This window comes from Lactuca serriola, chromosome 4 (assembly GCF_051521515.1).
Source record: "Lactuca serriola cultivar US96UC23 chromosome 4, Lser_US96UC23_V15, whole genome shotgun sequence".
NCBI classification, from domain to species: Eukaryota; Viridiplantae; Streptophyta; class Magnoliopsida; order Asterales; family Asteraceae; genus Lactuca; species Lactuca serriola.
Window position 1 is genome coordinate 287176831 of NC_136411.1, and position 72089 is coordinate 287248919.

General features: G+C 36.1%; 3 protein-coding genes across 4 annotated transcripts in view; 1 reads left to right on the forward strand and 2 right to left on the reverse strand.

Annotated features, from left to right (window-relative positions):
* Positions 1 to 16009: 16009 nt before the first annotated feature.
* On the forward strand, positions 16010 to 19571 carry FLK (RNA-binding KH domain-containing protein). 2 transcript variants are annotated; one of them, XM_079034610.1, is made up of 7 exons: positions 16010 to 16242; positions 17031 to 17312; positions 17421 to 17670; positions 17767 to 17915; positions 18581 to 18787; positions 18869 to 19063; positions 19130 to 19571. In XM_079034610.1, the coding sequence occupies exons 1-7, from the start codon at positions 16045 to 16047 to the stop codon at positions 19313 to 19315; spliced, it is 1467 nt and encodes a 488-aa protein (XP_078890736.1). In that variant the 5' UTR covers positions 16010 to 16044; the 3' UTR covers positions 19316 to 19571. The 2 variants fall into 2 exon arrangements, with proteins under 2 accessions (XP_078890736.1, XP_078890737.1); XM_079034611.1 differs by having other exon boundaries at positions 16104 to 16242; positions 17028 to 17312.
* An 8437-nt stretch (positions 19572 to 28008) lies between these two features.
* Positions 28009 to 32029, reverse strand: LOC145097110 (Transducin/WD40 repeat-like superfamily protein). The gene is made up of 5 exons (XM_079034612.1): positions 31582 to 32029; positions 31398 to 31496; positions 29597 to 30684; positions 29245 to 29494; positions 28009 to 28399 (listed from the first exon to the last, which is right to left on the reverse strand). Exons 1-5 carry the CDS (start codon positions 31598 to 31600, stop codon positions 28167 to 28169), a joined length of 1689 nt encoding a protein of 562 aa, XP_078890738.1. The 5' UTR covers positions 31601 to 32029; the 3' UTR covers positions 28009 to 28166.
* Positions 32030 to 71008: 38979 nt separating this feature from the next.
* The window catches only part of LOC145097111 (receptor-like protein kinase HERK 1), a 1674-nt gene continuing 593 nt past the window's right edge, over positions 71009 to 72089 (reverse strand). Inside the window, exons 1-2 of the mRNA XM_079034613.1 lie at positions 71771 to 72089; positions 71009 to 71583 (exon numbers count right to left, since the gene is read on the reverse strand). The exon at positions 71771 to 72089 is cut by the window's right edge and continues 593 nt beyond it. Coding sequence (XP_078890739.1) covers positions 71245 to 71583; positions 71771 to 72089 — 658 coding nt within the window. The 3' untranslated portion in view covers positions 71009 to 71244. The remainder of the gene's footprint in view (positions 71584 to 71770) is intronic.

A 72089-nucleotide genomic window follows, 5' to 3' on the forward strand; every position in this document is an offset into this window, starting at 1 on the left:
GTGATAGTTCTCCACTGAAGTCAGCGTTCAGGGGTTCTATCATTTTTCAGATGTGGTCGACAATTGTCCATGGATGAGCCTTGGAGTTCAAGGCACTATCGTTGCTAGGACAAAATTGGTAACATGAAGAGGGTAGTGTCAGTTGCGGGTGTTAGATGTATGAGTGGTTGGTCATCGGATATTTAAGAGAATGGTATTTTCGCATGGGAGATGGATTGAGGTGTCAGACTGGACCAGATTTCAAGAGTACTCATCAGGATTTCCGAGTATGGGCGATCTTAAGGTTTAACCGGTGATGAATTGCTAGCATTGCTAAGCACAGGTTGTCACTAGTGGGATGCTAGAAAGCGAGAAGGATTGGGAATCCTTCAATTCTTGCGTGTCGTGAAGACTTAGTTGAATCTAAGTGGGGGAGATACTTTTTATAAAGTTCTCTAAATGTGAGTTTTGGTTACGCGGGGTGAAATCTCTTGGGCACCTTGTCAACCAGAAGGGTATACTAGTCTATCCGGCCAAGATAAAGGCCATGATGAAGTGGGAGATTCCGAGGTCTCCATCTGGGATTCGGAGTTTCCTGGGTCTAGCAGGTTATTACCGGAGATTTATGCGGGATTTTCTCCGAGATTGGGCTTCCTTTGACCCGACTGACCAAGAAGTCGGTGGCCTTTTACTGGGGGGCCTAAGCAACAGGTAGCCTTCGAGGCTCTCAGACAGCGGTTGTGCAAGGCACTAATTCTCACCCTGCCAGAGGTTATAGATGATTTCGTGGGTTACTGTGATGCTTTGATCACGGGCATGGGTACGGTACTGATACTGTGAGGTCACGTGATAGCAGGTTGCGGGAACCAGGTTAGAGTTCCGGTTAGGACTCAAGTTCAATGGTATGTTAGGTCGAGTGCATGTTCGACCCGGTTTAGAAAGTGTTGTAAGACTACGGGGGTAACCGTAGCATTCACTAGTGGCCAGTTAGTATGGAAAGTGTTGTAAGACTACGGGGGTAGCCGTAGCATTCACTAGTAGTCAGATAGTATGGAAAGTGTTGTAAGACTACGGGGGTAGCCATAGCATTCACTAGCGGTCAGATAATGATAGAGTGTCATGAGATTGCGGGTGTAGCCGTAACATTCACTAGGTTGGTAGATGGCATGAGCGTGTTGTTGGTACACAGAAGGAACAGTGATACCCACCAGTTCGGGTGTAGTAGTGAGGATATGGAAATCCACAGATTGGATCTCGGAACTACCTGGATGGATTAGATCCGATTGCGCCAGTGATAAGACTGTGGGAGCGCCACTATAGTTATGAGATCAAGGAAGCACTGGATTGCTTAAGGTCATTCGTGATATAAGCCTATTGTTGGACATGTAGAAATCACTTTTAGCCTTGGATTTGGTGACGTCAGGATTTGACGCACCAACCCGATCAGTTAGATCAGAAGGTTATTAGAGCCTCAGTGGCATGATAATTAGTGGCAACTAGTTCCAGAGGAGGATTTCGTTCGGAAGTCGCGTGGAGCGACTACGTGTGAGTTTGTTGGCTCCTTAATCGGGTTGGAACTTGGTATTTCAGACGACTGATGGATGAATTGAGACCAGGAAGGTCTCGATAGATTTTCGGAAGCAGCTATGTAGCAGCGTACTGCTTCAGGTAGATCAGTGTTCGGGTAGTTCTAGCGTTTGGGCAGTGTTAGTATTTGTGTTTAGGTTGCAAGTACGCACGAGATAGCTGGTTTATTGGGAAGTGTCAAGTCACTCACGGCAGGATTAGCTAAACCTTGGCCGAGTATAAGTGATATGCAAGGATATTTGGGTCTGTGACCCTGATTTATAATGGGAACCATGAGTGATCAAAAGTTAAGTAGTCGGTTGTGGGATAACGGACTGACTCAACGATGATGATTCGGTATGAGTGGTCTGGCAAGGATTCAAACCATCGCGAGATAACAGATTTCAGATCGAGTAGATGTGATTTTGTTGCGAGAGATTCATTCATCCATGGATTTTAGAGCTTGTGAAGATTGGTCACGGCTACCCTGGGAAGGGCTAGGGTGTGCCCAGGATGGTGACCATGTTACCAGAATGGTAGGGCATGTAAGGAATGGCAGGAAATGATTTCGAGGACGAAACCTAATTTAAGTGCGGGAGAGTTGTAACACCCCGTTTATTTATTAGATAAATAAATAAATTAATGAATGAATAGAATCCCTAAAATAAATAAATATATATAAAAGGATGATTTCGAGGAGCTAATTGTCATAATTTTAGAAGTCAGGGGCTGAAAGTGTAAGTTTCGGATCAGATTCGTAAATATTTATGAAGACAGGGACTAAGTGGTAATTTCTGGGACTTCATTTGAAAAGATTTTGGGGGCTAAGGGGTTGTTTAGTGAATATTGAACCTAATTTGTAAAGAATTATAATGTTGAGGGCTAAAAGGGTAAAATTTGGACTTCAATTGCAAAGGATTCAAGAGGCAGGGGGTCAAAGGGTAAATTTTGGATCATTGCTGAAAATAATTTTATAGAGGGGGGACTGTTTATGGCAATAAGATTACATGACAATGGGTATATAAGCTAACTATCGGCTACCTAAACCCTAACCCTAACTCTCTTAACAGCCGCCACCCTTATACTGCCCTTTCCACCTCCGGCGCCGCCAGTTATCGAACCGCCACCACCGGACTTCGTGAACAGCTGGAAGAGTATCACCGGAGTTGGAGCCGTGGACGCGAATACATGGGTGAGGAACCTCGGAAGTCGGCGGTTTGTTCCTTATTGTGCTCCATCGCCGCCATTCTTCTCCTACCCTTTCTCCGACCACCGAAGCCTCACCATGACGCTGTTCCATTTTTTGACGTCGCGATGCTACTGTTCTTGTTGAAGACCATCTCGTCGTTGGGCGTTATTCTATTGTGGTTGGTGCTCTTTCCCGACTGCCTTACACCACCACGAGAAGTGGCTGTGACCGGAGTGTGTAACAGGTCGAGCTTGCGACGACTTGGTGATTTGTGGACGCAAGCTGTTGGGCAGGGAATCAGGGAGACTCACAACCACCGTGAGGTGGTGGCTGTTATCCCAAATGCTGCCTATCACCATCGCTGCCAAGCCACTGCTGCCGTTAGGGTGCTGCCATCGTCGCCACCCACTATAGGTGGGTGTTGGGTTCATTTTCTGAGCAAGGGTTGTTGGTTGGTGTGTGTGTGTGTGTGTGCTTGACTGGAAACCACAAGAAATCACCGCCACCATCGTGAGGTGGTGGCTACCACCATGCACCTTCGTGTATGTGGGTGTTTAGTGGGTGTGTGCGTTTTTATTTGAGTTTTAGCATTGTAAAGTGTATTGCAAATTGGGATAATGAATAGAAAACTAAAAATCACCACCGTAGGGTGGTGGCTGCCGCCATGACAGGTGGCGGTGTGCTTGCCTTGTGAGTTTGATTCGTTTGGGGGGCTTGAAACCCTAATGGGCCTTGTGAGCCCTAATGGGCCCAATGAAGTTTAATGAAAAGCCTAATGGGCTTAATGAAAAACCCTAATGGGCTTGATGACATTCTAGTGGGCTTAATAGGCCCAATAAAGCCCTAAATGACCTAAAAGCCCAACAAATTGATATATGGGCTAGTAATTGGGTTGGAAACCCTAATTAGGGTTTGGAAAACCCTACTGCCAATAAAACCCTAATTTTGAAAATTATTCAGGATGCACCCTGGAATTATTTAATAACTTGGAATATTAAATAATAATTATTGGCAAAAATTAATCTAAGTAATATTGGACTTAATGGATTAAGTCCTTGATGGGTTAAGTAGGAAACTTGACCCTAATCATCATTTTATGTGAAACCCTAATTTCACTTGGATTTATTATTGGGCCTAAATGATTGAGATAATAATGGGCCATCCAAAAGCAAGCAATTGAACTAGAACAATTTAATGGGCCTGGGGTAAGGCCCATGTAAGGGGTTTGGGTCCAATTTGGAAAATTGAGCCATAGTTGGGCCACAGTTTGGGCCTTAATGATTATATGAGGATGGGCCTTAGAATAAGACCATGTATAGGCTTGGGCCCAATTTGGAAAATTGGGCCATATGTTAGGCTTTGATTTCTAATTGACTTTGGCCTTTAGATTGGGCCTTGGGATTGGATAAAGCTCAGTTAGAGGTAAAGTAGTATTTGCCTAAGTATGTATTTATGGTTATGTGTTGGAACCCAATTATTAATTGGGTGATGTTTTGATATTGACAGTTCGGGAATCTGTCATCCAGCAGCTGAGGTTGGGTCTGCAGGACTTCAGTAGTGTGGGGTTGAGTCTATGGGACTTCAGCAGTGAGAGGTGAGTTACCTTCCAGTAGGGGTGGGTCTAAGGCACCAATGTCGGCCCACTAGTAGGTGATTATGTTTGAGATGATTGTCTTTGTGATAATTATCTGGTTGCCATTAATTGATATGCTTATTGTGTTAGGATGCTATGAGATATGTGTTAGTAGTAGTAGGGGTGCAATAGTCCCCAGTTACCATGAAAGATACCGAAGATGGTTACCGGTTGAAAGATACCGAAGGGGTGGACGAAACCCATGCATGCCTAGCAGTATGTTTATGATATGTTATTATGTGACCTGTATGGTTGTGATATGCCATTATGTGAGCAGTATGTTTATGATATGATATTATGTGACCAGTATGGTTATGATATGTCATTATGTGATTCAGTATGTTTATGTTATGTTATCATGGAACCAATATGTATATGACCTGTTATTATGTGATAGTGATAGGGGGTGAAATAGTCCCCATATACCGGTTGAAAGATACCGAAAGGGGGGTTAGCTCCCGGTTACCGGTTGAAAGATACCGAAGGGGAGGTTAGTTCCTGGATACTGGTTGTAAGATATCGGAGGGGAGGTTAGCTCCCGATTACTGGTTGAAAGATACCGAAGGGGAGGTTAGTTCCTGAGTACCGGTTGAAAGATACCGAAAGGGAGTCCAACTCCCAGTTATGCCAGACAGATACCGGTTGAAAGATACCGAGGGATAGGCATTATGTGGTATGTGGTATGATGGGGGAACTCACTAAGCTTCGTGCTTACAGTTTACAGTTTTGGTTTCAGGTACTCGTTTTCAAACGAAAGGAGTCGGCTTGATCACAGCGCATCACACTATGTTTTCCGCACATGAGATCTTTGGGATTACACTCTGATATGGTTTAATGATACTATGTTTTGATTATTGACACTGTGGTTTTGACACGAGATATTAATATGAATGTTTTTATACTGTTAGTTTTTTTAAAATAACGTAATCTAAAAATGAAAATTTTGGCCTGTATTTTTGGGATGTTACAATATCATTCAGATTATGAGGTGAGTTTCCTCACTGTTCTTTGGGGTCGAAAGCACTAATGTCGGCCCCTTTGGTTATGTATCCTTGTATCTAGGATGTTTCTATAAAGTATAAATCTATAGATCTGTCTAATAGTCTGTTAACGGGTTATATGATTATTTTTTGTTGGATATGTGTTATTTGTTATGTGCATGTCGACGTGGTAAGGTGGGATTGAGACTGTACTGCTTTGTGTTGTAAGTCAACAGACCGGGGCATTCCAACCGTAAGTTTGTGGGCTAGGGCATTCCAACCGGAAGGTTGTGGGCCAGGGGTAACCAACCAGAAGGTTGTAGACCCGTTATGTATTGGGCATTCTAACCGTAAGATTGTGGGCCGGGGCATTTCAACCGTAAGGTTATGGGCCAAGGGTAATCCAACCAAGAGGTTGTGGGCCTGTTATCTGTTTGATTATATGTTTGAGTAGTGTTACTTTGGAGGAACTAACTAAACTTCAGCTTACAATTTTATTTGATGGTTTCAGGTACTTCCGAGGATCATGGGAAGGTGAAGGTGTGATCGTACACAACTTCCTGTTTTATGTATCTGAGTCTTGGGGAAAACTCTGATTTGAAATAATTCTTTTGAAACAATGACTATTTTGTTAACAATGTTGATGCATGGTTGATTTTGAAAATCTCAAATTTATTGGGATTTTTGGAGTGTTACAATTTGGTATCAGAGCCTTGGTTTGAGAAAATTGGATGAATATTCGTGTGAGTCCAGACTCAAACTAGGGAACTACAAAAGTTTCAAACTAGTTTTCAAAAGTAATAAAGGAAGGATGCGATGTGTACGATCATCCAGAGCAAGAAAGTATACCCCAAGTTACCCACATCGTTATTTGATGCAATGTTATGTTAGAACAACAATATAGTAGTTGACTAGGGATCTTCAGAAATTGCATGATAGAATTGTATGATATATGATGGTTGATAGTCTAGGGTTATTTTTGAAAGAAATCGACATCATTACTGTAGTTGCTTGGTGTCTGCATCAAAATTGTACATAACTAAGATTTTATTGCCTAAGAATGTTTTATTTGGCCTTATTTCTTGTTCGTTGTCTGGTTGTGGGCTTAAGGTTTAATCAACTATTCGAATGTCTATGCAATCCAGCGTATGTATGATTAGTATACACGAGTGTTATAGGGTTAGTGGAAGTTTCATGAATGAGTTTGGGTGAGAGTAGTCAGCCAGTTGAAGAATGACTAGCCTTTCTCTAGGGAGGGAAAGTAGGATGTATGTATAGGCTAGTGTGTGTTGTTAGGGTTGTTGTGATGATAAAAACACACCAAAATAAACTAAGAAAATAAAAAATAAAAACTAAAATAAAAATAAAATGATATAAATTTTTCAAACATCGGGTTGCCACCCGATAAGCGCTTCTTTTTTGTGCGAGTCTTGAGCTGGACTCCCAACTTAATAAATTGTCAATCCGCCTTGTTATTAATTCATCCGTTTTATTGACCACTCTTTTCAGACCACCTTGTAAAATTTGACTTCTAGTTTTTATTTTTGGCCAAACTAGCAAGCATCTATTTAGTCCCAGAAAATTAAAAATTATGGGGACCGGTTGGTTGCTAGTCAGAAAAGGATCGTTCTTCATAACCTTCTTTAAGGATGAAATTGTCACCCCATGCGTTGAAACACAAACCAAACTACTAATAGATTAATTAAAAAGCAAGCAAAAGTCAAAAAGGGGGTTTTACCTGATTTTTCAAGTTCAGACAAACTTAAACGCTTAACTAACGATTTTAATCAATATATTAAAAACGCTTTCGTTTAGTTTGAATCCACTTCTTCTTTATGGTTAGTTACTAATTATGGATTATTAAAGTTGGTTACCAGTTATTATGTAATTAGCAATTCAAGTCCAAATTTACGAATATTTTTCACCAATTCATGAATTACCTTGTATGGGCATACATAAGCAAAACACATAATTAGTTATTAATTATAGATGAGATATGTAAAATTTATCTAGGCAATTAAGAAAACAAAATTATGGTCATATGATGTTTTCCAGCACAGCTAAGTTTGATACTTTTATTACTTGATCTAGATGTTGTCACTCCTAGCTCTAACAATTTAATAGTCACTAAACTACTAGGTAAACAAGCTCATGTAATTTAATGGTCACTAAGCTACACTAAACTTGAATTTAAGCAACAAAGTCACAAACTTTAACATGATAGGTAATGATAATCAAACACAAGCATAAAACCAACTATTAAAATCCATAAATTAATAAACTAAACCATAGAGTCAAAGTTTCATCTAGCTAAACGAAAGCAAATAAGTTCAACTACTTATTGTTGAAAACAAAAACTCGAATTCATAAGCAATTGACATGATTCAAGCAAATCAAATCGAATGTGATGATTGGATCTTCCAACTCTTAATCTTTAAGCAAACTCTCCTTCAAAGGTATGTTTTTCGCACTTTTTTGACCTCCAAACTCGGTTATCTCGCTAGAATATGTCTAAGACAACCCCCTAAGTCGAATGAGCAAAGGGATATATATAGTTTCCAAAAATCGAGTCTCATGTCGTGAGAATTAAGTTCTCACGTCGTGATCTCAGTAGAATTCGTGTTCGGCAAGGAAGGATGGATCCTTTCGCATGTGCATCGACTATCGGGAGTTAAACAAACTTACCGTCAAGAATCGATATCCCCTACCCCGAATCGACGACCTCTTCGACCAACTGCAAGGAGCGAGTTACTTTTCAAAAATCGACTTGAGGTTGGGTTACCATCAACTACGAGTTCAAGAGGATGATATTCCTAAGACAACTTTCAGAACACGCTACGACCATTACGAATTTCTGGTGATGCCCTTTGGACTAACAAATGCACCTGCGGTGTTTATGGATTTGATGAACCGAGTGTGTCGACCCTTCTTAGACAAATTTGTAATCGTATTCATCGACGATATCTTGGTCTATTCGCGAAGCAAATAAGAGCACAGCCAACATCTGTGACTAGTATTAGAGACTCTAAGAAATGAGAAGCTTTATGCTAAACTTTCAAAGTGTGAATTTTGGCTCCGAGAAGTAGGATTTCTTGGCCATGTGGTTAGCGAGAAAGGGATACATGTGGATCCCTCAAAGATCAAAGCGATCGAAAACTAGGCTGCACCGACAAAACCAACAGAAATCCGACAATTCTTAGGGCTTGTTGGATACTACCGAAGATTCATCCAAAACTTCTCCAAGATCGCTAAACCACTCACCACCTTGACTTAAAAAGTTGAGATGTTTAAGTGGGGAGATAAACAAGAAGCCGCATTCCAGACGTTAAAACAGGCCCTGTGCAGCGCACCGGTCTTGTCTCTCCCAGAAGGAACCGAAGATTTCGTGGTATATTGCGATGCTCCAAATCAAGGTCTCGGATGTGTGCTCATCCAGCGAGGAAAGGTCATTGCCTACGCATCGAGGCAATTGAAAATGCACGAGGTCAACTACGCCACGCACGACCTTGAATTGGGAGCAGTAGTATTCGCCCTAAAGATTTGGAGGCACTACCTTTACGGAACGAAGTGTGCTGTCTTTACCGATCACAAAAGTCTTCAGCATATCCTCAATCAAAAAGAGCTCAACATGTGGCGGAGAAGATGGGTTGAATTGCAAAACAACTACGAGTGCGAGATTCGCTATCATCCGGGCAAGGCCAATGTGGTGGCCGATGCCCTGAGCAGAAAGGAATATTCGGGTCGACGAGTAAAGTCATCAACGATGACAATCCATTCACACTTGTCCACACAAATCAAGGAGGCTCAACTAGAGGCCTTGAAACCAGAAAATGTGATGGGTGAGGCATTGCGGGGAATGGATAAGAATTTTGAAGTCAAGGACGACGGAGATCGTTATCTCATAGATCGAATTTGGATCCAGAAGTTTGGTGGATTTCGAGACGTGGTCATGAACGAAGCACACAAAACTCGATACTTCGTCCACCCAGGATCGGATAAAATGGATATGGACCTCAAGAAGTTGTACTGGTGGCCGAACATGAAAGCAGAAATTGCTACTTACGTGGGCAAGTGTTTGACTTGCACCAAAGTCAAGGTAGAATATCATAAACCCTCAGGACTACTACAATAACTTGGTATACCTGAGTGGAATTGGGAATGAATAACCATGGACTTCATAACCAAGCTACCTAAGACCACGGGTGGATTGGATACCACCTGGGTAATTGTCGATAGATTGACCAAGTCAGCACACTTTCTACCAATGAAAGAGACCGACAAGATAGAGATACTGACAAAGCGGTACATCAAGGAAATCGTGAGATTGCATGGGGTACCAAGGTCCATTATCTCAGATCGGGATAGTCGATTTACCTCGCAATTCTGGCAATCACTTTAGAAAACCTTGGGAACTAGGTTGGACATGAGTACAGCTTATCACCCACAAACCGACGGGCAAAGTGAGAGGACCATTTAGACGCTAGAAGACATGCTTAGGGCATGTGTGATAGACTTTGTTAAAGCTTGGGATACCCATTTGCCACTGGTCGAATTATCGTACAACAACAGTTATCACACTAGCATCAAGGTTGCACCGTTTGAAGCCCTTTATGGCTGCAAGTGCAGGTCACCACTGTGCTGGGCTGAAGTGGGCGACACACAACTAGCTAAGGGACAAGTCCCTAATAGCACCCTCACTAGTCCGGAGATAATAAGAGAAACTATAAAGAAGATTGTCCAAATCCGGGAACGATTAAAGGCTTCTAGAGACAGGCAGAAAAGTTATGCAGATAACAGACAGAAGCCTTTGGAATTCCAGGTTGGAGATCGGGTGCTATTAAAGGTCTCACCCTGGAACAGTTTAATACGTTTCGGTAAGCGAGGAAAGCTGAACCCCGGATACATCGGGCCATTCGAGATCCTCGCTAGGATTGGCCCGGTAGCTTACAAGCTCCGCCTACCATGAGAACTTAATAACGTACACCCTACCTTCCACGTATCGAACTTGAAGAAATGTCTATCTGACGAAACCCTCGTGAAACCACTCGACGAAATTGAACTTAACGAGAGTCTCCACTTCGTGGAAGAACCGATAGATATCATGGATCGGGAGATCAAAAGAACAAAGCAAAGTCGTATTCCTATCGTGAAGGTCCGTTGGAACGCTAAACGAGGACCCGAATTCACATGGGAACGTGAGGATCAAATAAGGAAAAAGTACCCACATCTCTTCCCGAATTCTTAAAGTCCCAGGCAAAACGCTAATTTCGGGACGAAATTCCTTCTAACGAGGGGATGATGTGACAATCGTCAATTCTTGGTCAAGTAAAAGTCAAATAAAGTCAGCAAGTCAAACCGGCCAACTCAAGTATACTAGGGTTTACTTTATGTAATTACTGTACAACTCACTATTTTAATAAGAAATCATCACTTGAAAAGTTTGTATTTTTAGATTTCTTAAACCCTAATCGAGGTAAGTGAGGTAGCAAAGCAATAACACACTATTACATACCCTTCGGAGGTGTGTAAAATCCTTAAACATGGCTAAACGGGGTTTGCGGATCTTGCGTTGCAAAGATAAACACTCGCAGAGGTCACAAACTAAGTCTCTCTCGATCTCTCTCACTCTATCACTCTCTCCCAAATCTCTTCAAGTATGTGAAATCTCTCCCAAATCTCTCTAAGTATGTGAAATCTCTCCCAAATCTCTACAAGTATGTGAAATCTCTCCCAAATCTCTTCAAGTATGTGAAATCTCTCTAAGTATGTGAAATCACTCCCAAATCTCTCTCAAAATCTCTCTCAACTTTTTATAGTCATCCGGGTCACCCCGACCCTTAACTTGGTCAAAAATCACTCGAAAACGAAAGTTTACGCGAAAAACAGCTCTTAGGAGCCGAACCCTCTTAGGAGCCGAACCCTCCTAGGAGCCAAACCCCCTCCTGAATCGAGCCTCCTCCTGGAACCAAGAAGCAGCCAAGGCCGAACCTCGCTGAGCAGCCGAAGCCGAACCTCGCTGAGCAGCCAAGACCGAGCCTCGCAGGCCAACCAAGACTGAGCCTCGCCTTTTGCTCCCTCCTCTTCTTCGCACCTTCAGTTCTTCCTTGTCTTCTCTCGGTTCCTCTTCAATGACCGAACCCTACTCTCGGTTCCCCCATCTACTTTCAGTTCTAAGAGCTGGGACCGAACCTTCGGCCCAGAATTTCGGAAATTGACAATTTTTGCCCGGTTTTCAATATTTTTAGCGTTTTAAGCCCGTTTTTCGTGATTTTAACGCGAGATTTTCACCCGAACTTATATTTTGATATATAAGGCCCCATATTTCCATATTCTAAGCACATTTTTATGGAAATCTTTATTTAAGAATAAAATCTAGTGGGTGAATATTTGAGGTGGAGTGTTGACTTTACCTTAGTGTGTAACATAAGCAACCTCCCATACCTACTCCTTGACCATCCCCAGTCACTATTCCACCATACCTAGTCAATCATTGTCCTCTTCATACCATAATTCTAGCCATACTCTTGGTCAAGGTCTAGAAAACTCTTATCTCTCCTCACTCTTCTCTCATTCTCTACCAAAGAACAAACACCTTTCTCTCTCACTTCTCTCTCTCTCTCTCTCTCTCTCTTTCTCTCAAATTCGAGATTCAAGGGCTGGTCATCAAGTTTTCTTCCACTTTTGGTAAGTGATATTATCCTCCTTATGATTATTTCACTTCCTTCTACCCAAAATCATAGAATACTTACATAAATTCCATCATATTTGTGTTAGATCTTCGAACCTTCAAGGCATCTTCTAAGTGTTCTTGAGTTGAGCACTTCTTTTCTTCAACATCCATCCACTAAGAACACACAAGGTTAGTTCATACCCCTATCTTTTCACGTTTTTCTTAAGTTTTAAGGGGGGGGGGATACAAGTTAAAACACTAAGAACACAACTAACGTCATCCAACAACTTTCATCAGAAAAGTTTAACTCCATTCATGGACTGTTTTGGTCAACTTAAACATTTTAGTTTTCAAAACTGTATTAGGTGAAAATAGTTCAGGTTTATAAATTTAAAATGACTACTTGCACATCTCGATACGATTTTTCTACAATTTATGGTGAATTTTACAAAACTGCCTATCATTTCAAGAAAAAATCTGGACCAGTCTGTGATTATGGACTTTTTCACACAAGTTGGAGGTCACTAAAAATCATAATAAAATTTATGAACAAACTAGACTCATTTTCCAAACTCTCTGAATTTACGGATTTTGATTTGGACCTTTGATGATTTTTCTATAAATTTTCTCATAACAGTAATAGAAATGTTAGCACTAGAAAAATGCTATCAATTTCGTTTGCACCTTGTAACTTGTTGAGCAAGGTGTGTATCATTATGCGAGTATATGTTTTTACATTACATGTCATTACGTCTTGGTGTATTGATATACATCAGAAAACAAATTGATTTTTACCTTCATAAGTATGGTAATTAATTAGTTGTTATAAAAAAAAGTTCACATCCATTGGATACAAACATTTGGTAAACTATGGAAGTATAGTTTATGTCGCTTTTACATTATAAACGATTATAATAAACTATAATAGGTATAGTTTATGTTTCATTACATTTCAAACTCTTTACCTAAGGTTTTCAGCTCACGTAAATCTGTTAATGAATAAATTTGTGAGACATTCACTTCGCGTTACATCCAAGTAAGGAAATCACAAGTCCTGTAAATTGTTACCAGAGTCTCTTGTAGGGAGAACATGATAGTTGTGTATAGATCTATATTGGGTCTGACAAACCCACACCTGAGCTGCATGCAACAGCTAGACCGACAGGTCTAAGGTGACAATTGTCATTTAACTTGCGACGCCTGAAGAACGTCGTATTACGAGGCTGTCTGAGTCATAATATGGTTATAATAACTCACATATGGTATTAACAAAACACAAGATTTTACGGGTTCTACTTCTAAATTTAACGAGTTTATGTCGATTTAAACTTGCATAAATTTCTTTAAGTATGGTAAAATACTTGTACACTTCGGTCTTGACTTTTAAGATTACAGCGCATTACATAAGAAAATATGGGATTTTTCTTGAACAAACATCATTTTTACAAGAAAAGGATTTTAACATCACCTTCAAAAGCTTATGAACTCACCAACTTAATTGTTGACACTTTTTCAAAACTACATGTATTCTCAGGAAATCCATAAACAGGTAACCAAGTGCTTTTGAGGATGGGACGTAGGGCGTCAAACATTTCGTTTTTGTCAACATAATGTAATTGATTTGAAAACATGTAAACTCATACTATGGTGTAACTTTTTCAATGATATTTATGTTGGTTGTGTTTACTATACATGAAGTCCTCCACCCCCGGACGTTTCCGCCATCATTGGTTTGGGGGTGTGACAACAATTAACCAAATTATAACTTAAAATATATTAAAATACTGCCTAGAAATGTGTATAAATATGACACTATCATAACTCTATGAGTTAGATCTAGTCTAGGGCTTGTTTTGGGCATATTATGGTCCCTTGAGTTGTCGTGGTAAGTATGAGCTTCTCCAAGAGCTTAGAATGTTGGATCTTAGCATTTCTGAAGTTGTAGTGCATAAAAATGTCATCTTGATGGGTTTTGATGAACCATGTGAGAGTTGGTGTTCATATTATGGACTTAGTTGGATGAAAATGGGTTTTGGGTCCCATTAAGACATGCAAAGGAGTAAAGTTGCCTACTTTATGGATTAAGAACTTAATTATAGGTTAGATATGGGTTTGGACATTTTGGTCTTAAGCATTAAGTGCTTAATGTGAAGTTTGGTCACTTGGTGAGTATGTTGGGCATGCGTAGGCATACGCTCAGCGTAATGCTTAAAGTCCCCAGGTTCAAGCAAAGGCGAGTTGTACATTGTGTATCAAGGAGTCGTATGTTGGGCGTACAAGTCTGGTACGCAATGCATACACTACATGGACTTTTTCTTGATTTTGGGCCACCTTTTGGACTTTAGGGTTTTGGGCTCTTGTTGGGCCGCAAGTCCTCTGATTACGGGAAACTGTTAGGCTTTGGACTTTCATGGATTTGGGCCCATATTGGGCCTTGGGTGTCTTTAGGATTTGGGCAATTATTGGGCTTTTGGTGCCATTGAGTTTGGGCCTCAGTTATTAGGCTAATTGAAGGAAGGGTAAAATGGCCTTTTACCCTAGGTGTTGGGATTAATGAATTAGATTAACGATTATGGTTTATGATCCAATTATTAATTAGAGTTTTATCTGATTAGTTAGTGCGGGGATTCTCCAGTCCAGTAGCCCGAGCATCAGTTGGATTGTCAGCGGTCTGAGGTGAGATTGCTTAATATACTGTAGGACACTAGGGATTGTATGTGTTTGTAGTCTTTGTGACTCCTATTGTATGTGTTGTATGTATGTGTGCCTGTTTGCTATATGTATGTGGGATAAAATAGACCCGGTACAACCTTGTGTTGACATATGAGTTGAAATAGACTCGGGGTGAAATAGACCCGGTACAACCTTGGACTGACATATTAGTTGAAATATACTCATGAGTAAAATAGACTCGGGGGTGAAGTAGACCCGGTATAGCCTTGAGCTGACGTATATGAATGATATGCGATATTTTGGGGAACTCACTAAGCTTTATACTTACAGTTTATGTTTAAAATATTTTTGGGTACTTCTGGTTCGAAAGGGAATGGTCTGATATGACTGCACCATATCCACCTATGTTTCCACATTTTGTGATTTTAGGGTTATACTCTGATAACTATTTTACTATGATATACTTTCAAATGTTTAAAATGGATTAATGATGTTTATGGTTGAATTAAAAATGAAAATTTTACGTTATAATTTTTGGGACGTTACAACACTGCTGCTGTGCATAGAGTCACTCCACAATTTCGTATCTACGATACTTGAGCTCGCTGGAATAATCCATGAAGCTACGATTATTGTTGCATCAATGATCCCGCAAACATCCGATCCTAAATAAAATCATCCTTGTCACTCTATTGAATAGAGAGAAATCAGGTTATTAAATATGTAAGCAAAACTTTTGATTTCAAAATTTGAATCGATCAAAAGAAAACTTTTGATTTCAAAATTTTGATTGGCTCAAACATCAACATGACATATTGTTTATTATTAGATGTTGTGAACTCATAACTTACATTATCTATCATTTTAAAATACATGTGTATATTAAATACAACAAGCATCGATAATACAAAAAAGATAGTCATTGACTAAGTAGCTAACACGTCTCACCCTTCAAAGAGAAGTTATAGTTTCAATTCTTGCCTTCGTATTTTCCTTTTCTTTCTAAGTTATTACTTTTTAAAATACATATTTTTGATTTTTGGTCGATTGCTACAATGAAAATTTTTCTAAAAAATAATGACAAATGGGGAACAAAAAAATGTTGGGGCTCATAATTAAATGTTGGAACTAATTACAAATAATAAAAAAATACAAAACCGATACGTTATCATGATCGATTAGTAACCGGCTAACAGCCAAAATATAAATCGTTTTTAAAAAAATATAATGATAAATGAAAAAACAAAAAATAAAGTTGAGCTAAAACAAAATTGGGTTCTAAGCATAATAAACCTTCCATATTTTTTTGATCGTATCAACCTCGAGAATCCAACCAATAACAACACGTGGGTATATGCCACAAGCAAGAACAGAGTATGTTCTTCTGGCCCTAACACATTGGGTTTTACGCAGCTCTTGTTTCCAATTTCCAATTTCTAACCCCACCAGACTCCGCCCTACACCGCCGGCCAACCAAGTCCAAGGGCACGCCACTGAATCTCAGCCTTTTGAACTCCATCAGCAAATTCATCACCGTCATCCTTTTCCATCGGTACTTCCGTACCCTACGCTTTTTTATTCTCCACGAATTATACATCTCCTACAATGCTTAGCATTCGTACTTCTCTTTTGATGCAACTAGCTGGTGTTATCTTGAATTACTGTTGATTATCCCTTGTTATTTCAAGGTTCCACTTACTAAATTTGTGTCACGATGCTATACCGCTTCAGTCCCAAAATAGCAAGGTTTTGAGTATCAAATGGAGTTAGATTTAACTTCAAAATTGACGAGATAAATTCTATTTACGTACAAGAATTTGTTAATTACACTCAACAACGTGTTGGATATAAGACAATTTTCTTCAATTACAATTTACGCAGTACTCTTCTAACCTTTCTACAGCTGGTTATGACAGCAGTTTACTAACAAGAGCTATTCCTGCAAGTTAACATAGCACAATACTACATTTCAGAGACCAGTTAGGGTTATTATAGAATCAATCAATTACAGGATACAAGATACACTTCAATTTGTGTGATCAAAAGGACTAACTTTTAACATCTAGATTTCTACATGTTCGTCCATGTTGGGATAAAATCTGTCAACTACCATTGAAGTTTGTAATAAATAGTACAAACAGAGTTACGTTTGTATTAGATTTATCACAAGTCTTTTTCTATTTCAAGTTGATAGACAATGGGTTCAAGGGTTAACCTAAAAACTGGAAATTGTATCATCATCTTCTTTGAAATGGGATAACAAATTTTATCATCATCTCTTTTCCACCATATTCAATGCATGCTTATCAGTTTAGCATCTGTTCTTGGTAATTGCAGTAGATTGGTATGGCAGAAGTTGACAAGAGTACTTCTGCTAATGGGATACAAGAAAATCCACATCTTGAAGAAACACAAGAACATGTAGATGCTCAAGTCACTAAAGGTGGTGAAAATAGATGGCCTGGATGGCCTGGAGAGAGTGTTTTTAGAATATTGGTTCCTGCACAAAAAGTGGGAAGTATTATTGGACGAAAAGGCGAATTCATCAAGAAAATGTGTGAGGAGACAGGGGCCCGCATCAAGATTCTTGATGCTCCACCAGGAAAAACAACAGAAAGAGCTGTAAGTTTCTTTTCCATAAGACCATAACTATTTCTTGTAGAAATGTTAGGTGTTCGTTCATGTTCATGATGTGTATGTAATCTATTGATTGATTGTGTTATATAAAAGGTGATGATATCTGGAAAGGAAGAACCTGATGCTTCTCTTCCCCCTGCTGTAGATGGTCTTCTTAGGGTTCATAAACGCACAGTGGATGGTTTAGATTCTGAATCTTTTCCTGTTCCTGTTCCACCAGGGTTCATAAAGGTCTCCACAAGGCTGCTTGTGCCAGCTGTACAAGCAGGAAGCTTGATTGGAAAACAAGGAGCAACAGTAAAATCTATCCAAGAAGCATCCTCTTGTATTGTTAGAGTTCTTGGTACTACTTCTCGGCTTTTTCCATTTTTTTGATGTTTTACATTTTGGTTAAATGTGTATTTTGATGTTATGTCAACTTTGGAAACTGTTATTGCAGAAGATTTACCAAGTTTTGCTCTTCAAGATGATAGAATTGTTGAGGTAGTTGGGAAACCTGGTGGGATACACAAGGCAGTTGAATTAATCGCTTCTCATTTGAGAAAATTCTTGGTTGACCGAAGTGTTATTTCGTTATTTGAAGTGCAAGTAAGTCTTTTATATTTATCTTGATTGCAGAAAACTAAGTTCCCTAAGGCCATATTTGTTACATATAACAGAACAGGTTATACTGTGTTTGACATGCAATGTACCAGGACTGTGACATATGTCAACGGGACAAAAATTGCAACTTTTTGTCCCAACCAAAAAGGTGGGACAGGGACTCACTCTCGATCTCTTGTCTGTGTAAAAGACGTAAATACCCTTCTCATTCTCATCATGGAAAATATCCTACAAAGCTTGTCCTGTATAGTGGCAGCCGTAGGCTGCGTTTGTTACTCAGGACCTGGACAACCTTTCTAAGGCTATTTTCCATGATGAGGATGATAAGGGCATTTACGTCTTTTGCACAGACAAGAGATGGAGAGCGAGTCCCGGTCCCACTTTGTTACACCTTTTTGGGTGGGACAAAAAGTTGCAATTTTTGTCCCGTTGACATCTGTCATAGTCCTGGACTCCTGGTACACTGCATGTCAAACGCAGTATAACCTGTTCTGTTCACACAGCTAACAAGCCTAAGGTGGAATTAAGGAATAATTTAGGAGTAGATTAGATTTTCCGTTAAAAAAAAAAAAAAAAAAAAAAAAAAAAAAAAAAAAAAAAAAAACAGGCCTAAGTTTTATTGGATAATTATAGTTACACTAATTCATCAGATGCAAGCGCCAAAGCCTCAAATGGAACAACAAATACCCCCTCCTGAATCCTGGGGTCCACCACCACATTTTATGGCACCTCCAAGGCAAATTGATACTTACTATTCACCACCAGAGATTCAGCCTCACCAAGGAATATCAGCCTACGGAAGAGAAGCTCATGTAGCCATGCAAGCAACAACAACAGCTCCCTCTGTTATCACACAGGTTACTTTACGATTGGATAAATAGCAATGTGGTTTTTGAAAGCAGTTGACCAGGTCAAACGTGGTGACATGGCAATGACAGGTGACACAGCAAATGCAGATTCCGTTATCATATGCGGATGCTGTGATTGGTACAGCTGGATCAAATATAAGTTATATACGTCGTGCCAGCAGTGCAACTATTAGTGTACAGGAAACAAAGGGAGTTCCTGGGGAGATGACTGTGGAGGTTAATGGAACTGCTTCACAAGTCCAAACAGCTCAGCAATTAATTCAGGTTATAAATTTTTACTTTCTTGATGATTTCGGTGAAATATAACTTATTAAAATTCATATATTCCAGAATTTTATGGCTGATGCCGCCGCACCACCACCACAACCCCCGCCACAAATCCAAACAAGCACATCGGAACAAGGATATAATCCTTATGCCGCCCATGCTACAATGTATGCATCACCACCAACCACCAGTTATGGAGGACAAACAGGAGGCTATGGTTCAATCTATGGTGCTAATTATGGTTATTAAGGTTAATGGTTTAAATTTTTTTTAATCTTTTAGATTTTGTATACGTTTATATATAAAATAAGTGTTAACTTTATCTATGATTAAAAAATAATTAACAAGGTCCCATTGACACATTTGGTTGTAGTATTTCATTTTTTATAAATTATAAAAGATGATATATTGAATTTGTCTATGGTGTTGTTTCTCTCAGAGTTAATGTACTTAATGTATATAAGATACTTAATGAGTTAAGCTATATATAGTTGTTTCTTTTTTATTTAATATTAATAAAATGTTTTGGTTGGTTAAGTTAGGAAAGGGGTGTCCTTAGTATTAAATGGTGATTCCATATTTTTAGCTAATCTACTTTAATGAATATTTGGATTCAATTCTATTATTCGAACTTATTTTAAAACTATGTGTAATGTAACTTGGTAATTATGTTAATGTTATCTTTTTTAAAAATCTAAAAATTTTAAGTTTTTTTAAATGTGATAATGTACAATTTTAATGTATAAAGGATTAAAGGTTATTAAATAAATGGTAATTTCTTATTTGTCAATTTTCAACAGGAGAGTAATCGAGTAATTTATTTAGATTCAGTGTAATTGTATTTGGTCCAAAAAAGCAAACATTTATATTAACACCATTTTATCCATACATGTCATGATATGTGTTTAAATATTTTTCTCTCTAGACCAAATAAACCATATGAATAAAACTAAATGACCATTCCTTACATTCCCACAAACAATTTCTATAATATTAACCAATTTTAACATGTGAGGAGTTGATAGGAAAATGGAAGAGCAAATAGGTAAATAGTTAGTGTCTTAATACATTAATCCATATTTTTTTGGCTTAACTCATTAAGTCATTTTGTCTGGACTAAGTAAAAATAAACAGCTATGTATTGTTGTCTAGATTAAGTTCATAACCCATTAAACTTAATAATTCCAAAAGAAAAAAAACCCTTTTTGAGTGTTTTTTATGGTTAAGTGTAAGCAAAAGTGACATGCTTTGGCTATGATTGGATAGAATTTGCCTAGTAAAAATCTACACAATTATAACAATTCAGTCGCAAATTTGAATGGCTATGATTGGATAGAATTTGCCTAGTATAATGTCATAAAAAGAAAAATTATTAGAGCACTAACTCTCTAATAAGAATATAAAGTAATAACTCCACTGTTGCAATAAAAATAAAGAAAATAGGATGCTGTTATACATAAATAAATGAAGTTTTGATATTGCTATAATTTGGTAGAATTTATTATTATTATTATTATTATTATTATTATTATTATTATGTAATATTTATTTTAATTTTCAAATGACGATTCCAAGTTACAACGTATTTTTCCTGTACCACTCATGTAACGTCTTTAAAAAGAAAATGTGACATTATGTTTCTGTTTGGAATTCCGTTCATACCATATGGTTAATATGCTTTATTTTGCGAACAAAAATACATCAAACTTAAATTTAATGTAAACTACTTCTATAGTGAAGTTCTACACCGATTTTGGTTTTTCAAAAAACATTATTTATTCTCCAACATAGACTACCTTTACATGGTTTTATCATATTTCAAAAATGCAACTAAAAACAGGGGATATTCACGAAAATACCTAGTTTTCAAACTCTATTTAACAATTTGACAACTGTTTTTAACAATGTCTCCAATGACCAATAAGCTTGTGAGTGTAACCAACTTTTGTAGTTGTACATATTTAGCATGTTCTAAAAAGCTTGTCATGGCTCTGTCATGACGCGTCATGATGCCAAACTTTGACAAAATGATGTCTTAAGTCACGTATGTATATAAAAATGAATAATAGTAGAATATATATATATATATATATATATATATATATATATAATTATTAATTATATACAAAATTATCGTCTTAAGTCACGCTTTACAAACGAAGTGGCTCGCTACAACTTAATAAAGTTTCAGGTTTGACATTGTCGAAAAATCACGTTTTACGTTATTTAGAACCTTGATATTTAGTCACTTTCATTTTTTTTGTACATAATTGACCAATAAATTTTTATAAAGTGTTCGAAAAATATTACTCTCACCAATGGACTATTTCAAATCTACTCTAATAAATGAAGTTTTTTTTTTGCCACATGTCACATTCTCATTCAATTTGTTAAATGTCATTTTGTGATTATTTTGAATTAATTTCTTTTCCACATGTCATTTTATGAGTTTTCTATTTTAATAAATTCAACATAATACTTTAATGAGAATGTGACGTATGACAAAAAAAATACCTTCATTTATTAAAGTAAATTACAATAAATGTAATAATAAATGAATATCAATTTCATTAATGAACTTACATTCTTATTTTAAAATTCTTAAATTAAAGTTCATTAGTTTATTTTGTTTATTTATTCAAATTTAAAAGAAAATTCAATTTTAATAATTCATTATTTTTCTTATTTTCTTATAAATCCAAATTTATTAAATATTTAAACATTTATATTTAATTTTTTTAATTAACCCATATAATATTAATACATGGATCTTACACCTAATGGCGACCTAGTGTCATTAATATACCAATTTACATATTTTATTACACTAGTTTATAACCCGTGACACCACTACTACAAAATTAATTAAACTTTAATAGTTAGAACACAAAATTATTAATCAATTATAATCGTTAATTTAAATAAATATGTGAAATTATATCACCTTATAATTTGTATTAATTTTATTTTAATTTTTATTGCATTGTTATTAATTTATTGTAATTAAAGTGAAAATTTTAAAATTTGAAATAGAGAATTAATATGTTGACAAGTGGCATGCATTAATTAAGAGATTTAATAGGGTGACACATGGAAAAAAAAGAATAAAATGTGTATTAATTAGGATGCCTAATATGATGACACATGTCAAAAAGATATTAAAACTATTCTTTTACTAGGTGTGAGACCCATGTATTACATGAGTTATTTAAAAAAAATTAAATATAAAATTTTAACAATTTGAAAAGTTTGAATTTAAAAGAAAAATGAGAAATCTTTTGAATTATTAAAATTAATGAAACTTTAATTTATTAGATACATTACATATATAAACCTTTTTAATAAATACCTTACATATATATTATCTTACATATTAAATGTGGAATTTTAATTTAATAAAATGAAAAATACAATAAAATGACAAGTGGAAAATAGAAAATTTAAAAATGTTAGAAAATGTCATGTGTCCAAATGAAGGAGAAGAGGACATGTGGCAAAAAAAACCTTCATTTATTATAGTAGATTAGAATAGAGACTAGGTGTGAGCCCCATGTATTACATGGGTGTATTTAAAACAATTAAATATGTATAAACATTTGAGAAATTTGAATTTATAAGACAAATAAAAAACATATTGAATTATTAAAATTAAAGTGTTTTTCTCCTATAAATTTAAACAAATCATTTAGATAAAATAATCAAAGCAAATTAATGAGATTTTATTTTAAAATTTTGAAATTACAAGGAAAGTCAATTAATGAAATTAATATGCATTTATTATTAAATTTAAATATCATATGGAATTTAATAAAATAAGAAAACCACAAAATTACATATGGAATAAAAATTAATTCAAAATAACCACAAAATGACATGTGACAAAATGAATGAAAATGTGACAAGTAGCAAAAAAAATCTTCATTTATTAGAGAAGATTAGGAGGTGACAACCATGAAAGTCTGACCTACAGTTGGTCCTTGTGGCATGATATATCCAAGTTTATTTTTTATAGTTTTGATTCGAAGTTTTGTTTTTTTGTGATTTTGATCGAAGTTTTAGTTCTTGTTATACATTCGATCTAGACATTTTTTTCAATTTTGCCACGAACTTTTACATTTTTAACAACTTATTTTATCACCTTTTACAATTTTTTTTTACAAATTTATAAACGAAGAAAAAATTTAATGGGGCAAAAGTTGTCAAAAGAAAACATAATTTTTATATAAGAAAAGAAATAATAAATGTTCTAAAAGTTGTAAAAATGTAATTTTATAAAAACGAAAAAAAAAAAGTTATATAAAAGTATAAAAGAAAACTCTAAATATATGTAACAAATTAAAATGTTTGATTAAAGAATTTTTGGAAAAAAAAAAAAGGTAGAATCATGTGTAGCATATCATAGGACCAATTTGGAACAACTTTTATTGTTAGTAATTTTTTGATAAATAAAATATGGTATTTTTTAAACAATTTATGTAAGTTTGTTGGTAAAATATATAAAAATAAAAAAAAGGCACTAAATATATATAATTTTAAAAGTTGGCTACCCTCACAAGTTTATTGATTGCCGAAAAATAGAAAAACCTTTAATTTTGGGTCACAACGAAATTTTTAAGAAAAGTCATGTAATTTTATTAGTCAAATATATATATAAAAAATACTAAGCATCAACAATAGGAACTTATTCATGTTCTTTTTCAAAAAGTTTTTTCAAACCAAAAAGCTGATAAAAATTAAAAAGGCTATAATAAATGTTTTTTTTTTCAAGTTGTTTGTGAGTTTCATTTTTGTTTTACCAACTATAACTAAACAATATATACAAACATCTCATAAAAAAATAAAATTGAAAAATCTTACCTATTATGGAAGATACAATGATTTTTTTTTTGAGCATCCGCAATAAGAACTTATTAGTTTTCAAGAAGTTTTTCAAACAAAAAAACTCTTTAAAATTGAAAAGGCAATAAAAGAGGGTTTATTTATTTATTATTATTTGTATTCGTAAAGTTTTTTTCAAGTTGATTGTGAGTCTCATTTTTGTTTTACCAATTGTAACAAACAAATACTTTCAAACATCTCATTAAAAAGGAAATTGAAAAATCTCACCTGCTATAGTAGATGCAATGAAGTTTTCTTTGAGTGTCCACAATAGGAGTTTACTCATATTTTTTTCTAAGAGTTCTTTCAAACCAAAAAAAATTTTGAAAATTGAAAAGGCTATAATAGTGTTTTTTTTTTAAATTAAATAAATTTTTTTCAAGTTGTTACTGAGTTTTATTTTTGTTTTACAAATTATAACGAAACAACATATACAAACATCTCATATAAAAGAAAGAAAAATCTCACATATTATGGAAGATACAATGATTATTTTCTTTGAGCATCCACAATAGGAGCTTATTACTACCTATTTTTTTCCAGAGATTTTTCAAACCAAAAAACTCTTAAAAATTGAAAAGACTATAAAGACAGGGTATTTTTTATTAAAAATAAAATTTTTTCAAGTTGTTTATGAGTTTTATTTTTGTTTTACCAATTGTAAATAAACAACATATACAAACATCTCAATAAATAAATAAATAAAAACTGAAAAATCTAACCAATTATGAGTTTATTCATATTTTTTTCTAAGAGCGTTTTCTTTTGAAAATTAAAAAGGCTATAAGATAGTTTTTTTTAATAATGTTTTTCAAGTTGTTTGTGAGTTTTATTTTTGTTTTACGAATTTGTACCCAACAACATATACAAACATCTCATAAAAAAGGAAAATTAAAAAATAAACCAATTATGGGAGATACAATGATTTTTTTTTAAGTGTCCACAATACGAGCTTATTCGTTTTTTTTTTCTACGAGTTTTTTCAAAGGGATAATGACTTGAAATGGTAACAAACTTTTGACTTTATTCATATTTAGTCACTAAACTTTTATTTTCATTATCTATTTGCCACTGAACTATTGAAACTATTCACATTTTACCCTTACGATCGGTTGTTACCGGTCATAAGGGTAAAATGTAAACAGTTTCAATAGTTTAGTGATTAAATATGAACAAAAACGAAAATTCGTTTCCTTCTAAAAAAGTTCAATGATTAGATGTAAACAAACTTCCTTTTTTATTATGTTTTAGCAAATTATTTATTTTTGTTAAATTCTAGCAATATTTGTTGATGAAGAAATCTATTAAATAAAAAAAAAACAAAACCCTGAAAATATATTTAAAAAAAAACAAAAAATCGAAACCGAAATAAAAAACCAATGGTTTAGTATTTTCTAAAATAAAAAATCAAAATTTCCAATCTGATTTTGGTTTTACAAAAAAATGAACCATTCTTACTGATGTGAATTATGACCATTGGTTTGATTGTGGAATTAAAGAACACACAAAGAATATGATGATTTAGGTGTTTAAGAGATGCATTCGATTATGAAAGGTGTTTATAAAAAAAGATCTAAATCTAAATCTACATAATTAACACACTAACACTCTCAATGTTACATCTCTCAAGCACACCACTTCATGTGGTATGAACCCATCTTATATAGAGGTGTTTACATCTCTCTCTCTCTCTCTCTATATATATATATATATATATATATATATATATATATATATATATATATATATATTATCTCTAATGTCACAAGGCTACTTTTACCACATGCAACTACAAAAGTCAAACCATTTACAAAGTCATACATGGATAATTTTGTACCCAACATTATCCCCCTCAATTTTAGGAATGGATGACCTGCTTCAAATCTTCCAAATTCGAGCAACTTCACGAACCGAGCCTCAAACGTGACATATGTAGAGATGAACATCAAATCTTCAATTATTCCATGACTTTTCAATCCGGGTTCTAGAATGTGAGACCATACAAACCGAACATCAAAAGGTAATTAGGAGTTTTTCATTCTCCAAATAATTTCCCAAAATTTGAGCATATATGCACACTCCAAAAATCTTCAATAAGTCAAAACCCATCATGAACCGAAATCACTTCTGAATCTTCAGTTAAATCATTTCATAAACTTCAAATACTCGAGGTCACTTCGGTCTTCAAGACCACATAATATGAAAAATTCAACTGTCGAATTTCCATATCTAAATCTCTCCCCCATTTTTATAATCGAAAAATGATTATAAAACCAAAAAAGGAATGAGAAAACGCTCAATTCGAAATTTTTCTATCCAAAACTTTCCCTTAACACATGGCATAAACATTTTGCTTCAATCCGGAAAATCCAAAAAATATTCAATTTTTAGCTTTGTTCAGAGACCGCCTTTGACAGAATTTTGAATTGACAATTTCTACCCAAATTTATGTCAAAGGCGGTCCGTGAACGAAGTTAAAAATTAAAGATTTTTTGGATTTTCTAGATTGAAGCAAAATGTTTATGACATGTGTTAAGGGGAGAGTTTTGGATAGAAAAATTCTGAATTGAGCGCTTTCTCGTTCCTCTTTGGGTTTTATAATCATTTTTCGATTATAAAAAGGGAAAAAGATTTAGATATGAAAATTTGAAAGTTGAATTTTTATTAAACCAAAATCAGATTGGAAATTTTGATTTTTTATTTTGGAAAATACCAAACCATTGGTTTTTTATTTCAATTTGGGTTTTTTGTTTTTTTTAAATATATTTTTCACGGTTTTGTATTTTTTATTTCATAGATTTTTCATCAACAAATGTTGCTACAATTTAACAAAAATAAATAATTTGCTAAAACATAATACAATAAGAAGTTGTTCACATTTAGTCATTGAACTTTTTTAGAGGGAAACGAATATTCGATTTTATTCATATGTAGTCACTAAACTTTTTTTCATTATCTATTTGTCATTGAACTATTGAAACTGTTCACATAACAACCGGTCATAAGGGTAAAATGTGAATAGTTTCAATAGTTCGGTGACAAATAGATAAAGAAAAAAAGTTTAGTGATTAAATATGAACAAAATCGAAAGTTCGTTACCCTTTCAAGTCATTATCCCTTTTTCAAACCAAAAAACTCTTTGAAAATCGAAAAGGCTATAAGAAATATTTTTTTAATAAAGTTTTTTAAAAATGTTTGTGAGTTTATTTTTGTTTTACCAATTATAACTAAACAACATACCAAAAAATATCATAAAAAAAGTTTTTTTTTTTCTTTTTTTTGAAAAACCTCACTTATTACGAGAGATACAATGAATTTTTTCTCTGAACATCCACAAGAGCGGCTTATTCATATTTTTTTCTAGGAGTTTTTTCAAACCAAAAACTCTCTGAAATTTGAAAAAGCTATATGATAAGTTTTCTTTTAAATAAAGTTTTTTTCAAATTGTTAGTGAGTTCGATTATATTTTCCATCCCATGACTTTTTAAAATATCATTTTCATCTTCTATACCTTTAACTAACTTTTTGTTTTTTAGACTTTGGTGTTTAAAATATGATTTTCATTCATTTGCTTTGTAAAATACATTTTCTGCCGATCTATTTTTTTTAAATGTTAGTACAAATATATGCCAATACGTAAACTGCAACTACAAATCTTCAACTTTATATAATTTGTCAAGACTCTCTTTTGTAAAATGATTTTTTTTCAACTCTTTACTTTTTAAAATCACATTTACACTTTTATTTTCTAGACTTTCACTTTCATCCCCTCCACCTTCAACTTTACTTTTATTCTTATGTTTTAGTTTTTTAGACTTTAGTGTTTATCCCGTAAAATATATAATTTGTTTTTTACTTGTCTACTTTGTAAACTGCATTTTCCACACCCTCTATTTTTTTAAAAAATACTTTTACCCCCCTAAACTTATAACTTTGTAAAATGTCACTAGTTTAATCAATTCTTAACAAAAAAACATAAAAACCAGGGGAGGCTCAATTGCTAGTTGTTACTAAACGCCATATACAAACATCCCATAAAAAAGGAAATTGAAAAATGTCACCCGTTATGTTATGGAAGATACAATGCATTTTCTTTTTGAGCTTTTTTATGAAAAAACAGCATTAAAAAGCTTTCGTGTGGTTGATACCACTACATAAAACCAAGTCCAATCTTTAAACTACAATAAGTTGTTGATTATTAGCTTAGTACATTCCCTTCTAACTAATCATCAATCCCAAACTCATCCCCAAAGTTATTCATATCCTGTTCTTGTTCAATTCCAATTCCATTTCCAATTCTACTTTTTGTTTTTGATGATTTACCCAAACCACCTTTCGCTTTCGGCAACGGTTTCCTAACTTTCTGTGCTTGCAATTCCAGCACCTTCTCAGACGGCTTTCGCCTTCTCTTCAAATATGTCATTCCCCCATCTTCACCACCGGAATTCTCCATTCCTGCATCAAAGGAATCCCAAAGCCATGCTAAGATAATGCCAACTCATTTAAGTCCTAACCTTTTTACATATTTGACTTTTGCATTAAATACAAGAAATAGCAACATACTTACACTTCTTCATTTATTACAGCATCCTACTTCATTGTTTTTTGGGTTAATCTATATTTTGTGTTTTTTTCCGGATTAAACCTCGATTTTATTTTTTTCTTGACAAAGCCCTTGCATTTTTTCATTTTTTTTATCCGACCCTTTAGTCATTTTTTTTTTCCAAAAAACTTGTTATATGAGAGGGCTTTTTTCGGAAAAAACTAAAAAATTTGAGGGCTTTTTTTGAAAAAAAAGAAAAAAATACGAGATATTTTTCAAGGAAAAACTAAAGTAAAGGTTTAATCCGGAAAAAAAAACACAAAATATAAGGTCTTTTAGGTTTTTTTTTTTTCAAAAATCTAACGACATATGTCAAACTCATTCAAACACAAAACAATTTTCACTGCTATTACGAATTGGGTTGATTTTCAGTATACTTTTATACTTCATCCATCCTATATTTATTGTCCACTTTTGACTTTTAAAGCCTTTATTCTTCAACTTTGACCTTAAATATTTTTACCTACGTTATATATTACTTGAAGAAACTTATAACAATGAGAAGACATTTAAAACACAATCAATCCATATAATTTTGCATCGAATATCATAAATATCAAAAAAGCAAAAACATTTAAGGTCAAAGTTAAAGAACAAAGACTTCAAAAATCAAAAATTTACAATAAAATTGAAAGTAAAATACCGGAATGGAAATAAGTGAGTGTGTAGCTATTTCTTGCATTGAAATTGAAATTACCTTCGATTTGACTGGAATCATGATTCATTGCCCCGGTTTCCTCTGATAGAGGGGAATCAGAATTCTTGCTATCACCAAGTTTGGAATTACTTGCTGTGTGTTTCTCCTGCTGCTCGGAAACATCCGGAAACGGATCCGCGGGTAAGAACCGGAGTTCCTCTTGAGAGAGATCGGAATCACTAAATGCAGAGTCTTTCTCCACAGTTGTAATGTCAACTTCATCATCTTCATTCATTTCCAAATCTTTCACCTATCAATTGTCAATTGTCAATTGTCATACTTGATATATTTATATCAAACTCATATGCTGTTTCATATGATAAAAGTACACACAACAAGTAATCCATTTTACCTTTTCGGTTTCAGGCATCAAATCAAACTCATCTTCTCTTTCCACATACTCTTCATTCTCCTCAAGTTCTTTAAAATCCGGAGCAAATGCACTCCAATTTTCTGTATAATCTTTAGCCCAAATATAAACCAAACCCGTTAAAGAAACGGATACAACCATTGGATGAACCGGATGCCATGCCAAATCCATCAAAGCTTCTTTTGGACCTTCTAGAATCTTCACCAAATGCCCAGCTCTATCCCATATATAAATCTTATGCTCCCCTTTACTAGCGGACCCACCCACCACCCACTCCCCATCACCACTAAAACACGGTGCTTTCCAATGCACTCGCGTGATCGAATCTTGAAACTCACGGAAAAGCAACAAACTTTTTGCCCCTGCGCTTTTTACCATTTCGCCCTCGTCAAGAATGTTATCAAAGATCATCTCATTGAGGGATTTGAGTGAATCTTTTAAGGGTAAAAGGTTTTCATATACACGAATTGTCCGGTCACTTGAGTTTATGAGAAGGTGGCGGCCATCCCGACTGAACACTATGTTTTTTATCACCGCCCCGCCGGAAACCGCCACCACCCCGTGAACCTGATTCTTGTTATGATCGATTATAAGAATTTCTCCGATTGAATTCCCGACATAAACTAAATCCCCATGTTTGTTGAAACAGGCGGCGGTTGGCGTGTAATGCGCGGACCCGTCGGAGAATTTGTTTCGTGGTGGAGCTCCGGTGGTGGTGCCGCCGGAGAATGAAATTGGAAGTGTTGTGGTGGTTTCGGTTTGGAGATTGACGATCATGGGAGCGGAGGAGAAAGGGCAAACGAGGCAGAGAGTGGATTCCGGTGAACCGCCGCCGGGGTGTAGGCGGGCTTGTAGTGGTGTTTGTTGAAGGGTAGTTCGGTAAATTTTGTCTCCTTTCATGACATCCCAGAGATTTAAGGATTTATCGGCGGCGGATATGAGGATGTGGCGACCGGATTTTGACCAGCAGACACTCGTGATGGCTGCAACACAGTCTTTATCGCGGAGTTCTTTTGCGATTCCTCGGGTTTCAAAGTCCCAAATTACACAGCTTCCATCGGAACATCCGGCTGGAAGAAGGGTATTATGGGTATTTCATGAAATTAGTAAAAGAGTTGAATCAATGCAAGAAATGGGGATGTAATTTGATTGAATTGTAGTGTAAAGAATCTGTCCAATTATAGCAAGAAATAGCAGCAGAGTTTGATTTATTTGTTTATTATAGTATCTTACTTTCATTTATTTGTATTAGAGCATTGTGTTGTTTAGATACATGATGTGTAAAAATATTCAAGAATATGAGGGCACAATAAGTGGAAAGAAAAATTTTAATGAGGAAAATATGTAAAAGGTTGAGGTTAAATGAGGAAAGCCTTTGTTTCTCTGACTTTTTCTATTAAGTCGTTCTCATTGTAATAAGTCAACAAGAAAATGTTCAGCAGTAAATCAGTAACCACTTTCTTAACACAAGAGTTTTGTAACCTTAATGACAAATTTGAAAAAAGAAATGTTCAGCAGAAGTATAAATTGACAAAACTTGACCAAATTTCATGCTAAAAAGCCTAATAGCCGAATGTAATCACCATTAATCATGACTTATACTGAATTTGGTCGACAAAACCATGGCAGGACTTACATAGAACTCAGGGTATGTAGGGTTTGCAAAGTAGAGAGTTATTTAGGCGTTTAACTATCAATTAGCAATTTAGCACTTAACATATTTGTTTAAACACACGAAGTGTAAGATAATGGAGTATCAAAGACAAGGAGTGTGGATAATTACCAGCAAGAAGAGTTCCCCTGCGATTGAAAGCGATACATTTCATGATACCATGTTCCAAATACTCTTCTATCACTTCTGGGAAATCCCCCTGCAACGGATCTTTGCCCCAACAAAAACAATAAACCGATCAATCACAAAACCCACAAACTCCTTATGCTAGAAAAGAAGGGATTAATGATAATACCTATAATTGTGGCATTCATGGCGTTCGTTGATAACTAGCTAGAAACTGTTAATTTGAAAGGGGGTTTCAGCTTGCATTGAAGGTGTAAATGCACAAGGGGAAGCAAGAAGCTTTAAGCGAAGATGAAAGGCGTGAAGAATAAAGAATTGGACCTTGGAGGGCAAGTGGTAGATTAACGGAAGAACCCTAATGCAGTGCGTGCAGAGAGTTTGGTCGATATTAGTAAGATATATGCCACAAGGGCATTAGCGGCTAGAAAGAAGTGTTTTGGGGTTGGCTTCGGACTGTGAACATCGCCGGAAGAACGGAGTAGAGAAGATAATCGAATTTGATCGATGGAGGTTGAATTGAATACCGCTGTTTTGAGCGCAGGTTCTCTCAGCTTCGTTTTGGGCTAGAAACGTGAATTGTGATTTCGATTTGAACCTTTTTAGCATTTATAAAATTCTCTCAGCCTCTTGAAAATTTAAGAGAATTTGTTCTTTATAAAAAAACAATTCTTTGTCTGGGAAAATACCAGGCTTAGACATTATTTGGGTTCCATTCTAAAATATAATATATACACAAAAAATTGAATTTCCGGGTATAGATATGGATTCTAAGGAGGTAGCTTTGCGGAATCCACTGTAGCTCCGCGTAATGACAAAATCGTAAATAAATAAGGAAAAAAAAACTCAAGATCCATTCCGCGGGGCTACAGTGGATTCCGCGGAGGTAGCTCCGAGGAATGGATCTTCAGAAAAAAAAAAAAAAAAAAATCTCCTCCAATGATTCTTTTATGTAAAGATCTCCGTTCTCCAATTAAAAGACTAATTTTTTTTTTCATCTCACATTCATTCCAAACATTGTCAATAAAAATTCATACATAATAATCTTTTTTTGAAAATAATTAGTTGGGGAATGAATATAAATCCCGAAGAATCGATTTGAAAAAAAAAAAAAAAAACTGAAGATCCATTCCTCGGAGCTCCGCGGAATGGATCTTGTGTGTTTTTTTTTTTAAATTCCTCATTTATTTACGATTTTGCTATTACACGGAGCTAGAGTGGATTCCGCGAAGCTACCTCCGCAGAATCCATGTCTATGCCAGGAAATTCAATTTTTTGTGTCTATATTTTGGAATTCAACCCCAAACAATGTCTATACCTGATATTTTCCCTTCTTATTACCACTTATTGTTGTGTCGCGCAGTATACGTGTAACATTTGGTCATTCGCAGTTGTTTGTTTTTCAAAAGACTTCTGACTTAAAAACCAACGTGCGTGTGTTGTGTGGCGAAGCATTGGACCTTTTGCTTCAAACTTCTTCACACCTTACTTTCATTTATTGCAGCAGTCTACATAAGTTAAAAAACAAACATATTTTTTATTACATGTTGCAGCCGTTTGGTCCTCCTCTTCTGCTACAGATGGTTGCGGAGGTGGTCTGCAGACTTCAAACATTTTGCTTCGAAAAACAAACAACACATTAATGTTTGTATATTTATTAATCTTATAAATATAAAGGGGGAAATTTTATAAATGTAAAATGGGAAATAAAGTAAACTAATCATTTTAAATAAGTTTATTTTTTCTTAAGAAAATAACATTTTTTTTTAATTTTAGAAAATTGATTATTCTCTTCAATGTTTCATTTCGGATGTATTCTTTAAGTTTCACAATCCATTTCTTTTTTAAAGAAATTATTTCTATTTATTTTTAAAATATCTACTTCGAAATGTTTAACATCATCGTTTTTAATCTAATGTTTGATTTTAAGCTCAATATTGTGTGAGTATATATATATATATATATATATATATATATATATATATATATATATATATATAGAGAGAGAGAGAGAGAGAAAAAGAGAGAAAGAAAGTGAGGACATTTCTTATTTCGAAAACATAAAGAACAAATTTGGAGAGTACAATTTTTTTAAATAAAAATCATAAAATCAACTATAATAAATGAATATTCATTTTGCCACATATCAATCTCTTATGAGTTTTGACACTTATCATTTTATGATATTTTTGAATTAAATAATATTCACATGTCAATTTCTTTGTTTTTTCAATTTTTAAAATTAAAAAGTCACATAATACTTATATATTTATATATGTAAGTATTAAAGAGCTAATGTCATAAAACCCTCAAATTATTAAGAAATGTTCGGTTGTATCCTAAGTCCATTTTTATGTCCACAAAAACTGCACATTTAGGCAAAAAGTATCATAATTGCCATCTTTTCCTATTTACCTTTCTATGACATTAGAGGATATTTGGTTATAGGATCAAAGTGTGTTTGGTTTGCTAATTCTTTTCCTTCCATCGTCGGTAAACCAAGGAAGAAAGGGAGGGTTGCCATCTCCGTTACAGTCATATTTAGCAGCCCCTCCACCTTCTTCTTTCTTCATTAATTGCCAACCAAACAGCCCTCAATTTGTTGCTTCCCCTTTTCTTCGTTCCGACAACGGCCAACCATGAAGAACGAGCCATGAAAGGATCGCCAGAAACGCCTACTTACACCTTGCTCTGCCACTATCTCCAGCCTGTTATTGCAACCACCGGCTGCCGACTTCAACCCTTCCTCCCTTTGGTTTGTCAAGCACCAACAAAACCTCCCTTGTTTTCGTTTCCGTTCTCCTTCTTTTTTTAGTCAAATCAAGCATCAATGGTGATCTCCATTGGACGACTGCTGTCGTTACGTCCTTTTCGGTTCGATTGCTACCAGAGACAAGGATGAGGAGACCATGGGGAGCCCACCGGAGATCGACTCCTTTCCCCTCCTCACGATTTGATTGACCACCATTCGTTCGTCTTCTCCGATCCACCCGATCACTGCTTCCTTTTCCCCTCGATTGGGGGTCGCTGACGATGAGAGAAGGACCACGAAGGGTCGCCGGAAGTAGCAGACAATGCCCAGCTTCGTTTTGACATCCCCTAATGCCAAACATGCCCTAACATGTGTCGATCTGTAACCAAACGTCCCCTAATTCCATATAAGGGTAAAATTGGAAAAGAGGGAAATTATGACAATTTTTGCCCAAATATGCGATTTTTTGGACATAAAAATGGACTTAGGATATAACCGAATATTTTTTGAAAATTTGAGGGTTTTTATGACATTAGCCCAAGTATTAAATGTAATAAATATGATACTAATTGTAATTAATACGTTTTTTCATTCCTTATTTCAAAATTTTATTTAAAAAAAAAATTAATGTTTATATTTATATATTTAACTTTTTTAATTAACTTGTGTAATACACAGGGTTTACACCTACTAATATTAATATAAAAAATAAATAAACAAAACCAATTAAAAAATCCACCACCAGTCACCACCACCCGCCACCATTACTCCCCACCCACCACCCACCACTCGCCACCACCAACAATCACCAACCACCACCACCACCTCCCACCCACCCACCACTCATCATCAACACCCCGCTCAACAACCCATCACCACCACCACTACTCACCGCTCACCAAAACCACCACCACCGTCACCCACCAAAACCACCACCCGCTACCATCCAACACCACCGCCCACAAAAATCACCACCTAACACAATCACCACCACCCGCCTCCACCACTACCGACCACTATCCACCACCACCAACACACATCACCACCACCTGTCGTCGCCACCCCCACCCACCACCCACCAAAACCACAACCCATTACTACCACCATCACTGTCACCCACATCCACCACCCACCACCACTACCCATCATCACCACATGCTTCCTCTACCCATCACAACCACCATCCACCAAAACCACCACCAACCACCATCACCTCGCACCACCCACCACCACTACCCATCATCACCACCTGACGAGTCACAAACATAAACTCAACCCCAACCCATATAATATATGGGTTGACGGGTTGCGGGTCACGTGTTGGTGGGTTGGATACCTCAACCCAACCCAACCCATATAACCCATTTAAGTATATGGGTTCACAGGTTCACAAGTTAATGGGTCAAACCCAACCCATATAACTCGTTTAATAAATAAACAACACATTTTAAAATTTGAGGTTTTTTCAACATAAATTCATAAAGTCAATAACATCCAAATAAAAATGAAAAATGAAAACATTCATAGAAAGTGAATGTGTTCTTCGTTCGTGACTCGTGAAATAACGACATGTATTTTTTCTTTTTCTGATTAACGAACCACAGATGCAGATTAGTCACATACGAATACGGAAGGAATACAATGATATGAAATATTACGAATACGGATGGAAATCAAATTTAATTATATATATATATATATATATATATATATATATATATATATATATATATATATATATGCGGGTTGGCGGGTTGACCCGCAAACCCAAACAGATAACCCAACCCAACCCATGAAATAAATGGGTTGGTGGGTTGGCAGGTTACGGATTGGGTCGAGAGTTGCCACCCCTAACCACCATCACTATCAAACATCACTACATGTCATTAACACCCACCCCTAAACAACATCACCACTCATAACACATAACCACCATAACCATTACCCACTAACCACCACAACCACTACCATAACCACAACTACCACCACCACCCACCATCTATCACCACCCACCAACCGCCCCCATCACCCTTAACTACCACCACTACCTACCATCATTCACCAACCATCACCCCTACCACCCAACTACCTATCACCCATGACCCCCATGACCACCACCAACCACCCTTATCCCCACCATCCACTCCCATCTCCACCACCATCGCTACACACTACTACAATCACCATCGTATGTGATTAAATTTATATAATCACATAAATCTAATGTGATTATATGTATTTAATCACATAAATTACATGTGATTACATACGTATAATCACATATGATTTATATAGACAAGATGCGTTTTCATGTTTACATGTCCTTGATTCAATAGTTACTCTCGTGTATATAATCACATATGATTATATGTATCTAACCACAAATGATTTATATATACAAGATTCTTTTTTCTGTATAAACTATTAGATACATATAATCACATGTGATTAGATGTACTTAATCACATACGATTAAAGTTGACAAAGAATAATTATTGAATCGATAAAGAGATACTGAATCTTTTCCACATAAATCATATGTGATTGGATACATATAATCACATGTGATTATATGTATTTAATCACATATGATTTATGTGGACAATATTTTTTTTTGAGTCACTGATTCAATAGTTGTTCTTGTGTATATAATCAAATGTGATTATATACATCTAATCACATATGGTTTACATGGACTATATTTGTTTTTTTCAAATAAAATCATATGTGATTAAATACATTTAATCACATGTGATTAAATGTAGTTAAGCACACATGATTAAAGTGGACGAAGAGAAATTATTAAAGCGAGAACGGAAAAAAGAATATTGACCACATAAATCATATGTACTTGGATATATATAATCACATGTGTTTATATGTATTTAATCAAATATGATTTGTATGGAATATATTTATTTTCGTGTTTTAAATTCAATAATTGGTCTCATGTATTTAATCGCATATGATTATGTAACACACGTATCCACAGGTATGAGTTTTCAAGGTTAAAATGGTATTTTATAACATTTATATGTCCTAACGAAGGGCACGTGATAGCTACCTACACTGAGCGTAGGAAGAAGAATGCATATGAGGACTTAATGACCTATGCAAGGCCTATGATAACCTACTCAGGGCGTAGGAACGAAGAGTCTAAAACCCTAATTCTTGGGGTTGTGAGCCTATTTAAAGGCTCTAACTCCTTGAGGTCCTCTTCATGCCAAGTCTCCACCCTCCTATCAACTCCATTCAAAACCCTAACTGATTTGTGAGAAATTTGAGGTCTTAGAGTGTTCTTGTGTACACATCCTTGAAGGAGAAGACCATTAAAAAGTATCTAGGAGCCCCAAGTCTCGTAGATCCATATCCTTAACCTTGTTTTCCATCCACAAAAGGTATAAAGTTACCATCTTGACATTCATTCATGCTAGATCTAGTTAGTTATGGATTTTTATGTTTTTTGTCCCATAACGTTGGTTCTAGTGAGTATAGTCTACTCCATACCATTTGAAGACCATTTCATATTGTTCTTAAAGTTGTTGAAGCATAAAAATGAGAGCATAATCACTCCTATCTACCCTTTGCATGAGATCTTGAGCATTAGTGCACTTCATAGACTTAGGGCACATTATTTCTCATTAATGGCATATAAATGGATGAAGTCAAAGAATTTCTCCATTAAGACGTTCCTTTGGTTCATATCTGGAAGTTTGAGGAGCTAACTTTCTGTATTTTGAGCTTAATGGAACTTTTGGAAATCAGGCTGCTACATAGGGTGCAATTCCTCCTACACTGGGTGTAGCTTGGTTTTGGCCTATAACCATCAAATGCTCTACGCCATGTGTAAAGTAGCTTGTACGTGGGGTAAAGGAGGGTTGACTGTTGAGTTTGACCGTTGTTTACTTTTGGTCAAGTTAGAGTTCTAGAGTATAGACTAAAAGGGGTATTTCTTTATTATTGTTAGGTGACTTGTACCTGTCTAGCGTGTGTGTGAGCTGTTGTGTCTAGCTGTGATCCGCAAGGTGAGTATTTTCAATATATTACATGTGTAGTAGGGTATGCATGCTAACCAACTGGCTCTTACTTGTTGATTGATATTATTTGTGAAGTTGTGATTATTGATATCTCCCGAATAGTTGTGAGTCCATAGGACTACTGTTAGTCCCCAGGGTTGCTAATAACCCCTGAAATGTGTTGAGTCCACAAGGTTGTTGAGAACTTATAGTTGTTATTTATGTTGAGTTGTATATAATATTTTGAGAAACTCACTAAGCTTTGTGCTTACAATTGTGGATTAGATATGTTTCAGGTACTTTAGATGATCGTGGAAAGGAGAAGGCTTGAATGTACACTCTGACTTGCAAATTTTATGATTTTTTGCATTTTGATACTCTGATATGGATGATTGTATTTTTTTCACCTGGGATATTTATGACTTGGTTTTTATAATATATGATGTTTTCTTTATAATAAAAATGAAAAATTTTGTGGTAAGATTTGGGATGTTACAAATTGGTATCAGAGCCCTGGTTTGAGGGATTTGGATGAACATTCATGGGATTCTAGACTCAAACTAAGGATCTTTTGAGTTTTGTAAAAACCTTTTTACAAAAAGAATGAAATTTTAGAAAGGGACGGAGGAAGCGAAGTGTACAATTAGTCGGAGCTTGAAGAAATGATCTCCCAAAATATGCATACTTGTATTGTATGAGGTATTATAATTGATGTTATTTGAGCTGATAGAAATGCATGCTAGTTGATATTTTAAGGGTCCCTTAGGAATTGCAGGATAGGGTTTCCTGATTTTGTGATGCCTTGTAGCCTAATAGAGTATTCGTGAATGCCTTGCTAGGGTTGAAACTAAGATTTGCTAGTTTCTTGTGTATACACTATGGTTGTGCATAACTAGGGTTTTATAGACTTAAAATATTTGATTTAACCTACTTCCTGTTCCTTTTCTGGTTGTGGATATGGATTGGAGTCTTTTATTTAAATGTCTATCGAGTTCGGTTTGTGTGTAATTGGTATTTGTGGAGCAATTAGCAAGATTAGCATAGACTTCTTGCAGAGCGGAGCTGTGGCTGAGTAGGAACCTAGATGTGTACCAAGGTGTTTAGAGGTGGCTTCTTGAGCACTTAGGTGTAAATGTGTTAATTCCTTAGGAACAAAATGTTTTGTAACCTGGAACCTGGAGAGGAAATCTAAGTTAACTATGGATCAATATGGAAGGTAGTATATGCCCGTATTATTAGAAGCACATGATCCGTATGCGATTTAGAAAGAATCTCGAGGGGGTACCTAGGAGTTAATTGGGAGATATGTTGTATCTATGTGTGCTTTTAGTATGGTTTTGATCTTTTTCCTTATGTATTTCAGTATGGTGTTTACCCAAGGTTCAGGCTCTAGCAATATGGAGAGGTAGTGTATCAGTGATGATGAGATCCATAGGATTATGGCCGCTAAGGTGGTCACGGTGGTTAGGGAGGATATCCCAGAGGTGCTTGGGTCTATCAAGACCATGATGATCGAGATGTTTGACGAGCGTTACGTTGCTGTCACCGAGGTTGCTGCTGCCGCAGTTGTCGCTGTCCTAAGATAACACGGGGGTGATTTGATGCATTATTGGGAGTTCAACAACATGAATCCCCCAAAGTTTGATGGGGTCCAGGACCCGATTGCAGCTATGAGGTGGATCACTGATGTTGAGGGGTGCTTTTATACTTACTCTTATCCAGATGATCTGAGGGTTCGCTTTGCACTGAACCTACTTCACTTGGGAGCGAAGGACTGGTGGAAGTTTGTGATTGCTAACTTTTCATCTGTGGAGAAGGCCGCAGTGACATGGGATTAGTTTCTTGAGATGTTCCGCGAGGAGTATGTTCCCTTGGTGGAGAGGGGGCGATTGGATCATGAGTAACTGTCTCTCTGACAGAGCTATGTTCCATGAGAGTAACAGTCGCTCTACGATCACCAGGATGTTCCCCGTGAGAGCTATGTTCTGCCCTAAGTACATATCCAACGAGCATGCATGGATGAACCAATACATGAGTATGCTCAAGAAGGATATTAAAGAGTTTGTGACGAAATCCCAGTACTGAACATTAGCTGAGGTGCAATCCAATGCCAGTAGGAGGGAGATTGAGTTGGAGTTGCAAGTGAGGGAGACTGAGGTGGATATGCAAAGGAGAGATAGGAGGCCAGTCTACTTGCAGTCGAAGGCTAAGAGGGTAAAGTCTACAGATTCTAGGTCAGGAGGTCAGAGGAGCCGCACTTACAACAAGTGCGGTAAGCATCATTAGGGTCCCTGTCGGTCAGGGACGGTATGCTACTTGTGTGGAAAGGAGAGGCACTTCGTGAAGGAGTGTACGAAGGGTTTGGAAGTCTATTTCAGCTGGTACAAGGTGGTCCATATGAAGCCTAAATGTTCACTTCTTGCATCGAAGTTGGTTCAAACTCCTGTTCATGTGACCCTGCACATCACTAATGGGCGTTCGGGGAAGGTTGACGCCCCGAAGGCCCGAGGTCGAGCTTTTTAGTTGATTATAGAGGAGGCCAGATCAACACCTGATGTCGATGTTGGTATGTGTCTATTTTATATTTTTGTTAAATTATTTTTCGTATATGCTTATGTTGTGATTCTGTTAGGTAGTTTCCTAGTGAATTTTATACATGCCTTGGTGGTATTTGACTCGAGTACATGCCTGGATTAACCTTTGAAGGTCGCTAGCTGTGACATCCCCATTCTCACGGCTAGAAAATACCAATTTGTTTATGCTTATTTATAAATCAGAGTATCCTTTTTGAAAAATAATATTGTGGAATTTGTTCCCAAAAACATGATAAAGATGTTATCAAATCCTTTCCGAAGAAATGTATTTTTATTTAAAACATTGGGATGTCATCATCAATATAGAAACATAAGCATAATGAATTATTACAAGCCTTGCAGTAAATAAACTAGTGGCCTAATACTCATTGAATCCCTCAGCAGGATGTATATTTCACATAGCCACCTATGATACAATAAACTAGGTTAGGTTGGGAAACATGGTGAGTACATAGGGATTTCAATCCTACAATGTTATATCATATATATATATATATATATATATATATATATATATATATATATATATATATATATATATATATATATATTAGAAATCGCAATATATAAAATTTCGCCTCATATAAGCAATTTTACCCCCACCCCGTCGATCCTCACAATGACACGATCCATACTCTCAGGTCTAAAATTAACAACTTTACCTAATCCATACTCCCGGATCAGGTATATATGTCTAATCCATGCTCTCCGATCAATGAAAAATGACTATGTTCACTCCATACTCTTGGACTAGGGACGAATGACTATGTCTAATCCATGCTCTCAGATCAATGATAAATTTTTAAAGTTCTACCCTCCGTGTATATCTCACCCGTACTCATAAGAAGATACCACATGATACTCATCTTAATTGATTTAGGTTTATTCTATATCCTAAATCATCATATATTATCATACAATATTAAATATTTCACACATAAACATATATTTAATACTTTAATTAATAATTGTATTAAAATCATGTTCATAAAAGTGACTATGCACTCACTTATTAAAGTGACGACTTGAAATTTGGGTAGTGCTTCGCTTCTAGCAACCGTCTTTTCCTTTGACGTAACCTAATGTCATTATCACTAAGTTTTAGTCTAATATTTATTGTGACTAATTATTATTCTAGATTCATCATTACCTCAAATTCCACTTCAAGATCTATCAAGTAAGGAACAACCAGGTAGGATCATATAAGAGGTAGGGTCCATTTGGTATACAAAGTATACTGTTTGGAAATCACACTTTAAATAACTCACTAAATCACAGCCTAGACATCATCCCCATAAGTAGATCAATCAGTATAACAACTTGGAATCACTAATAAATCTTTTTTATAAGTTCATAATAACGATAATGAATTAAACATAAGTTATACTTAAAGTATGGTAATCATAACTCACTTTCAAAGGGGTTTTGCGAGGAACCCGACTCTGGGCGAGCAGAACTTTTGAGCCGAATTCTCTTCCTCCCAGGGGCTTCAGTTGCTCTGGGACTTACTACTAACACCTAGGAGGTGCTAGGGAAAGGCTTAGAGGGTTTGGGGGTGTTTGAGAGAGAAATGGATGAAAAGATGTGAGAAAAAGAGTGAAAAACACCTATTATTTATAGGTTGACAGCACCTTCATACACGGGGCGTATGCAAGGGCATGTTGGGCATACTCATGCCATGTGTCACCATCTCATGCAAAGTCGTGGGGAGGAAGTAGTGGCCCAAATCTTGCCATGTGGCACTTCGAGGTTTAATCCAAAAATTAACTATCTTCTAAAATCCGTAACTTTCACATACGAGCTCTGTTTTTGACGTTCTCTATATCCACACGTAGGTATCGACGGGATCTACAACTTTCGTTTATACTCCATTAGATAATTTTGAATTTATTTTTAAAGTTATATTTTAGCAGGCTTAGACAGTTAAAGTTCGTTAAAAATTCATAACTTTGTCGTCCGTCGTTCATTTTCAGCTGTCTTTATATCGTTGAGCTCCTATTAACGAGATCTTCAATTCTCGTTTAGATTGTGTCGGATGATATTTGATTGATCTAAAATTCGATTTCCGAGCTGTGTATTAGTACACTAAATCTTAGAAAAATCATAACTTCCTCTAACGAGGTCAGATTTGGATGTTCTCTATATGCACGCTCTTGGTTTAACGTCTACTACGACTTTCGTTTAGGTTGTTGAGGCAAAAAAAGTATTTCATCAAAAATTCACTTTTTACAATACGCAGAGCCGTACTAGTTTAATCGCAAAACTTCAACGGGTCGTAGTTTCTTCGTTGTAAGTCAGATTTCAACATTATTTATATGTGCGGAATCCTTGTGACGTATACTATAACTATGGTTAAGATTATTTACTCTAAATAATCTTCTTTCAAAAAGTCATTTTTAACGCTTATTGTCTCTAAATTGTCTAGCCCGAATCTACGGGGCGTTACACTAGCTAATGATTGCATGGTTTCATCTTCTGAGATATACTGAGATTGTGTATTGGAGTTCGTCGGTGTTGGATTTTCGATCGATCTCATCCCTATTGCGATGGGAGATGTTTGCGTGATTGCGGGTATGGATTGGTTGAGTTGGTTCGGGGCATTGATTGACTGCGAAAAACGGTTAGTGACGGTTTGTGACCCTAGTGGGGGGGGGGTGTTGACTATCTATGGTGAGGGTACTAGAGTTGGACCCACCTTCTGCTCTGCCGCTATGGCAAGGCAGTGTCTTCAACATGGATGTATGGGGTATCTTGCTTATGTGGTTGATACGTAGGTTGAGTGGAAGAAGTCAGTTTCCGATGTCCCTATTATGAGAGAGTTTCCTGATGTTTTCACGGAATAATTTCCTGACGTGCCTCCCGAGAGGCAAGTTGTGTTAAGGATCAATATGATCCCTGGTGCTGCCCTGATTATGAAGGTGCCATATCGACTTGCACCACCTGAGATGTAGGAGTTATCTTACCAGCTACAGGAGTTATTGGGGAAGGAGTTTAATAGGCCTAGTAGCTCACTGTATGGAGTACCAATCCTTTTTGTCAAGAAGAATGATGATTCAAATCGTATGTGCACTGATTATTGGGAGTTGAACAAGTTAACAGTGAAGAACCGGTATCCTTTGTCGCGGATTGACGACCTTTTTAATCAGTTGCATGGCCTTCTTTGTTTTCCAAGATCGATTTGAGATCCGTTTATCATCATATGAGGGTTCGGGAGGAGGACATCCTAAAGATGGATTTCTGAACTTGCTATGGGCACTATGATTCTGTGGTGATGCCCTTCGGGCTCACTAACGCACCGAAAACGTTCATGTACCTCATGAACCGGATGTACAAGTCTATGTTGGATCGATCAGTGATCATTTTTATTGATGATGTTTTGGTCTATTCTAAGACCAAAGAGAAGCATGAGGAACACCTTGATGAGATTCTTAGGGTTTTGCGGGCAGAGAGACTATATGACAAGTTCTCCAAGTGTGAGTTCTGGTTGCGGGAGGTTCAATTGCTAGGACATCTCATTAACCAAGATGATATTTTGGTCGACCCGACCAAAATTGAGGCAATTATGTAGTGGTAGGTTTCAAAGTCTCCATCTGAGATTCAAAGTTTCCTCGGGCTGGAAGGGTATTATCGGAGATTCATCATGGATTTCTCCAAGTTTGCAGTTCCTTTCACTACATGTCACTTTCAGATGAGGGCCTGAGCAACATGTAGCATTTGAGACTCTTCGGTAGAGGCTATGTGAGGCATAGATACTTACTCTTCCCAAGGGAGTTGAGGATTTTGTTGTATATTATGATGCATCGATTATGGGCTTGGGTGCGGTACTGAAGCAGATGGGGCATGTGTTTACTTATGCTTCGAGGCAGTTGAAGCCTCATGAGGTGAATTATCTTAATCACAATCTGGAGTTGGGGGGCGATTGTTTTCGCTCTTAAGATCTGGCGCCATTACCTGTATGGCGTTCGGTGTACCATTTACACAGATCACAAGTGTTTGAGATATATAATAGATCAACCCAACTTGAATATGAGGCAACAGATACGACTTGACATAGTGAAGGACTATGACTATAAAGTCTTTACCACCCGGGTAAATCCAATGTGGTGGCCAATGTGTTGATTCCCAGGGTGGCTACTACTTTGATTTAGGGTTTATGGTTAAGGACGACAATTATGACCCCGATTTTGGAGATGATAAGGGTAGCACGGTTAGAGTCCATGAAGGTGGAGAATCAAAAGAGCAAGCGGGTGGTGGGTTAGGTATTAACTCATGATTATGATAGTCAGGGGTTGTTGATGCTGCATGGCAGGGTTTGGGTGCCTTATTCGGGTGGGACCCAACAGATTTTGATGGACAAGGCACACAAGTCGAGACTTTCTATTCACCCGGGGAACGACAAAGATGTATCACGATCTAAGACATAGTTACTAGTTTCCATGTATGAAAAGGGATAACTTGGTTCGTGGAGCAATGCTTGACCTGTCGGAAGGTCAAGGCCGAACATTAGCACCCTCACAACAAATTGTAGCCCCTGGAGTTCCCATTATGGAAATGGGAGCAGATAACCATGGATTTCATCACAAAGTTACTAAAGACTGAAAAAGTATTTGATTCTATCTGGGTGATTGTCGATCAGTTAACCAATCATGCTCACTTTTTGATAATCTAAGAGGGCTCTTCGGATGAAAAGTTAGCTGACGTTTATGTTCGAGAGGTCTTTTCTCTCCATGGGGTGCCCACTTTGATTGTTTGAAACTGAGATGTTCGCTTCACTTCTATGTTTTGGAAGAAGTTCCATGAGGAGTTGGGTACCCAATTGCAATTTAGCACCACCTACCATCTATAGACAGACATGCATAACAAGTGGACCATTCAGACACTCGAGGATATGTTGGGGGCTTGCATCTTGGACTTCGGTGGGAGTTGGGACTCCTATCTCCCTTGGCTAAGTTCTCATACAACAAAATCTATCATGCCAACATCGGTATGCCTCCCTTCGAGCTCCTCTATGGGTGGAAGTGTCAAACCCCGATTTGTTTGGGCGAGGTGGTCAGAGAATCATGGGGAGCACGAAGATAGTGCTCAATACGATGAATCTCATACAACAGGTTAGGCAGATACTTTAGAAAACCCAAAGTCACCAGAAGAGCTACACCGATCGATGTCGATCTAAATTGGAATTTCAGGTCAAGGATATGGTACTCCTGAAGGTGTCGCCTTAGAAAGGCCTTATCTGGTTCAGGAAGCAGAGAGAGTTAGGAACTAGGTTTATCAGTCTGTTCCAAGTTATTTCAAGAGTTGGCAAAGTGGCTTATCGATTGGACCTTCTAGTGGAGATGCGTCGGAATCACAATACTTTTTACGTTTCTCAGCTGATTAAATGTATGAACGATGAGACCATTTTTGTTCCCTTAGATGATATTTAGGTTGATGATCGACTGAATTTTATCGAGCGACCATTGGCAATCCTCGATAGGAAGATGAAGACCTTGCGCAACAAGGTGGTGGGCTTAGTAAAGGTGCAATAGCAGCACCGGAAGGGTCCGGAGTAGACTTAGTAGTCGGAGGAGGAGATTTGATAGCATTACCCAGAGTTATTTGCAGTAGCATACTTCGAAGGTGAATTCTAGTTGAGGAGAATTGTAACACCCACATCAATAGGTATAAGTTTTCAATGTTAAATTGGTATTTTATAACATTTATATGCCCTACACATAGTGTAGGATAGCTACCTACGTTGAGCGTAGGAGGAAGAATGCATGCGAGGACTTAATGACCTACGCAAGGCATAGGAGCATAGAGTCCAAAACCCTAATTTCGGGGTTGTGAGCCTATTTAAAGGCTCTAACTCATTGAGGGCCTCTTAATGCCCATCCTCCACCCTCCTATCAAGTCCTTTCGAAACCCTAGCTGATTTATGAGAAATTTCAGGTCTTAGAGTGTTCTTGTGTGCATCCTTGAAGGATAAGACCATTGGAAAAGCATCTAGGAACTCCAAGCCTTGTAGATCTTGATCCTTTACCTTGTTGTCCACCTCTAGAAGGTATAAAGTTCCCATTTGACATTCATTCATGCTAGATTTAGTTAGTTATGGATTTTTATGCTTTTTGTCGCATAACTTTAGTTTTAGTGAGTATGATCTACTCAGACCATTTGAATACCATTTCCTACTGTTTTTAGGGTTGTTGAATCATAAAAATGAGAGTTTAATCACTCCCATCTACCCCATGCATGAGATCTTGAGCATTAGTGTACTTCATAGACTTAGGGTTTGGTTTTATTTCTCATTAATGGCATGCAAATGGATAAAGTAAGAGACTTTATCCATTAGGACGTTCCTTTGGTTCATATCTAGAAGTTTGAGGAGTTGACTTTCCGTATTAAGAGTTAATGGAACTTTTGGAAATCAAACCCTTACGTGCGGCGTAATTCTTCCTATGTTGGGCGTATCTTGGTTTTGGCTCGTAACTATCTAAAGCTCTACACTATGCGTGTAACAGCTTATACATATGACGTAGGAGGGCTGACCATTGAATTTGACCATTGTTGACTTTTGGTCAAATTATAGTTCTAGAGTATAGACTAAAAGGGATATTTCTTTATTGCTATTAGTGACTTGTTGTACCTGTATACCGTGTGTGTGAGCTGTTGTGTCTAGCTGTTATCTGCAAGGTGAGTCTTCTCAATATATTACCTGTATAGTAGTGTATGCATGTTGACCAGCTGGGTCTTACTTTTTGATTGATATTATTTGCGAAAATATGATTATTGATATATCTCAGACAACTGTTAGTCAATAGGACAACTGTTAGTCCCTAGGGTTGCTGATAACCCTTGAAATGTGTTGTTAATCCACATGGTTGCTGATAACCCATAGTTATTATTTATGATGAGTAGTATGTAATATTTTGGGAAACTTGCTAAATTTCGTGCTTATAGTTGTGGATTTAATATGTTTCAGGTACTTCAAATGATCGCAAAAAGGCAAAGACTTGACTGTACACTCCAACTTGCAGATTTTATGATTTTTTGCATTTTGGCACTATGATATGGATGATTGTATTCGTTTCACATGGGATTTTTATGACTTAGTTTCTATAATATATGATGTTTTCTTTACCAAAAATAAAAAATTAATGGTAAGTTTTAGGATGTTACAAATTATATGTATTTTATCACATATGATTTATGAGCATAAGATTCATTTTGTATTCTTGATTCAATAGTTGTTTTCATGTATTTAATCCATGTGATTATATGTATTTAATCATATATGATTTATGTGGAAAATATTCATTTCACGTTGATTCAATAGTTTCTCTCATGTATTTAATCAAATGTGTTTTTATGTATTTAATCACATATGATAAATATGGCAAAAAAACAACTATTGAATCAAGAACGAGAAAATGAAACTTGTGTACATAAATTATATGTGATTAAATACATATAATCACATGTGATTAAATACATGAGAAAAAACAATGCATCGAGAAATCAAAAACAAATATTATCCATATACATGTTTTGTGATTAGATACATATAATAACATGTGATTAAATACACGATAACAACTATTGAATGGAGAACACAAAAATTAATCTTTCCACATAACTCATATATGATTAAATACATATGATCACAAGTGATTTTGTGTAAATAATCACATGTGATTTGTGTGGACAAGATTCGTATTCACGTTCTTGGTTCAATAGTTTTCTCGTGTTTTTAATCACATGTGATTATATGTATTTAATCACATATGATTAATATGGATAGAGAACAACTTTTGAATAAAGAACGCAAAAATAAAGCTTGTACACATATATTAGATTTAGTTTGATACATATAATCACATGTGATTATATGTATGGTGTATTTAATCACTTATGATTTATATTGACAATATTCATTTTCAATTTTCTATTTAACAAATTTATTCATGTATTTAATCATATGTGATTATATGTATTTAATCACATCTGATTAATGTGGACAAAGAACAAGTATTAAATCGACAACACAAAAATGAATAGTGTGCATATAAATCATATGTGATTAAATACATATAATCACATGCGATTAAATATGTATAAGCATACGTGATTTAATACATATAATCATATGTGATTAAATACACGAGAATAACTATTGAATCGAGAACACGAAAATGAATCTTGTCCATATAATTCATATATTATTAGATACACATAATCACATATATAACACGAGACGAACTATTGAATCAACAACACGATAATAAATTTCGTCCACACAAATAATATGTGATTCGACATATATAATCACATTTGATTATATGTGTTTAATCACATATGATTTATGTGGACAATATTAATTTCGTGTTTTTGATTTAATATTTGTTATCCTGTATTTAATCACATGTGATTATATGTATTTAATGACATATGAATTATGTGGATAATATTAATTTTCTCGTTTTCAATTCAATAGTTGGTCTCATGTATTTAATCACATATAAATATATGTATTTAGTCACATATTATTTATATGGGCAATATTTGTTTTCGCATTTTAGTATAATAGTTTTGATCGTGTATTAATCACATGCCATTCTATGTATTTGATCACATGTGATTAGATAAATATGTTTTATATGCATCTAATCACATATAATTTATATGGACAAGATTGTTTTTTCTAAATAAATCATATGTGATTAGATACATATAATCACATGTTATTAAATACATGAGAATAAAAAAATGAATCTTATCCACATAAATCTTATGTGATTAGACATATATAACCCATGTGATTATATGTTTTAATCACATATAATTTATATGAATAATATTTATTTTTGCATTTTTGATTCAATAGTTGGCCTCATTTACTTAATCACATATAATTAAATGTATCTAATTACATATGATGTATGTGGAAAAAATTTCTTTTCGCGTTTTTGATTCAACACATGTTCTTGTATTTATAATCACGTGTGATTATATGTACAATGTATTTAATCATATATGATTTATATTGACAAGATTCGTTTTTGCGTTTTCAATTTAACAATTTTATCATGTATTTAATCATATGATATTATATGTATTTAATCACATATGATTAATGTGGACAAAGAACAACTACTAAATTGAGAATGCAAAAACGAATTTTGCACACATAAATCATATGTGATTAAATACATATAATCACATGTTATTAATTATGTATAATCATATGTGATTAAATACATATAATCACATTTGATTAAATACATGAGAACAACTATTGAATCGAGATCACAAAAACGAATCTTGTCCATATAAATCATATGTGATTAGATACATATAATTAGATAAGATTGAATACATGCAACCAACTATTGAATCGACAATGCAAAAATAATTTTTTTCCAAATAAATCATATATGTTAGACATATATAATCACATGTTATTATATGTATGTAATCACATATGATTTATGTGAATAAGATTCGTTTTCGCTTTATCGATTCAATATTTGTTCTCGTATACTTAATCACATGTGCTTATATGCATTTAATCACATATGATTTATATGGACAATATTTGTTTTTGGGTCCTTGATTTAGTAATTGTTCTCGTGAATATAATCACATGATTATATATATATATATATATATATATATATATATAATCATATATGATTTATATAGACAATATTCATTTTCGCGTTTGCGATTAATAGATATTTGTGTATTTAATCACATGTAATTATATGTATTTAATCACATTTGATTAATATGGATAAAGAAGAACTATTGAATCGAGAATGCGAAAATGAATCATGTGCACGCAAATCATATCTGATTAAATATATGAGAACAACTATTGAATCAAGAATGCGAAAACGAATCGTGTCCATATAAATCATATGTGATTAGATACATATATTCACATGTGATTATATGTATTGAATCACATATGATATATGTGGACAATATTCCTTTTCATGTTATCGATTCAGTATTTTTTTCTCATTCACTTAATCACATGTGATTACATGTATTTAATCACATGTGATTTTTATGGAAAAGATTCGTTTTTGCGTTGTCAATTCAATAGTTGTTCTCATATGTTTAATTTTATGTGATATGTGTATCTAATCACACATGATTCATATATTATTTATATATAGTAGTTTATATGTGTTTTAGATAGTATTTTACATATGATTTATCTAGTATTTTAGTGATTTATGTATTATTTATATAGTATTTTACATTGTGTTTTATATATTATCTATTTAATATTTTATCATGTTATTTATATAATTTATATAGTGTTTAAAACAAAGAATCACCATGTTTTTGTATCTTTTTATTGTTGCTTGGATGAAGACTAATACATCAGTATTTATGTATTATATTCACTGTAACTTTCTCATCAATGCCTTGTACTATTTTACTCTAGATCTGTCTTTTCTTCCATTTTTCTTTTGAGATTTCCCACGTAAAGTGTCATGATGAACCTACACATTTGATTTATTTTATTACTACTATTGCCTTTGACTTTCTTAATAGTCATATATCACCCTATATTTTAATTTTTCTTTTACCAATATATTAATTTTTATTTTGAACGATGTATTAAGTGAAAAAATACATACATCCTTTCAATTCAAAATTTTGTACTTTTCTTCTTCACAAATTAGTAAGAAAATCAGTCACACGAATTCAACATAAATCATCCATGTTCCTTTTATATTAAATAAACATCAACATACTATCCTCTTTTTTTGGTGATAGAAAATTGGTTTTAGAACATCATAACACATAATGATACATATTACACAAACTTGTAAGTTGTAATGGTGATTGGTGAATCGTGAAGTCACCGTAGCTACTATACTAAAAAAAAAGAGTACCTTAACCTTTAGTCGATGAGAAGGAATCCAAGAGAGGCCACTGTAATCATACAAGAGAACTAGAGATGTCATGGTCGTCGTCCCAGGAGAACAAAACCTTTTTTCCAACATGCAGATTAACTCCGATCATCACCACACATCGAGATATGGTGTAACACCAGTTCCAAGTAAGCAACGCTTTTAAGTTATCAATTAAATTTTAAGGATAAAACCTTCGTCACGACGTAAGCACTTGTGCGTCATGAAGTGACAATGCCCGAGAAGAATGCACATCCCATTGATTTTCAAGACGTGACCACATGTTGGTCACGACGTGACAACTTGCTTGCAAAACCCTAATTTCGGGGTTTGTACCCATATTGAAGAGAAGTGAGGGCTAGGGTTGCATACCCTCAACCTCTATCATCTCCCTTCACCCTCAAGAAAAACCCTAATCCTCCATTATTGACCTTTGAGCTCCTTTTTGGTGATTTTAAGCCTTGAAGAAGAAGAAAAGGCATTTGGTGCATCATCTCAACTAGCAAGCCTCCCCTCACCATCTTGAGCTGCTTTAGGACTATTGTAAGTCCTCAAATTCTAGCCTTTTTAGCTCAAGAATGTTATATCTAGAGTTTGGTCCACTTTTCTCATCATTTGTGGAAGTTTAAATGTTGGAATATCATAAAGTAGGTAACTTTATAAGTTCTTTAGACTCCTATATAACCCTTTGTCCCAGATCTAGAATATTAGTGAGTATTGGGTACTATGCATGGGATTTGATCTCATTTTCCCTTCATTTTGACCAAGTGTTTAAGACATACATTGGATATGCATGTGTAAAAAAGAAATGATTTTTGTGGTATTTTGAGATGGAAAAGAACTTATGGAAAGTTTGGTTGCTTGGATTGAAGGATTAAGAGCTTAATGAATTAAGATGTCAGAGCAAACCTTATGACGTGACAGGTTGGTTGTCACATCATGACGATGGTCATATTCTCTATTATTTTGTCGTCACTCTGCCACAACATGAGTAAAGGATGGTTACGACATGGCGAGCGAATGAAGTGACCTTTGGGTGTTGACCTTGACTTTGATTGTTGAATTTTTGACCAAGTTTAACTTAAGGTCAAATTGAGGGTTTTAGGCTATAGTTTGAGTTTTGTTCCCTATTTATTGTATAGGTGACCTGTAGTTCCGGTTATTGGATCTTTGATCAATGTTGTTATCTTCTAGGTTGCGAGGTGAGTTTTCTCACTATATTTTGTACTACAATATGTGTTTGTATGTAGGATGTTGTTATGATGTAGTGTTACGTTAGAATGGTATATATGCTATGATTACCTATGATGTTTGTTATTTTTTTTGTGCATATTTCAACATGGTATGGTTGGGTTGAGGCGGTACTGCTTTGTGTTGTAATCCAACAAACCCGAGGAGCAATCGAGTCATAAGCTGAGGGCAGGAGGGGCAATCCAGTCTTATGATGTGGGCCCAATGTGCATGCATTGTATATGTACTGCTGTGTGGGGTATTTTAGGGGACCTCACTAAGCTTTGGCTTATATTTGTTGATTTTAATGTTTTTTGGTACTTCAGATGATCGACACAAGGCGAAGCCATAATCGTACACATGCTTATGTTGTTTTATGTCTGAGAGATTACCTTCATACTCTGATTTCTTTATGGATTCAATTTGAAAAAAATATATAGTTTTGTAATGGGTTTATAAAAATATCTTTTAAAAATGAAAAAAAATTCAAGGCTTTTGAGATGTTACAATTTGGTATCATAGCCTTGGTTTGAGAGAATTGGATAAACATTTGTGTGATTCCAGAATCAAACTTAGGATTTGCAAAATATTTTTCATAATTAATTTTATAACAATCAAAGGAGAGCATGTGATGTGTACAATCAGCTGGAGCCCAAGGAAAGTTATTCCCCAAGATACCCACACTTGTTTTATGTGTATTGATGATATGTTAAAAATGCATGCTAGTTTTAACACTAGGGATAATCAACAATTTCATGATAGAATTGTCTGATTTATGATGCCTCATAGCCTATGGGCTTTTTTGATATGTTATATGAAACTGACATTATTATTGTAGTTTCTTAGTGTATGCATCATGGTTGTACATAACTAAGATTTTATAGCCTGAGAATGTTTGATTTAGCCTTATTTCCTATTCCTTGTCTGGTTGTGGGCTTAGGGTAGAATCAATTATTCGACTATATATCGAATCCAATGTTATGTATGATTAGCATACACAAAGCGACTGTAGGGTTAGTTGAAGTTTCATGAGTAGGTATGGTTGTTAGAAAGTCAGCATAAGGAAGGGTTGGCTACTCTTGAGTGAGTGGGTATATGATGTATTTGTATCCTAGTTGCTTAGGCACTATGGATGGGTAACTCATGACAATCCTTCAAGACAAATACAGGTAGGTGTGAAAGGTAGTGCATGCTCATACTACTAGTGTAACATCCGAACTTCCAGGTATATTGTTTATTTATTTAATTATTTATTTTGAGGACTATTGAGCTACTCGACGAGTCGGTGCTATAACTCGTTGAGTAGAGTCGCGATGTGTCATGTGGGGTTAATGACCTACTCGATGAGTCCGAGAGCCGACTCGCCGAGTAGACACTGGGATAAGAAACCCTAAATCCCCAGGTTTGGGGCCTATTTAAAGGCACTTATAGCCTCATTTGCGGCTATACTTCCCTTAGAGAAACCCTAATCGCCCTTTGAGCTTATAGAGAGAGTGTGTGAGCTAACATTGAGTATTTTGGTGTATATTTGGAAGAGAAGAGAAAGATTTCAAGCAAGGAGCAAGAAGAGGCTGTTAGATCTGTTGTTATTCATCCAAGAGCTCCTGTTAAAGCTATAAAGTTTGTACCTTTCTCATTTGTTTGGGTAGATCTCATATTTTTGGTGGTTAGGGCTTCTTTTCTATCTATTGTTGGGACTTGGAGGGTATTGAGTTCATATGGAGGTTTGGACTTCAGATCTGGACCTTGTGAGGTCCCTAGCATCCTAAGGTCCATGCTTTATTCAGCCTTAAAGGAACTCTTGAGTGAAAAACCCTTATTAGAGCATGTTCTTGGCATTTCAAGCCCAAAGTGCCATGCATGGACGTAAAGTCTATGACTTTACGTCATAAATGAGCCATGAGAGTGTCGATCTAGAGTTTGGGAAGGTTTTCTGCCTTAAAATCGTCTGAATGGGAAAAGAGTTTGAATGGACTCGCCGAGTCAAGGAGCCGACTCGACGAGTCGGTTAGTGTTTGTCCCGATGAGCTGGCTATGTTGTTACTCAGCGAGTCAGGGGTTAACTCGACGAGCTGAACCCTCACAAAGACCTCTGAGTAACGACTGGACTCGACGAGTCACATGTGTGCACTCGGCGAGTCAAGTCAAACTGGGACTGTTGACTCGAGTTGACTTTAGGGTTTGGTCAACATAAGTAATAGAGACCGTGGAGGGGTAAAATGGTCTTTTACCCATTCCAAGAGTTAGAGAGAGAGAGAGTAAGAGAAACTTTTGGTGTATTTGAGTAAGATTGGGGTATTGATTAGAGATGCTTATCAGTGAGGTATTGTGTTAGGCGGAGGCTAGTTCGGGATTTCCGAGTACGTGACTGTTATTTGCTAGTTTACGAGGTGAGTCTTCTCACTATACTTACCAAGAGTGGTACCTTTATGTGATTGAGCTGTCTTATGTGCTTATCTATGTATTGTAATATTCTGCATTATGTCTTTGTGATTTATGCTGAATATTGTTATTATGAGCTTACTGAGCTAGGATCGGAGGGTCCCACTGAGACACATCAACCGAAGGGTCTTATTGAGTTATGGCCTAGAGTGGCTAATGAGCTGTGTGTGGTATTTTGGGGAACTCACAAAGCTTTGTGCTTACCGTGTTATGTGTTATGTGTTTCAGGTACTTCTCAGGATCACGGGAAGGCACCGGCGTGATTGTACACACTTGTTCCCGATTATGTCGAGGATTCTAGGATTTGACATCTGTTGGGGATTTATGTTGACACTTGAGACACTTATGGTTTTATGAAATATAATATATGAGTTTTATGTGTTTTAAATTGAAAATTTTCGTTTGAAAATTTACGGTGTTATAAGTTGGTATTAGAGTCTCGGTTTGAGGGATTTGGATGCACCTTCGGGTGTGTTTGGACTCAAACTGAGGATTTTAGAAGAATTTTCAAAAGAAATAAATTTTCTAAAACGAGAAGGATTTTTAAGAGAAAACATGTTGAAGCGGTGTGTACAATCAGCCAGACCATGAACAGTGATTTCCCAAAATACCCTTACATTCATGTTGTAAGATATTTATGAGATATTTTGTTAAGATTGCATGCTAGAGGGTAGGCTAGGTATTCCATATTCTAGGCTAGAGTTGCCTAATTTGTGATGCCTTAGCCTAGGAGATGTTTTGATCAGTGTTATCTGTTATTTGCTTGAGTATGTGCTGAGTTTTGAGTTGGGATATGATCTAGGAAGAGATACTTAGATGAGATTAAGAGAGGGGTCTAGTGAGAGAGTAGCTTGTGATTCGTGAGCCATAGAGTATTTTTGAATTAGAATCCTAGGAGGAGGACTTGGGGTGACTACAGGTGGGGTGTGGAAGGTAGTATTGGGCCTGTACTACTGAAAGCATCTGGTCTGTGTGCAATCCAAGTAAGAATCCTTGGGATGATAAGGAGCAAGTAGGGATGAGTAGTTAAGTGTGAGTATGATCGAGTGAGTTTATGATGATTTTGTGTTGTGTTTCAGAGACATCATGGTAGGTACACGCCAAACCCTAGAGAGCAGTGGAGTTAGTGACGATGAGATTCGCAGGATAATTCATGACGAGGTGGCCGCAGCCATACGTTAGGCTATTCTAGTGATGTTTGGGTCTATTAAGACCACTTTGATCGAGACGTTTGACAGGCGATATGTTGCACTTTCTGAGGTGGTTGCTGCTGCAGCCACCGCAGCTGTCGCTGCTACCAGGCCACAAGAAGGTGACTTGTTGCTTTACCGGGAGTTCAACAACATGAAGCCATCAGAGTTTGATGGGACATAAGATCTGATTGTTGCGATGAGATGGATCTATGATATCGAGGGTTGTTTCTACACTTGTTCATGCCCAGAGCATTTGAGGGTGCGGTTCGCACTGAACCAGCTTCGCTTGGGAGCGAAGGACCAATGGAAGTTTGTGATGGCCAATTTTACTCCTACAACACATGTTGCGGTGACTTGGGAGAGGTTTGTTGTGATGTCCCGAGGTGAGTATGTTGCCCCGGTGGAGAGGGAACGGTTGGCCCAGGAGCTTCTGTCTCTTAGACAGAAGACATAGTCGGTGACTGTGATTATGCAGATGTTTCACGAGAGGGCGTTGTTTTGCCTTGTGTATGTGGCGACTGAGCAGGCACGCATGAGCCGGTACTTGACCATTCTGAGGAGGGATATTCGGGAATTTGTGGCGAACTCATCTTATCGGGCATTTGCTAAGCTCCAGACAAATGCCAGGAGGAGGGAGATCGAGTTGGAGACTCAGGAAAGGGAGGACGCGGAGTCACAGGGGAGAGACCGGCGGCCAACGCAGTCGCTGATGGGTTTTGGTCATAAGACATCCTATGTGCTCATACAAACCCTAATGCTTGGATCTAGGTTTCTCTATTGTACATGCAAGTATCCAAGACTATAAATCCTAATTCTAGCATATGGGAATCGATATTAATATATAATTAGGTTTAAGATGTTACCTTGATTGTTATGTTGCAATAACAATCCCAAATCTCCTTGTATTGACTGTGGAAGGCTTAGAGTCACAAGTGTCACTCCTCTAATGGCTTACAAACACCAAGAGCAAATGGAGAAGATATAAGAAGAAAGGGGAGGTATAAGAATTCGTCCCTAAGAAGCCTTGGGAAGGTCTGGACGAAATCAAGAGCCAAAGGGGGTTTATATAGGTGTAGAGATAGGGTTTCAGTCCTTATCCTTATCTAGTTGCTTGCTTACCAAGCAACCCATAAGATAAGCCTTGAATCCTTATCATAGTCGAACTCTAAGGTCCTTATCACCTCAAATTCATCCAAACTATCCTTAAGATAATCCTTACCTTATTTTGTAACTATCGCATAATTACAATTCAGCCCCTCTAGTTTAATTAATTACATTTGACCACAAAATTAATTCTTAATTAATTATTGACCAATATTAATTAAACAAATATGATTTCTCCTTTAATATATTATTCTTATAACATATTAATAAATCATAATAACCTCTCTCTCTATTTATTTCTCCAATCAAGTTGCTTTGGTGAAGGCAACCCAAAAGGACCATGCACCATCGGGTCAAGTACATACCAAAATAGTTATGGACTTAGACACTAATCCAACAATCTCCCACTTGGATAAGTCTAATAACTATTATGCGTATGACTTTAGATCCTGATCTGCAATCGTAGCTTTCCAAAGCCGCTGTCAACTCTGATCATATCAGATACGCGTGTCCTTAGATAAGGGATCATATATTCCTCCATTCTAGATATCATATGAGATATGATTTCAAATCATTCTCTTTGTACTATATCTCGATTCCCTATTTATAACGACTGACTAATTGAACAAATCAAATTAGCCCTAGCCCGGCCGAGCATTTACGTTTGTCATCACTAAATCATCGAGGGGCCCAAAGATATCGCTTTTATCCTACTTTGGATAAAAGGAACGGATAAACTTTGATACAATGTTTGCTTGCACTCACTCACCGAATCACACACAACAATATGTTTTATAACACCAAGTTACTAGTGCGTTTACATATTATCAATGTGCAACCGATTCGCAAGATACAACTCACACATCTCGGTTTCAAGAATATAAGATGTTATCGTCTCACCAATCACTCGTGACACAATCCATGGAGTGATCCAAGTGAGCGTGGGTCTAATCCAATGCTCAAATTCATATTCATAAGCACTCATGAACGTTGCAGCAAACATTTTCTTATGTCTAATGCTCTTTAGACAATCCACACACCAATTCACGACAGTCTTCATTCATATCTACTTCCAACATATGAACGACTGTGGCCCGTTAGAATAATTCGATTATTCTTAATAAATTCAATTATTCTGGAAGTCAAAACATGCAAATGTGAAACACAAGAATAATACTAATCCCATATGGCCTCAAACCTTTGAGTATAAATAAAACACCTTTTATTTATCACCATATCGATTACTCATTATTTGTCGTTTCGGGTAATCAACTTCTTACTTGAATTACAACACTTGTCCCATGCTCCTAGCATGCACACAATGTTTACCTATGGTTCTTACTTTGTGAAATAGATCACATAGAACACATTTCCAATCATTCTCATTTCACAACTCCAAATCCTTTTCATAAGTGAAAAAATATCAAATTCTTGCTACTTATAAAATATGTTAGATTCTAACATTTTATGCAATGATCCTTTTGTGATTTCACTGCACCAAAGTCACAAAGACTATTGCCAATGATATTACAAAGTCCTCTATCGGAGATTGTTACAAGACAATTCCTTAGATATGATGTCTCTCACTCAAAGTACATTCCTTTGAACATCCTTTTGCATAAAAGTTTCTAATCTAGACATAGATTTTCAATATTTAATTCCCCATATGGACACGGTTCCATATTTTCCATATGACAACTCATTCTTAATAGAATCTTTTCTATTCATAATAATGTCGATATTGTCCATCCAATACCATGCTTCCAACTACTCACAAGCAACCAATCCTCGTCGAACTTTGGATTGTCCTTTGATAGTTGTTTAATTACTTTAGTCAAAACCGATTCTAGTTCTTTTTCCCTCTAAATGCGCTAGACATTTGGAAAATTTTAGAATGGTCAAACATTAAAGCATTTGCAATCGATCCTATACCCGAAGCGTATGGGACACGACGCATAATGTTTTATTTGCTATGTTCTCAAAATTCGAATTGTGAAGAGGAATGCTGTAATCATAATCGATATTTTAAGAACACACTATGTACCCTTGACTAAATTTATTAACATTTCTCAACCTAAACCTTTAGATTTGAAATGAAGCATAATATTCTCTCCCTTAATTATAGCAAAACAATTATTCCTTCCTTACAACTTTGCAAAGAATGACTCTTGTTTTCTATAATTAATATTGCCAACTTGCAATACGTGCCTTAATAATCATACAATCATAACTTTTATGCTCCCACTATCATGATGATTATTATAAGCATAACACTTATGCTCCCACTAGCTTCGACATGTATTCATAAACATCTTAACTTTCAGAAAAAAAAACCAATGCTTATTGAATTTCTTAAGTTCATGTTTCTAATACTTAGTGCTTTGATAATCTTTTATCAAGGCTTCTTGAACTTATACACCTTTGCCTTAGATAGTTTATATGTGTGTGTAAACAATTGCCAAACCTCACAATTCAAATTATGGAAAGGGATACCGTAACCATAATCGAATTCGAGCATGCAATTTTACGATCACTATCTTCTTAAAATCTTTCTAAGTGAAAGCATTTCCTCACAATCATTTTCACGAAGGAGGAAATCTTATGACACTTAGATTTAAATGGTGTATGTGTTCCTATCCATGTGAATTTGTTAAAACCAAAGTTTACGACAAATTCAAACTCATATAGACCGAACTTTCTTAATCTTGATTTCTTGCCTTATGGTAGCACAGCTGCCCACCATGTCTTCCAAGTAGTTAAGCAGCTCACCCTTTCCTATCAATGTACCTTTCATTGATTAAGGTGCTTTGCCTTTTATGTGTTCAAAGTGAGAACTCATAGAACTCACATGCATAATTAACTCGATTGGATTGGCACGGAAACAACATAATGTCATCATGATAGGTTGTAAAACTCAACTCGTGTGCTAATGATGATCGATAAGGTTCATTTAATTTGTTCCTGAAACCTTTCAAGACTATTAAGACTCCCACTGACTCCTTGACATATAAGACTCTCTTGTCAATAACCATTTCTTGACAAACAGATATTCAAGAGTTAGTGTAGCTTTTATCAAAACACTTCATAAATTGGTCCTAGTTGGTCTTTGTCTTATTCAAGACATCACAACTTTCCACATTTAATGAATGTTATAAACCTTCTTTATACTTACTCAATGTCACAATCTTAACTCTAACACTTGTTTTGGAAGGAAGTATGATTGACTTCTTGATTTAACCATTTCTTCAATTCTTGATTCCTCTTTTTAAACATACAATTGTACTAAGACTCACTTAGAGGATCAATTGAGATATGGTTCTTAATCATTAAGACCTATCATAAAGCATAAAAGGTACTCTCCCTTCTTCTTAGAATGGAGAAACTTTTATCTTTCTGCCTACTTGATTCTTCTTATTCGTTCTGCTATTACACTTAATCTTGTAAGTATAATCATATTTGTTAAACCTTTAGTAAATCATGACGAATATCATTGTTACTCTTATGGTGGACTTGATCAACACGCAACTTTGTGTGCTCGATCTCCTAGTAATTCACTTGACACTTTGTCAATTAGTCTAATTTCCAAATATGAAATTTCTCATTCATCGTGCAACCAAGTTGCATGATTCCAAGTTTCTGTCCAATTGAAACTTGGGCGATGAGAAACTTTCCATATTTGGTAAACTCTTGACTTTCCATAAATAACATAATAAGAACCAAATCCATTATTGCTAATAATAGAAACATTCAAACATCAATTTTTCATATACGCCATTGCAAGGATAAATAAATAATATAAAATCAAAATTTATTTTATTGCGGAAAATTTTTGTCCTTACAATGCAATTCATTGAAAACCTATGCTAATACATCTTTCTTAGCTATCTAATTTTAACTCTAAGTAGTAGCTCAAGAATCTAATCTTCGAGAAATGCGATCGAAATCCATTCCTTCACGGTTAAATTTTGCTCACTTCTTCCCTTAAGCTTCCTTTCTTTTCTTCGATCCTACAATAACATCAATTGCAATCTTATCACATTATGTATTAAGAATCTAGAATAGAAGCTTAAAAGAGTTAGTTAATGGATTTTACCTATATTAGAGCCATACGTTTCGACTCCCCCATCTCTTAGATCTCTTAGGTAAATAGGGCAGCTTCGTCTCCAATGCCCTTTCTCTTGGCAATAAAAGCAAATTGACTCTTTTGGAACATGACATGGAACTACTTCAGACATTGCCTTTCTCTTATGATCAAACTTTTCGATCATAGCATGTCTTTCGTTGCCATTGTCTATATCCATATAGGTCTCGAAGGCAGATTCACCAATCAACTTTGCTTTTCCATTACGCCAAAACATTTCTGATTCAGCAGCAATAAGCATATAGGTGAGATCTATAAGGGTCACGTCGTGGTTCATCATATAGTACTCTCTTACGAACTCACTATATGAGTTAGGAAGTGACTGAAGAACCCAATCAACAGCTATTTCCTCACAGACAACGGATCCCAACATTCTTAACCTATCAATGTGTGACTTCATCCCTAGGACGTGTGCACACACCGACTTTCCTTCTTTATGTTTACTTGCCAAAAGGGCTTGAGTGATCTTGAACTTTTCAAGCCTTTCACCTTGTGGGTTAGGGAGAATAATTTGAGGAGGAGGAGGAAGTGAAGTATGATCTCTTGTTCCTCGATCGAATCGTGGAATATCGTCTTCATGTGGAATGCTTGTTCCACGGGATTTGGGAAAACCATAGTTGTCGAACTTTGACATCTACAATACGGGAGAAAACGAATTCAAGTTAGTTGATTGAATGAGTCCTTAGCAAATCACCCAAATGAGATACTAAGGCTAGGACCCAACACAATATTCTACAACTCGGGAGAGGGATGTCGTAACCCTAATTGCAGAATATTTGAAGGTAAGTGAATGACGATTCACTAATTTCCACCATGAAAAACGAAAAAGAAATTTAAGTTTTAAATCTATGAAAACTCCTAGATCCTATGAGATTCATTGAACATTTCAATGGCATGTTTAAATCTCGATATGCCCCTCTTGTTTGTGACTGGGATGCCGAGGATCACAAAGCGGGTGTGAATAACCATGCAAACTTACATGGTACCCTCACATGTTACAGTCACCTATTCGATGTGCCGGTAAACCACACACGCTCCACCGAACTATGACAAACATTGAGTCACCCTTTGTTACCTTTGCTTAGAACCATTTAGTGTGCCGGTAAACCACACACGCTCCACTAACGTCTTTGCAAGGGCACAAAGTGTAATTTCATGGAATTGCATCAATTCACTTTTTCCTAAGTAACTAAGATTGGGAATTTTATGAAAACATTTAGTTACTTTAATAATTCATTATACTTATTATGGAAGGTTTCGTCCTATCCTACCCGTTCGGCTAACGACCCTCCACTAGTCAAGAGTGCGGTGGGTAAGAATGGATACCCATTCAATCGCCATTTTATAGGGAATTTCCTTAAACACCCCTTATAGACCAGCTTCGTGAATGAGGCCTAGTAACGGTAAGACTGACTTTTACTCATACATATATATATATATATATATATATATATATATATATATATAATGTTAGACTTTTAATGTTATATATAATATAGGGTGTATTTTATACTTTCAAAATACTAGTTGGTCTAATTTAACAATTATACTTTTAATTCAATTAAATTGTAACCTAAACTTTTATGGATTTATTAAACCTCTTTTAATTATACACCTTAACTAATTAATAAAACCATAAGGGTGTGATTTGAACTTTTTCAAAACAATACTAGGGTTTTAGAATTTAACATTCCTAAATTAAACTTTTAATCAACTTTTAAATTCCAAAACTTGAGGGCAAGTTTTGAAACATTTCAAAACATTAGGGTTTAGAATTTAAATATACATCAAAATTAAACTATTAATCAAAATTTAAATTCCAAAACTTGAGGGCAAGTTTTGAAACCTTTTTCAAAACATTAGGGTTTCAACTATTTAAATTTCAAAACAACAAAACTTTTGAGGTCAAATTTAAACTATAAAACCTAAAGGGGAAAATATGAAACTTTTCAAAGCATAAGGATCAAATAACAAATAATCTATATTAACAATTAATCACATAATTATCCATATTTGATTTATTTAATGATTTCTTGCAAAACAATTTATCAATTTAGTCAAAATAATTAATCAATTATCACATAAGGAAACAATTATCTTATTAATTGATAAATATCTTCAATTAGATCAAGAATATAGTCAAATATATCATAAAATCGGATTTATATTGATCTAATATGATAAGGTAACTATCCTAAAGCAAAAACAGCAAGAAATCCCGAGATATACTCCATCTGACGAGTTGACTCGTCGAGTCAAGCTTGGACTCGTCGAGTCTGCATGGACTCGGCGAGTCCAGCCTCCAGAACATCAAAAATCAAATTTTTTGAACATGTAATGCATCAATACAATTGAAACCAGTCTAGGCTCTGATACCACTGATGGGTTTTGGTCATAAGACATCCTATGTGCTTATACAAACCCTAATGCTTGGATCTAGGTTTCTCTATTGTACATGCAAGTATCCAAGACTATAAATCCTAATTCTAGCATATGGGAATCGATATTAATATATAATTAGGTTTAAGATGTTACCTTGATTGTTATGTTGCAATAACAATCCCAAATCTCCTTGTATTGACTTTGGAAGGCTTAGAGTCACAAATGTCACTCCTCTAATGGCTTACAAACACCAAGAGCAAATGGAGAAGATATAAGAAGAGAGGGGAGGTATAAGAATTCGTCCCTAAGAAGCCTTGGGAAGGTCTGGATGAAATCAAGAGCCAAAGGGGGTTTATATAGGTGTAGAGATAGGGTTTCAGTCCTTATCCTTATCTAGTTGCTTGCTTACCAAGCAACCCATAAGATAAGCCTTGAATCCTTATCATAGTCGAATTCTAAGGTCCTTATCACCTCAAATTCATCCAACCTATCCTTAAGATAATCCTTACCTTATTTTGTAACTATCACATAATTACAATTCAGCCCCTCTAGTTTAATTAATTACATTTGACCACAAAATTAATTCTTAATTAATTATTGACCAATATTAATTAAACAAATATGATTTCTCCTTTAATATATTATTCTTATAACATATTAATAAATCATAATAACCTCTCTCTCTATTTATTTCTCCAATCAAGTTGCTTTGGTGAAGGCAACCCAAAAGGACCATGCACCATCGGGTCAAGTACATACCAAAATAGTTATGGACTTAGACACTAATCCAACAGTCGCAACCAGCAGCCAAATGGCTAAGCCAACTGATTCGAGATCAGGAGGCCAGAAGGGCCGCACTTGTGGCAAGTGCGGCGAGAGTCATGAGGGATCTTCCTGGGCGGGGATTTGCTAGAAATATGGCAAGGAGGGGCATATAGCGAAGGATTTCCCCAAGGATTTTGCAGTCTGTTTCCACTGCAATAAGACCAGCCATCGGAAGGCCAAGTGCCCTCAGCTTGTTCAGGGATCAACCTAGGGTTCCACTCCTGCTGCGTTGCGTGCTACTGATTTTCGGCTGGTGAAGGCCGAGGTTCCGAAGGCTCTTGGGAGTGCTTTTCAGCTGAGAGTGGAGGAGGTCCGCGCAGCACCTGATGTCGTGGTTGATACGTATTTCATTATTTATTTATTTATTATGAGATTCCTTTTTTGTGATTATTCTGGGCTATATTTAGGTACATTTCTTGTGAGTTCTGTACCTGCTTTAGTGTTATTTGACTCGGGTGCGAGTCGATCCTTCATGTCTCTAGCCTTTAGTCGTCACACCGGTATCCGACGTGAGGCGTTGAGTCGACCTCTGAGGGTTTCTATAGCAGAAGAGCATGCGGTTTTTGCTACAGAGGTATTCCGAGGATGTGTACTGGAGATTTTTGGTGTCGAGTTTCCGATTGACTTGGTACCGATCACAATGGGTGATGTTTGCGTCATCGTGGGCATGGATTGGTTGAGCCACTTTGGAGCAGTGATCGACTGCGAGCGTCAGTTGGTGACTATACAAGACCCTAGTGGGGGAGTGCTTACAGTGTATGGCGAGGGTACCAGATCTGGGTCAGCTTTCGGCTCTGCCGCCAGGGCAAGGCAGAGTTTACAGCAGGGTTGTATGGGATTCCTAGCGTACGTGATGGATTCACGGACTATGTCAGAGAGGCCAAGTTCTATCTCTGAGGTTCCGATAGTGTGCGAGTTTCCTGATGTTTTTCTCGAGGAGCTGTTGGGTGTGCCTCCCGAGAGGCAAGTGGAGTTTCGGATTGATTTGGTTCCGGGAGCGGCGCCTATCGCCAAAGCACCTTATCGCCTTACGCCGCCAGAGATGCAAGATTTATCCTCACAGCTTCAGGAGCTGATGGGGAAGGGATTTATTCGACCGAGTAGCTCGCTGTTGGGAGCACCAATCCTTTTTTTTCAAGAAAAGGATGGTTTACACCGGATGTGCATTGATTACCGGGAGTTGAACAAGTTGACAATCAAGAATCGTTATCCACTTCCGAGGATCGATGATTTATTCGATTAGCTTTAGGGGGCATCTTGGTTTTCCAAGATTGATTTGAGATCTGGATATCACCAGATGAGAATATGCGAGGAGGATATTCAGAAGGCGACCTTTAGAACTCGTTATGGGCATTACGATTTCGTGGTGATGCCTTTCAGGCTCACCAACGCACCGGTAGCATTCATGGGTCTCATGAACCGGGTGTGCAGGCCTATGTAGGACCAGTTGGTGATCGTGTTCATCGACGGCATCTTAGTGTATTCAAGATCCAGAGAGCAGCATGAGGAGCATCTGTGAGAGGTTCTTGGGGTATTGAGATCGGAGAGGTTGTATGCCAAATTCTCCAAGTGTTATTTCTGGTTACGAGAGGTCTAGTTCCTGGGACATCTCGTTAATTAGAACTAGATTTTGGTCGATCCAGCCAAAATTGAGGCGGTTATGCGATGGGAGGTGCCGAGATCCCTATCTGAGATCAGGAGTTTTCTAGGATTGGCCGGCTACTATCGTAGATTTATCAGGGATTTCTCCAAGATTGCGGTTCTTCTCACCAGGTTGACCCGAAAAGGGCGTTACTTTTGTTTGGAGGCCTGAGCAGCAGGCATCATTCGAGACTCTTCGCCAACGATAATGTGAAGCTCCGGTGTTATCCCTTTTTGAGGGAGTGGAATACTTGGTGGTCTATTGCGATGCGTCCATCTTAGGGATGGGTTCAATGTTGATGCAGAGGGGTCATGTGATAGCTTATGCATCGAGGCAGCTGAAGCCTCATGAGACGAGATATCCCACCCGTGATCTAGAGTTGGGGGCGGTGGTGTTTTCCCTCAAGATTTGGCGCCATTATCTTTATGGTGTTCGGTGTACCATATTCACAGACCACATGACCCTAAAGTATCTCATGGATCAACCCAACCTAAGTATGAGATAGAGGAGGTGGTTGGATGTGGTGAAAGATTATGACTACAAGATCTTGTACCATCCGGGCAAGGCTAATGTGGTGGCTGACGCCTTGAGTCGTAGACCTGATAGTGCTCTGATCCGAGATGTGTGTATGCAGATGACGGTGATGACTCCAGTATTAGATACCATTCGAGAGGCTCAGGTAGAGGCCATGAGACCGGAGAACCGTAAGAGGGAGCGGGTGATTGGGCAGGTATCCGAGTTTCCGACGGAAAGTTGAGGGCTTATGACTTTCCGAGGGCGGATTTGGGTGCCCTATACTGGCAGATTTCGTTGCACTCTGATGGAGGAGGCGCATAGATTGAGATTCTCGATCCACCCAGGAGCCACTAAGATGTACTTGGACCTGAAGAGAGATTATTGGTGGCCCTGTATGAAGAGGGACGTGGCTTGGGTAGTCAAGAGGTGCTTGACCTGTCGTCGGGTTAAGGCCAAGCATCAACATCCTCATGGAAAGTTGTAGCCACTAGAGTGTTGGATTAGGTGTCTAAGTTCATAACTATTTCTGGGATGTACTTGACCCAGTTGGCATGGTCCATTTGGGTTGCATGGCATCATGCATTTGGATAGACCAAAATGAGAGAAATAACACTTAAGGTTTATTAATATATTATAAGTTCTAATATATTAATAATATTATTTAATTAGTATTGATCAAGAATTAATTTGGAACTAATTAAGTGATCAAAAGAAGACTAATTAAATATATGGGTTGATTGTGTAAATCACCCATACTTGTATAGTGGGTTAATGCTCCATGGATTATCAAGTTGGGCTAAAACCCATAGGATGCTCTATGGATGCTCCATGGTGTCTTTGAACCCATGGATCACAAAAAGTTGGCAATTAACATTGATATCACAAGTTACAATGTCAATAATAAAAGTAATATTTATGGGATATCAAGATTAACCGAGAATGCAGAAATAATTGATGAACTTGAAATAAAGAATCTTATTCCACAGGTTTTTTTCAACAATTATATTTAGCTTTTACCACATTGACACAACAATATATGACTCAATAGCAGTTTGTTTTGATCCTATGATGCAGCCAGCTAATTCTTATTCATTCATGATTGGTTCTTTAGATATTGGTTCCCATGAGACCAAAGTTGTCAAGGTTGTAGCTTTTAAATTATAATTTTAAAATATTTTGTTTAATGTATAACAACTAAGTAATTTTTTTTAGGATTCTTTTTCACAGATAGGTGAAAATTTAACACCGTCTGCTAGGGACAACTCAACTGCAACAAGTCCTATAAAGTTGATTTCTACACCAACTTATTTGAAAAGAAACCTTGCTACATGCATAGATCTTGATGAAATGGAGAATTTGTCAATATCTAAGACTGCTCGATTGTCACCACCAGATGAACAACCAACGCCTCTTTTGGTGCCCAAGAAAGAAAAGTAAATGTATTTTACTTTTACTAACAATCTTAGTTCATGGTTAATTTTGTTTCCGCATCATAGACTCCTAAGCCGTTTAGATTTTTAAATATTTTGGTTTTGAAGGGGTTTTGTTTGGGATTTGATGGTTTTTGATATATTAGATTGAAGAATCCTATGGATTATGTTTCTTGTATTATTTTGAATGATTGGTATAAATGTGTTATTAAATTCAGAAGGAAGGTCATCACTTTCTAAATTTCAAATAAAGGGTGATTTGGTCTTTTATTTTGGTGTAGATAAATTCCGGTAATGTTAAAGTTGATTTTATGGTTCTAGGTTCTTTTCACTGGAAAAAGAAAGATAAGAGGAGATGTTTAGAAAGGAATCCAAAAATTAAAAAATATAATAATTTTCAAAAAGGGCATTTCAGTCTTTTTTTGAATTTTGGCATATGTGACAGCTCTCTGGTCAGTTTGGATATTCGATTTTAGTCTGGATAGAAAATTTTCCGTTTTACTAATTTTTTTTCTCATTTTAACATCAAATTACTGTTGGATAAGGTACAAACTATCTTAATAGTGTGTGTGTGTGTGTGTGTGGGGGGGGGGGGTTAGGTGATTTATAGTTTTTAAAAAGAATACATATGTAAACATACATATCTTCTTACAATTTGCAGGGGTAATATGGGAAATCGTGTAATGAATTCGAGACATGCCTTTATCCAGTTGAAGAGCCTTAAAACTAAATTAGGCACTTGAAGAACCTTTTTAGAAACGTTATGCACAAATTCAGAATCAAACTTTAAGGACAATTTGGGAATCCGGATTCCACCACTGGTACTATTGGACTAACATCCTTTTCAGCCATATTGGTTGTTGTAATTTCCAGGCATTATCTGCAACCAAAGGGTAACTTTTCATTTTATTTTCATTTTCTGCATTTAAGTTAGTTAGGGTAATATGGGAAATCATCAAATTACAAAGTATCTTAATAGTGGGAGGGGCATTTTAGGCAATTTATAGTTTTTAAAAAGAATACATATGTAAACATACATATCTTCTTACAATTTTCAGGGGTAATATGGGAAATCATGTAATGAATTCGAGACATGCCTTTATCCAGTAGAAGAACCTTAAAACTAAATTAGGCACTTAAAGAAACTTTTTAGAAATGTTATGTACAAATTCAGAATCAAATTTTAAGGGCAATTTGGGAATCCGGATTCCACCGCTGGTACTATTGGACTCACATCCTTTTCAGCCATATTGGTTATTGTAATTTCCAAGCATTATCTGCAACCAAAGGGTAATTTTTTCATTTTATTTTCATTTTATGCATTTAAGTTAGTTAGGGTAATATGGGAAATCATCAAATTACAAAGTATCTTAATAGTGGGAGGGGCATTTTAGGTAATTTATAGTTTTTAAAAAAGAATACATATGTAAACATACATATCTTCTTACAATTTTCAGGGGTAATATGAGAAATAATGTAATGAATTCGAGACATGCATTTATCTAGTAGAAGAACCTTAAAACTAAAATAGGCACTTGAAGAACCCTTTTAGAAACGTTATGTACAAATTCAGAATCAAACTTTAAGGTCAATTTGGGAATCCGGATTCCACCACTGGTACTATTCGACTCACATCCTTTTTAGCCATATTGGTTGTTGTAAGTTTAAACTCTAGATTCATATTGGCATTTTAACAAACAATTTTTATGCAATACAAGGAACCAACCTCTCCGTTCCTAGCATTTATTATTGGAATCTGGATTCCACCGTTGGAACACACTGTCAATTTATGGGTTCCTAAAATTTGGGTGATTTCCTCAAAAAGATCACCAATATCTTTGTTTTCTTTTTCATTTTTCATCTTCTTCTGTGTTTTTTCGATTTGGGTTCCCTAGTGTTTCAAAAACTTAAAAATTATAGATTCGTGAAATTTAAGTCCATTGCACGGATATCAATGTTATTTATGTAATTTTTCAATAATATGGCAAAAAATCAATATTGTCTAAAATCATTTGTAGAAAAACAAAATAAAATATCAAACAACATTATAGGACCGAAAACAATAACCCGATGTATGTTCAAGAAATAAATATAAAAACCATCAAATCCAAAACAAAACCCATTCAAAACCAACAAAGTTTTAAATCTACACAGCTTAGGAGTCTATGATGCGAAAACAAAATTAATCATGACTTAAAATTGTTTGTAAAAGTAAAATAGATTTACTTTTCTTTCTTGGGACCAAAGGGGGCGTTGGTTATGTGTTATTTTTCCAACATAAAACACTTAATTTTAAAGAGAAATGGTTATTTATACGGTTATGTCTTATGTGTTATTTTTCTTGGTTCATATAAAAAAGTGACGTTTTTAATGAATAATGTAATATACCTAGAGTTCTAGAACTCGCAAACCGGATGTGAAGTTAATCAATTTTGGCAGCTTCGCCTAAATTTTTAATTCGTGTGTGGCCCTGACAATGTTTTCGAATCCAAATCACAATCTTGACAAAATCGTCAACAAAAACCGGCGACGAAGATACTAACTAAACCGGCGGCCGATTGTAATCGAGAAGTCTGTTACCATATTTCCTTCATCCGCAGCCGCGGTCGCTGATTATGAGCTCCCTCCGCAGCTCCTGATCATTCGATTTGAGTTGACTCACCGACCGGGTTTGGGAGCAAGATCGGTACGGCAGATAGGGCAAAGTAGGTGATTCTCGAGCCAAGCATCGATGCACTCAGCATGAAAAACATGATCGCATTTGGGGATCAACCGGAGAGTTTCTTCGTCTTTGAATACGTTAAGACAAACGACGCATTCCAGTGCTCCTTTTCCGATCTTCAGTTCCTTCACAGCGGAGTAAGCAAAGGTCGGGAACCTCTCAACATTTCTCCCAGCTTGTTTCTTTTGAGGAAGTAGATTTGGATTTTCTTTTACTGGTGTTGAAGATGATGATGCCAAGTTGACATTATTTGCAAAAACGACGTTTCTTTGTTCCTATGAACACCAACAAACAAGTTACGACGCAATTAATTAATGATCCGAAAAATAAACTTCCAAAAACATTGTTTAAAAATAGGAAATTAGTCCTGTTTGCTGTTTCCAGCCTTACTATTTCAATTGATTTTTGAAACGTTTGTTGATTTTAGCCTAGCAATACAGTGCAAAGAGTTATAGAAGATACCTGATATTGGAGTGCAGTTTCAATCTTTTTCACGATCAACTCCATAGATGGACGTTTTTTCTGCTCTCTTTCCAAACATTTAAGCGCGAGTGTTACGAAGGTATCAAAAGAGTTTTCTTCAATTTGTTGCAGTAGATTAACATCGATAATTGTATCCCTGATTTTTTCTTTAGAAGAGTTCTTAACGAATGCAGGTAGGGATCTTCGCATATCATCATAACTATAATCAACACAAAGCCTTGAGCACAAAACTTCAAATAGTACCACTCCGAATGAGTATACATCGGATTCTTTTACGTAAAACGTTGTCTCTAGAAAC

Coding starts and splice junctions, on each gene's coding strand:
- FLK (XM_079034610.1), top strand. CDS start 16,045: ATGCCACAAGCAAGAACAGAGTATGTTCTTCTGGCCCTAACACATTGG. Junction 16,243..17,030: donor ACCGTCATCCTTTTCCATCG/GTACTTCCGTAC, acceptor TAATTGCAGTAG/ATTGGTATGGCAGAAGTTGA. Junction 19,064..19,129: donor CAGCTCAGCAATTAATTCAG/GTTATAAATTTT, acceptor CATATATTCCAG/AATTTTATGGCTGATGCCGC.
- LOC145097110 (XM_079034612.1), bottom strand. Junction 30,685..31,397: donor CAGGGGAACTCTTCTTGCTG/GTAATTATCCAC, acceptor CCCTTCTTCCAG/CCGGATGTTCCGATGGAAGC. Junction 29,495..29,596: donor TGATGCCTGAAACCGAAAAG/GTAAAATGGATT, acceptor GACAATTGATAG/GTGAAAGATTTGGAAATGAA.